We start from the raw sequence: 71,723 nt of genomic DNA, 5'->3' as shown, positions 1-71,723 counted from the left end.
TTATTCAGAGAGCCTTGCCTCAGACGGGGGGGGGGGGGATTTGGTGGCACATTCAAAAAACTTTTATGAACACAAGCAGAGGTTCTGAGCATGGCTCCAATTCTCTGCACGTCTGCACTGTGGTTTCTTCAAACAAGTCGTGCTGAAGGAGAGGAATGCCTCCCTGCTTTCTACGGACGTCTGTTTGGCATTCAGACCTCCTCCTCTCAAGGCTCCTCAGGTTGAAGACAGATTAATGGCTTTGATAGAGAAAAATATGAATCTATCACCTGTAAGACTCTCGATATGCGTGTGCGCCCTTGTTGGTGCAGAAAGGTTTTTAGGATCCTATACGTTCACCTCACCCCGGCACAGGAAGTGGTCGGATGCAGACGAGTGTTTCTCCAGCTGCAGACACGTGGCGGAAGTTTCTCCACGTAACAAAACTCATAAATTTCAAAAGAGATCATGAGTTCAATATTACTTTGAAAGGATCTGTCCTCGAGACGCCACCGATTTAACTTGCAACAGACAGAGTCACACTGATTGCACATTTCTCCGGGTGACGTTTATGCACGGTGACATCACTTCCATGCACCAGTGCCTGGGATGAATGCCAGTTTGTGTGATTTAATTTCTCCATAAATGACAAGGCTCCTTTTATGGCTCCACCAAGCAATGAATGAACTAAATGTGCACTGGGGAGGGGGGGCGGAGAGGAGAAGAGAAGACAAAGGGACTGAGGGGAAACTGAGATTACGTTCAAATGACACAGTAACACAGATGTAGCGCAGGTGGAGAAAGACAAGACGTGGAGGAGGGATGAAATGAGAACTGGCAGAAATAGCAGAAACTTCAGAAGCTAAGGAGGGGGTTGGGGGGGTAATTAAAAGCACCTTCCAGTGGCTAAACGAGCCACAGGGAGGGAGTCGCTCGTCCCGGCACAGCTGCACCGAGCGAGGCCGGGGGAGCTTCCCACAAAGAGAGAGCACGGCCAAGGCAGGTTGAAAGCCCGCCCCATGCCAGCGCCTCGGTCCCGGGGGCGCCGGGGTTAGAGGAACGAGGACGAGTAGAGGGGAGCAGCCTGAGAGCCTCCACAGAGAACTCATATTCAAACACAAACACAAACAACTGTGTGATCTTGAGAGAGTTCAGCCAGAATATACACCTCCCTCTGCCCGGCCCGGACTTTGAAGGCTGCCATCGCTCCCCGGGAGCCGGCTGAGGGAACTGGGTCCTTCCTGCAGGCGCTGATAGAATCCAGACCCTTTGCCTTGAGAAGGCAGACCTGGTCATTTCAGTCAGCTCACACACACACACACACACAGACACACACCGGCAGCCATTCTGCTGGGTCGGCTTGTTTATTAAAAGTTAGCGTAGCAGCATAGTCAGAATTTAATTATGTGTAAATAAGTAAACAAACATTAGCATTCAGACGTTTTTAAATCCACGCTGGGCTGAGGGATGCAGCCCGTCCCCCTCAGCATTCACAAAGTGAAACTACTTTCTGTATTTAGGAAAAACCCGTCTACATTTTGAAAGAGCCCCCCGCTCAGTTTATTGTGCTGGACTTATTGAAATCTGTTTTCTCATGCGGCGGCTTCTGCATCTTAAGAAAAAGTGCATCTATTACTGCCCCATCGCCCGGGCCCGAGAAATACAGAGCCTCTGCCTCGCCGGCGCCTTCCACCGTGCAAAATCAATTGTGGTTAACAAATTGGCCGTGACGTTTTGCACTGCCGGGGTGGGTGGTTCACTTCTTCATGGGTCCACCCAGTTTTTAAAAGGACCTTTCTTACCAGTCTGGGAGGCCTCTCTTTAGAGCTGTGGTGAGCGGAGCACAGACACGGCCACTGTGAAATCAACACTTCTTAATGCTCCACATAGCACTTAACCAGGGCCGACCCACACTAATGCACCACACACCGAGTTGGCCCCCGGTGACCCCACGCAGAGAATTGGAGTTGGGTCTGGGTGAGGTTTCTGATAAGTGGAACTAATGATTATTTTCCTGATTAAACAATCAGCCACCTAATCACGAGGCCTTTAAAATGTACGGAAATGTTTTACAGACCAAGGTGACTTCAACAGATTTAAACTATTATCACATCAGCAGCCGGACGGGATATTTAGGAAGTTAAAATGAGGTCGTGTTCAGTGTTCATGCTCGAAAATCACTTGAACAAGTTCTTGATTGGTTCCATCAGCTCAAGATTGGACAATAATCACTTGGTTGGACTTCTCAAATTTATAGTTTTTGAATTCTAGGTAAAGTAAACTAAACTTTTTCTCTGTTTTCATACATTTCATTTGCAAAAGTCTTATAACCGAAAGTGCAGAGTTCTTTTTATGTACTCTGGGTGTGTGATGGGTTTGAACAGGTGTAGCTGATGATGGACTCGGACTCGGCCCAGTGGCTCAGCCGCTCAGCCGCTCAGCCGTCCTGCAGCCGGTTGTTTTCTCTGTTGGAAGGAAACATCCGTCTCTCTCATGCAGAAGCAGTTTGATAAAGTCTGATCCCGGTTAGACGGAGCAGCAGGTGGACTCCCGGTAACATGATATAACAATATGGAAGATCATTTTGCCGTAGCAGCTGCTCCCCCCCCCCGACAATCACCGTCTCTTCCCCATCACTCAATTTCCCCCTCACGCTCGGTAAACACATTTCCTTTTAGTTTTTTGCTTTTCAGAGACAAACTAAAAAAAAGAACATTTGTTCCTATATCTCATTTTTCAAAAAAACACAGATTTCAAATTGAGTCATTTTCTCTGTGAATCCAAGAATGTCTCAGCCCGGTGGGAAAATACTTCCTCGCCTTAAGTCGGGGCAAAGCTTTTTCATATGATTGCTCGTCCGCCCTCCGCCTCACTCCTCATCCCTTCATCCCCCCAACGCCCCCCCCCCTCCATCTCGCCCGCACCAGCTGCCCTTCCTTTAAACAAGTGAGATGCCTTTAGATAAGCAGGAGGAAGATGTGTGTTTTACCAGCACAATTTACGTGGCATGTCACCTCATTAGGCACGACAAAATGGAACAAAATGCTCGGGTGCAAGCTGTGACCTTTCGAGGGGCGTGGCTGAGACGGGAGGGCGGGGGGGGGGGGGGCTTGTGAGTGAAAGGACAGGGAGCTAATTTCACTTCATAATGGCGAGCAGGCGGCGTGAATAGACTGAAAAGACGGGAGCAGCCGGGGTCAAGTGTCAGCCGTCCTGCCAAGCGGCCCTCGCAGGGTTTGCCTCTGGAGGAACACAACACACACAAGTGCACATACACATACACACACACACACACACACACACACTCGGCCCGGCCTCCTGCTGACAATGCAGCCACGCCCCCCACCTTCCCCGGCCTTTTGTGCCTCTTCAACAATGATTAACTGAGTTTGGTTTTCCAGAGAGTCTGCAGCAGCACAATGTCTCTCTCACAAAACATAATGGAGTCCCACCACGAGTCAAACAGTCGCTCTTTTCTTCCGCTGTTTTCTTTTCCTCTTTCGGGCTCAAACTTTCCATCTCCTGCTGCTGACAGCCTCTGTGCTTCACTCCCCCCCCCCCCCCCCCCCCCCGCCCCCCCGCCCTCCCTGGCGCTCTCGGCTTTACTCGCTGCCTTTTGACCATAAATCTGCCTTGTTAATGCGTCCGTCCTCCGAATACATAAAAACAAGATGCAGATGGGACGAGGCAGCGTCGGTTCCATGAGCTGCATGTGAAGAGGTATCGATTAACCCGAGTCGATGTGTGACCTTAAAAAGCATCTCCTGAAAGAAACTCTGTGAGATGACCTCGCTGATCTTATGGATTCCCGTGATGTCTGTATCAAAACGAGCGATGCAGAGGGAGCTGGTATTTAAAAGGCTTTCGATTCTGCATCCAGGCGATAGCCGGGACCGACGGGGCCTTCAGCACCTGACATGTGGAGGAAAAACTTCACTTGTAATGAGCAGTGTGCAGCGCTGAAGGGAACTTGTAGAACATGGAGTGAGTAAAGCTGCGGCAGGTGTGTGAACAGAAACACAACAATCTCAGAACATCGCACCCCCGGGCCTTTTACAGGAGGTGTGAAGGAGCTCACCTCTCCTCATGACAGGATGAGGAAGACGGAAGGGAAACGATTTTCTTTCTCCTCCGGGATGTCAGAAATACCTGGTTGAGTCGAGTCGGAGCAAAGTGAAGCAGCTGAGGATGAGTTCAGCTCCAGGCTCCTTAGCTCTCCATTAAAAGTTTTTACCAAGTTTCTGGGGTTCGAGCGAAAATAAACGTGGATTGAAGTTTTCATTGATTCTCCTTATATGAATATGTTCAAGAGGTTGTGAGCAGAAGCAATGAACATCTGGAGGAATGAAGAAGCTAGTTTGGTTTTGGTGTTGAAGATGCTTAACTTAGCAAAGTGACTTTGAGCAGGTTAAAAAAACTCTTAAGCTGAATATGTGTAGAAGAAGTTGTTCATTCATCATTGCAGTCATCTGCAAATTTTTGACATCACTTGCCAGAATCTCTTTCTAAACATGCCAACTTTTCAACATGAACCGAGACTAAGAACTTCTTCACAATGTTCAGTTTTCTTTGCATAAATTGAACGTCCTCTCCTCCTCGTCAGCATCATTCAGCTACGAGAGGCCACACACACAGACACACACACAGACACACACACAAACCTCATTACGACTCAACAAAAACTCACTTACGCAGAAGAAAAGACAGCAAATGTGGGTCAACTCTCCAGCTGTGTAAGACACTACGTCTCTGTCTCTGTCCAAAAGGACATAAATCTAAGACTCTTCTTTTTCTTCTCTTATTCCAGGACAGCGACCAGAAATAAGGGAACCAGGAAACAAGTGCCCTCTGGAAGAAAGAGGAGAAAGTCTTTTCAGGTCTGACTCTGTGCTTCACAATGGGAGACCGATTGCCTCTTCCGGCACTTGCCAGGACTTTGCTCCCTGTGGCCCTCTGCGTCTTGACCCTTCTGCCCCACGGCCTTCTGGGAAAGGACCACGGAGGCAGCTCCGCCCAGCACCAGAGGGTCAAACGAGGCTGGGTGTGGAACCAGTTCTTCGTCCTGGAGGAGTACACCGGACTGGAACCCCTCTACATCGGAAAGGTCAGTGCCGACCCCTCTATGAATAAACACACATGCACACACATGAATAAATGCAGAGCGCACAGTTTCCTGCACGACCTTTCCACGAGCTACACCTGACGTCTGAGACTTCCTCTGGATGCAGGAGGAGAAGATCCCGGGCAGGCAGAGGCAAAGAGAGGAGAAAGAGAAACCCAATTCAATCCCGGGACACACGTCTGTACCTCTGTCCCTTCGAGCCGCAGCCAGACAGCCGTGATTGAGTTAATTGAGTCGAACCGAGCTCAGTCGGCTTCGCTCCACAGAAGCTTCTCCACACGTCTGCAACACGCCGGACATGCTCTGAAAAGAAGGGAGCACGTTGATCGATCGCTTGCTAAAGTGAATTGAACATTTGATCAATAGCTGTAAGGCCAGTCATCAGCGGTTGAGAGACAACAATCTTGCAAAACCCAAATGAAAATTGCCATTTAGAGCTTTTTTTCCTTGGACAAGCTTTTCATGATCCTCTCAGAATGTGAAATGCTCCCGTCAGCAGATAAACAGATAAACAAGCATCGCCTGCTTTTAATTGTCCTAACAATAGATTCAGACGTTTAGTTTCATAATCAGCGTGGGGACGCTCGAAATAAAGAAAAAGCATTAAGTAGGAGGAGCTGTGGTTGTGAAGCTAACTGCTCATTAACAACTAACGTGAGCAGATATAATTAACTGATTCTATGTAGAACAAATAAACAGCTACTGAATCAAGTGATATTCAATTTAACATTTTGATCAACTTTACTGAGATGAACTGAGCAGCAGCATTTACCATCCTTCTGATTGTTATAATTATGTTTGTGAATAAAAAGATAAATAGCTGTTTAGTCGATCCATGTTTTGAATTCAGATTTCTTCGGTGTATTTGAATTTAACATTTGAGGTCTGATATAATATTAACACTGAGCTCTGCAGTTTTAATTTTAATGCTCATTTTGTCCCTTTGGATTTAGACTAAAATACCAATGAACCAACTTGGAACCCGTTTAGATGAATCCTCGTTCAAACACACAAATCCATGTTTTGACATTTCCTGTTTCCTGTTACCTGGCTCCGAGTGGAACTTCATAAATCAGATGAATAAGACGATGAACTCAGACCCCATGTGTAGAGCTATTACATTCTTCATCTTTCCAAATTCCTGAGATAAAAAACGCTCCCCTGATCTCAAAACCGTTAAATCTAGATTGCAGAGCTTAGATTGAATTTGCCAGCACTGCTCATCAGCTTTTCTTTTTTTAAAACACCGCAGTCCTAACCACTCATCCTCTGAAACTTCCCTCTGGGAATGATGCAAACCTGCCTAATTAGTGTTCTGGAATAATTTACCACCCCCGCTCGGGAATACCAGGGCAAATGTTGGGTTTTGAAGGAGTCACGTGCTCCGACCGGGTGGAGGAGTAACAAGTCCTGAGAGAGAACCCGCCAAGAAGTTCTGCATCTGCCTGTGTGCAGTGAAAGCCCCCCCCCCCCCCCCCACCGACCAGTTCTCCTTCTGCCGTTCAGCATTTCTTCACTGATTCTTTTCATGTCGCGCACCCTAATCTTTCCTAAGCTGAATGAAATAAGTGGAGGTGACAGGCCGGGCTACTACCCAGAGAGCCACTCACGGCAGGAAGGCATTGTGGAGTATGACAGAGCAGGAGAGAGATGTAACGCACCCCCCCCCCCCCCCCCCCCCCCCAGGGCTTCTATCATCAACCCGCCTCGCCTCTCCTCTGTTCAGTTACTTAGTATTCAGAGGCGTTAGGATGTCGGAGTGCTTGGGCTTTAGGCCGAAGCTGAGATGGAGCAGGTAATTGATAGCCTGGGTTTCAAACTCCCTCCTTTCACTGGCCATGGTGGAAAGGAGGGATCAGAGCAGGAGGCGGTGGATGAGGCGGAGGAAAGGCACCGGCCTGAGATATATCACCACGAGTCGCCGGGCTGAGCCCCTCAATGGGGTGTTGATTAAAAACATCTATTCTGGGCCGAGCCGGGCTGCGCGGGGCTTTGCCAGGAGAAAGTGCAGGTGGGCACGATGTCCGGGGGGGGGGGGGGTGGATAGGGAGAGCTGCATTGTCTGCCGCCACCGGGGGGGAATCACAGGTATTGTGAAGATTGCTGCCGAACTATCAGCAGAATAACAACGAGCGCCGTGGCTGCAAACGTTTGGCAGTTTGACAACCTCGGGCGTGGTGATTTCATGAAGTGACCCCAGAAGAGTCAACAGGAAGTAGTGCTGAGTGCGTGTGGTGGAGGTGGTGGTGGGGGGGGGGGGGCTGTTGATTATCCGAGGCAGACATCAATGGGGGCATTTAATTCTGCTTTGCCAGTGCGACGGCAGTGTGAGCACTCGTGGGTCGAGACCCTCTGACTGCAGAGTGAGGCGTGATTGCACAACAACAGTCTGGCATTTGCCACAAAAGACTTCTGATTGCACCGCTGGGCCGACGGCAACAAACCGGCCGGGCTGTGATTAGACTCCTACTTATAGAGCAGAATTAAAGGTGTGTTCACATCCCCCAGCCCCCTGAGCTCGACAGGTCATCTACAATTAGGTCGGGTCATTGGGAACAGTGTGTCATCGATATGCATTTGATGTGAATATGATTTAACCATGAGGTTTTGAATAGAAATGCTTTTCTAAATAGAGAGTGTGGAGGAGATCTGCAGAACCCTGGATGTAAAAGGAACTCACGTCTATGGAGCTTTAATCTGAGGTTGTTCAAATGACCAGTTTTTGACTTGGAGACAGTTTTAGACGCAGAAGGTAATTTGATAAATAAACGCTTGTTGTCAAAATTAGTAAGTAGTTTCAAAGCCTTTGATGTCAATGACCTACGTGGGGCTGCAACTAAATGAAATTCTGTTTCTGTTCATTACTTTACTGATTTAGCGATATTGAATATATAAAGATGTGAAAAAGAATAAAGCAAATCTTCAGACAGAAGTTAAAACTTTTACATTTTAATGAATGATTTGAAATCCCTTGATATTGCTCTCTAGTGAAGCTGATTTGATCTGTGAGACCAAGTGGCTGAGATGGACGAAGGAGAACTAGATCCAAAAAGTCTTTAGGATCACTGTGCTGCTGCTGCCTCGTTCTGAAATCATCAGCTTTATGAGCAATAGCTTTCCTGTGCAATAATAAATGGGCAACTACTCTTCTATTGTAAAGCAGTTCTCAGTCTTGTATTTGTTGTTTGTGTCTCTTGTCGGATGTTGAACCAGTTTTGTCTCATTTCGTCTCGCTGCCTTCTCTTGCACCGGGACAATAACGTCTTTCTCTTGCGTCTCTATTTTCAAACCGTGGGATCGTGACCCGATTAATCATCCTCAGAACCAGCCACTGTCCCGACCGCACCACATGACAGCCGGAGTCCTTTCAGCTTCAACTTGCTCATTTGATCGAAGCGGTTTTGGAAACGCTGTCATGGTTTCTTGGACTGATCCTCGTCCAGGTTTTTGACATTTAGCCACAATCTGGACCATATGGGAACGTGCTTCTCGTCCCGTGCTGCTTCCGAAACCCTCCAGTAAATCTGTCCTGTGTTGTCTCCACAGCTTCACTCGGACATGGACAAAGGCGACGGCTCCATTAAGTACATCCTGACGGGCGAGGGCGCCGGCTCCACCTTCACCATCGACGACGGCACAGGAGACATCCACGCCATCCAGAGGCTGGACCGCGAGGTGAAGGCCCAGTACGCCCTGCGCGCCCAGGCCCGGAGCCGCCTCACCGACCGGCCCCTGGAGCCCGAGTCCGAGTTCATCGTGAAGATCCAGGACATCAACGACAACGAGCCCAAGTTCCTGGACGGACCCTACGTGGCCACCGTGCCGGAGATGTCCCAAATAGGTAGACAGATGGAGGAACTAACCGTTGTGCTTGTTGTGTTGTTTGTGTTGTTTGTGGCTGCTGCTTCGACCAGGACAAACAATAGCAAAGTGCATAATAGCCCTGCAGGGTAATCACAGCCTCCCGCTCTCACAGGCTCCATCTGCCTCCTCCACCAGCTTCATAAACACTTCTGTGTTCACTTTGAAGTCAATGAGCAGAGTTAATTCCTGGAACTGCTCCAGCCACAGATGGAAAAACTCAAAGTTATTTCTTTCATTAGTATGTTAATATTGGCGAAGCTTCCTTTCTCCTCTGAACCCAGTTCGTCCTTCCCTTCCCCCCCGACCTAACCTGTCCCTCTGTCTGTGCCCAGGAACGTCTGTGATCCAGCTGACGGCCACAGACGCAGACGACCCCACGTATGGGAACAGCGCCCGGGTGGTGTACAGCATCGTGGAGGGGCAGCCCTACTTCTCCGTGGACGCCAAGACGGGTAACCAGCATCTTTATCCTCTGAGTCCGGTGGAATTCAATCTTCAGACACTTCAACTATTTCATGAGCTTCGTGATAGAGTCGACAAATCACCTCTAACTGCTCCGGGGTCTGTTTTCAGCCTTTGTGTCTCCGCTGAATGTGGGAGTCTCAGCCCGGCTGCTGTCGTTGCCATGAGACGAATGATTCACTGAGCTCGTTCTGGTTCAACTTCCAGAGTCTCAAACTCCTGCAGCTCAGAGGGGAATCAAACCAGCAACCCCTCAGACTGAAGTGATCGAGCTTTGAGAGACTTTCATCTTGTTCCCTATAAATCACTTAGCAAACGATGCTGATGGGATTTGAATATACTTTCCTTATTCTCAAGCAGCATTGACTTTAACGTTTATGAAAATCTGTCCCAGTGAGAACATCTCATTTTATTTGTGTGATATTCTCATTAAATTGGATTTGATGTTTAATATTGTGGCTTTAGATTTACATTAGCTTAGCATAAAGATTCCCCAAAAGGTCAAACAACATTTATTGTCCATGTTGTGTGGCATCAGTTTGTGTGTCTGTCCCCGTCTCGTGACAGTGTCCCCGTGCACATCCTCCCCGGGATGAGCTGCTGGGACACGGACTGTGAGCTCAGCTGTTTCCGCCCGTGTCACCTCGTTATTAAATGTTTTCGTGGCTGAATGGAAACAAACCCGCAGCCTGGTCCAACAACCGCTTCACAATAATGACCACGCCATAAAGTCCTGTGAATACTCAGCTAAAAGTCCTCAGGCTTTAATATCCAGCTGCCACACTGCAGGTCATGGTAACAGCTTTGTCAACTTGAGCCTCCACATCACAAAAACCCATTAGTTTGCTAAACGCAGACGGTCACCGGCCGGTGTTTACCACAGCCGCCTCAGCTCCCTGTTTGTCAGCAGAGGAATCTGTTGCCGGCTCCGGCCCGTCAGCTGCCAGTCAGGCTGCTGCCGCTGGAGCTTCATCCATCACCGACACACCAGCGGCTCTACAGCTGTCAATCACACACCAGGACTCAGACACACAACATCCAGCTGGTGTTGGTGTGAAACCCTCGAGCTCCAGGTCTGCAGGCTGCTGAAGTGAATCCTAACTGGACCTCGGTCGGGTTCTGCAGCTTGTACTTGGTTGATGATGCTCTGCTGGTGCAGTACCAGTAAACCGAATCAAACCAGTATGTCCGGACGTCCAAACCTGGAAACTCACACATTTACTCCTTTCACTTACTTTCAGTGGAAGTTTGGATTTAGTTGTTTTGGATGCAAGGATGCACGGCCCCCAGTATTGATCCCTCCTTTTATCCTGCCTGCTGCTGTCACAGCGATTCCCCCCCGATCTTAAATCTTCATCATGCACACGAGAGGGGGGGGGGGACTTGCTTAGGAGTCACTGCCGAAATCCCTTGAAGGGAAATTGGCCTTTTTGGGGCTGAGCAGTCGTCGGAGCGTAAGTGGTTTGATTCCCTTTCTTGTCTTTGACCAACAGGAATGAGCATACATCAGTGTGTGTGTGTGTGTGTGTGTGTGTGTGTGTGTGTGTGTGTGTGTGTGTGTGTGTGTGTGTGTGTGTGTGGAGAAAGACCCAAAATACACCAAACATTGAATATAATCGATATCCTACAGACAGGAAATGCTTTATTCACTTGAGCAGCTTCCGAGCTCTTAATAAGAAACTAAATCATAACCCGAGTAGAAAGGGAGGTTGAATAAAAACCCTGAGCAGCTTCTCGGCTCCTGGAGAGCGTCCACATTCCAGGGAAACATCGCCCGGACACATGACCCTCATCTGTGTCACCAGTTCTCTGCCGCCGACCTTCACTTCACCTCCGAGTGTCTCCTTGCCTCTGACTCTCGGTGTGTTTTCTCCCCAGGTGTGGTCCGAGTGTCCCTGGCAGACATGGACCGGGAGACCAGAGAGCAGTACCACGTGGTCATCCAGGCCAAGGACATGGGCGGCCAGCTGGGGGGGCTCGCCGGCACCACCACGGTCAACATCACGCTGAGCGACGTCAACGACAACCCGCCCATGTTCAACCAGAGTAAGCACCAGTGGAAGCTCACTTTGTTTTTCTCCTTCATAAAATGTACATTTCTTGCCTCTACTTGAAACCACTCCAGCTTCTTCTCATCCCTTCTGATAAATATAATGTTCTGGAAAGTTCCCTCAAAAAGAAGGAGCAGAAACAGAGCAGGGATACATAATAACACCAATTACGTCATTTCTGAAATGGATCATATCACTTAAATCTCCCTCTGCTCTTGAGTCGAGACGGAAAAAATCCATCACTCACATTAAAAACGTCCTTGTCTGAGAATAATAATAATAATTAATGGTGACGCATGATGAGGAATATTGAATTGCCTTCTCGTTTCATGGGCTATTGGGATTTTCGTGGAAACGCATAAAGATTTGAATACCATAGCAACTGTTTTTTATCATATATTATTCAGATTTTATATTTTACAGATGAAGTTCTGGATGTAATGCAGCTGCTTTATAAATCACAATTCTGTAAAGTTTTATAAGTATACTGCTAAAGTCATGAGTTTACATCTAATCCCACATTGTGCATGAAACCAGAGCTTTTATTCTACTTTGTTTTATATTGTGAGAATTAAAAGATCCATAAATCTTCACTTTAAGGAGATAATTGTTTCTGAAATCCTCCAACAACCCAAAGTTCACTTTGATGTCAAACTGATTTGTGTTTGTGTTGATGCTTGTTGCTCTATGTGTTGGTTTGTGGTGCATTTTAACACGTGTGTGATCACATGTTGCTGCAGCAGCTGTTTGACACGTGTGGACCCTGATACCAGAGTTTAACTGAGAGGGAATCAGACCCTGAACACATCTCCACATCCACTCACCTCATTCCTCTGGAGCATCGTTAGCCCCTCTGCCCACCAGTCCTCCGCCATTACCCCCTGGCCTCCTCCTCTCCTCCTCCTCCTCCTCCTCCTCTTCGTCTTTCTCTCGACCACCAGGCGCCTCACGCTGTCACTTTCATCACACACCAAGCCCCCCCCCCTCTCCTGCCTGTCTCATTACCGTCCTGCCGGGGTCAGGGGTTGTCGATCTGTCCGTGGTCACCTCGGACGGGTCGGCGGGTGGCGTCACTGGGAGACAAAGACAAAGCCACTGGCCCCCTTCCGGTCCCCTCACCAGTCCCCTCACCAGTCCCCCCCCAATTAAGCCATCACTTTGTAGGAACTTTGATGGGTTGCGAGGAGCTTCAGGGATCCCCCCCCCCCTCTCTGTCAGGTTCCCACTGTGGACTGCAGGGAGCTTCTCAAACTGGGCAGCTGTCACCTCTTCTTCGAGGTTAAACAGTAGATGAAATCCAAGCCAGCCCAGGAGAGAGTATATAACCTACGGCTTTATAGAGCCATTCCTCTCAGGCAGCCTCACCAGTGATGGCGATGGAAGATCTTTGGCTCCCTCTGGAGGACACATGAGGGAAACCAGTAGTGCAGCAGGCTGGTCACGTGGTGGTTTGTCTCCTCAGGGTTGTACCAGATGAGCGTCCCCGAGGCGGCTCCTGTGGGCTCAGTGGTGGGACGCATCTGGGCCAAGGACAGGGACACCGGGGTCAACGCTGAGATGAGGTACAGCATCATCGATGGAGACGGAAGAGACACGTTCGACATCAGCACCGACCCCACCAACCTGTTCGGCATCATCACCGTGAAGAAGGTAAATGGATCAAACCTCTAGTCACAGCACAGGTAGTGGATCTGCTTTATGTTTTATAATATCTCAGTTCTACAGTCAACTTGTGTGTGAAGTTCATGACCCATCCGAGCAGTGTGGTGTGTTTCATGTCCTCGTGTGTCTTCTCCCTCCAGCCCCTGGACTTTGAGAGCAAACCCAGCTACACCCTGAAGGTGGAGGGAGCCAACTCCAACCTGGACCCGGCCTTCATGCACCGCGCGTCCTTCAAGGACGTGACCATCGTGCACGTGAGCGTGGAGGACGTGGACGAGCCGCCGCAGTTCGACCTGCCCTCGTACTTCGTGGAGCTTCCGGAGGACGCTGACATCGGGACGCTGGTGAGGACGGTGTCTGCCAGAGATCCTGATGCTGCCAACAACACAGTGAGGTGAGGAGCAGGATGAGAGAACCAGGCCTTCACATGAAACATCTGGATTTTACAACTCCTTCAAAATAAAGCATTGCCATTAAGCTGCTGATTATAATTTAGCTGATCAATGTAGAAATAACAGCTGCTCGACAACATCCTTATAAAATGTGTTTTATATAATCTGATTCATTCAGTAATATCTAATAGAACATCACAGAATGAGATTGAGTCTCTCTCCAAACCACAGGCTGCAGTGGAAGTAGTTTCATAAAGTTTATTTCAGCAGAAACTATTAATACAACAATGAAAAATACTGCGTTACAAGCAAAACTTGTCTACTTGAAGTGAAAAGTTCAGAAGTACTAAGAGCAAGTGTGCTAAGGAATAAAGATGTGTTTAATAATTCAGTCCTTTAAGGCTCACTGCACATTGCATCTGAATCAGTTTGTTGAATTCATACAAATGTGTTAAAAAGTCATTTTAAAACCAAATCAAAGTTTCAGGAGAAGTCAGTGAGGATCTTGGAAAATAAATATATAATAAATATATTATTATGTATTTATCAAAGTAAATTCTTCCACATGTACAGGACAGACGTTTCTCTCTGATCACCAGTGTAAAAATATAAGTACACAACATATAAAGTACTTAAAACATTTAAGTACAGTACACAGCCACCAATTTTATGCAGTCATGTGACAGACAGTGGATATGAGAGTACAATACTCCCAAAAATACTTTAAGGGAAGTAAAGTATGTTAAAATCACATGGATGTAGTAAATAGCAGAAAATGTAGTATGATATAAATATGTACAGGAAAAAAAGTGCAATTACTACAGAAAGTCACAGGTGCATGTTTGCATTTAAATGTGTAATATACTTTATATTTATTTATATTATATGATGCAGAACCGTCAGTTTGCTGACTGCGTTTTACTCTCTGGCTTTGCTGGTGTGATGATACGCTGCCACCAGCAGGGGGCAGCCTCACATCATGACTGCGGTACAGCAGCATCACAGAGCTCATGGACTGATGCTGATGAAGAAGAGAACAAACATCACTCAGGTTCAACATCCAGCGATTAGTCAACACAGGGAATCTGGAGACGTCCTGGTTCATGAGGATCTCTTGTGTCTGAACCGAGCAGCTGTCGTGTGCTGTCGGGTCGACGTCCACACGGCGCCGCTCACAGACTAATTAGACATAAAGACTTTAATTAGGCCGTTAATCATCAGGAGGAATCAGGAGAGGAGGGTTCCTCGTGGCTCGAGCCGCGGCCCCGTCCCAGCTGTCGTTGTTTCACAGACGACATTAAGGGTTCGAACAGGAAACGGACGTAGAGGACATGGAGATCGAGTTTGAGTTTGGCTGCACGACAAACTGTCGATAGGGAGCAGGAAGTTTAGATTTCAGGGACATGGAAACTTTATTTTCCCAATTGGTGTGCAAAGTTTTCAGGGAAATACAATTAAAGAGTCAATTAAACAAAACAGTGGAAAGTGAACAAAGGAGATTCACAAAGATAAAACGTCTGTGAATCAAACAGAAAGAGAAAGAGCTCCGGATTTGATCAACATCAGCGGCTCAGAGGCCAAATGACAGGAAGCGTTGATTCAGGGAGGAGATATAGAGCCTCACGGAGGAGGAGGAGGAAGAGGAGGAGGAGGAGGAGGTGCACATCAGCTGCAGGTGGTGTCTCCCACTGAGAACCAGCTCCTTCCCAGAGAGGCTTCTCCTCAGCCACCTCCTCCATCTAGAGACAGTCAATCCTTCCAGTTTGTTCTGGATCTCAGTTTCCTTTTTGACCTTCTAGGAAACTTGAGCTGATCATTGAAATAATTTGCGGCTGATGATTGAACAGACGAAGTTTAGTCTGATCCAGTAGATGTTGACAGTCAGGAGATGAAATCAAAACCGTGAGACTTTAAACGATTATTTATGACCCTCAGTGACCTTGTGACCCCTCGTGACGTCTGAGAAACAGAAGAATATTCGAAGGTTTTAGAATTTAAAGGAGGTTGGAGGTGAAACTCTCTTTTTCCGACCTGTCTTTGACCTGTTTTTGATTCGTACCTAGTGTTGAAAACATGGAAAGCCTTCCTTCACAGATGGATAGAGACACTACTGCACCATCATGTCTGTTTGTGTTAAGTTACCTAACATTGAGTCTTTGATGTTCGATCCATCTATAGCTGCTTCTGACCTCCAGCTGTGAAACCACGGCTCTGAACGCTTCGATGCTTTTTACCTCCTCTCGTGACAATTAACAGAAAACTCTCTGATCCCAGAGGAGCGAGCAGGAATCAGAGCGGAGCCGCTGATGCAGCTCCGTCTGAACATCACGTTTCACTGAGATCCTTCTGGAGGCTTCTTCACAACAACAGAAACAAAAAAGAAAAAGAAAAGAGGGTTTGGAGAGTTTGCCCAGGCTGACGAGTCGAGGTCAGAAAGCACGACAACATCAGATGACAGATAACGACAAACAGCAGGAGGCGACCTTCAGTCTGTCTCATTTCCATTTCACATCCTTCTCCCTTTAACCGGCTGCAGCATGACTGACAGATGTATCTGAGGCCACACACACACACAATAACACACATACACACACACGCACACACACGGCTGTGCAGGAGTGATATTAATAGAGATCCTTCAGGGAGATGCTTGCCAGCTGTGGATGTGCCAGTCACGACTGTTCCCTGTCGGCACACAGTCCAAAACACACACAGACACACACAATGCAAACAACCCTAAGGACATGATCACACACACACACACACGCACACACACGCACACTGAAGTGAGTGTAAACAGCACCAGTCTTTTATTTAACACTTGATCCTCCGACGTGAAGATAAACAGTTTAATAGTTTCATTGTCATCAGTCATTTGAAGGCAGTGAGTCACGGAGCTGCCTGGAAACACACAAACACACACAGGGAGGTGACCACTGAAGGTTTCAGACAGAGGCTGAGGAGAGGAGCTGCAGCATGGGCCAGTCCGAGGAACCGGACGTCTTTTCTGAACCTGTTTAGAACACTCATGAATCCGTCTCTGAATTAAACGACTCATCGAGCTTCTCTCCTTCTGGACCTGATTCAGTCGGATTCATTCAAACCTTCTCCTCCTCCAGGTGAGTGAAGCAGCTACAGGTGTGAACACAGGAAACCTCCTGGTTACACAAACAGGTTTCTGCTTCACAGCCTGGAAGAGGATGTGCTCTCCTGTGTGTGTGTCTGTCTGTGTGTGTGTGTGGTTGCATGTCGCTCTCAGTAGAGTGTTTTGGAAGTTGGCCCGCGGTGGCAGGAGCTGAGCCAAGGCGGCTCGCTGCAGGTCTGTGTATCCTTGGCGTCAGACTGATACTCTGATGAAGCCTTATCTGGAGCCTCCTCCTCCTCCTCCTCCTCCTCTTCTTCTTCTTCTACTCATTGTGCCCTGAGAAGCTGCCAGCCTGTCGCCTTATCTCACAGACACACACATGCTGCACACGCTGTTCCGTGTTTGTGCGCGTGTGTCGCCCTCAGATAGGATTACCAGCTCCAGAAAACACACAACGAAGCTTCTTCTTCACGGGTGATGTTCACGTGTCGCTCTCTGTGCCACCAGGTATTCCATCGAGAGGTCCACCGACCCCGACAAGTTCTTCTACATGGACGTCACGTCCGGGGCGCTGATGACCGGGCGCCCGCTGGACCGAGAGGAGGTCGGCTACCACAACATCACAGTCCTCGCCATGGAGATGAGTAAGTCACGTGCACACAGACAAACACACACACCTCTGTCTTATAAAGTCACTGCTGATTGGTTTAATATCTCCGTTGTGGCGACACCTAGTGGCTGGAGGTGTTACGTTTTCACATTGTTCCGACCGTCTCTTCCTTGTGAACACGATATTTCCAGAACGTATTTAGTGAATTGCTTCAAATGTGGAAGAGAAGGTTCAGCTCGACTCCAGGATGAACTGATTACATTTGGTACATTTGTGTGTCTCTAAGACTCTGGAGTGTGATGGACGTCAGGTGTAAACAAAGTGTTGTGGATTTACCCTCCATGACGTCCTCTGGTGCCTTTTTCTGTTCTATAAACAGAGAGCAGCAGAAAATCCTTCATTACTTATGTTACGTACATGAAGTCAAGTGTTAGTTTGACTTTTAGGACTCGCACACAGAACTCAAGCTGTGGTTCTGCACAGACAAATAGAGCACATGGGTGAATTGACTCTCACATGAAGCAGAAGCAGTGATTTTGTGGAGCGACTCCTGCAGAGACGTGTGATGATGAGGAGCAGGCTGAGCCCTGGAGACCTGCACCCAGCTGGTGGGCCCTGAAGGTCACCTTCACCTTCAACCCCCCCGCTCGGTCGGGCCCCTCGTCTGTTGTCTGGTCAACGCACCGAAAAGGAGACGCTAATTGAATGAGTGACTAATTAAATACTTCCCCGCATGGCGGCTAATGAAAGGTGTGATGGAGAGATGAAGAGAGAGAGAGAGCGAGAGAGCGAGAGAGCGAGAGAGAGAGAGAGGGGAAGAGAACAAAGTGGAGTAATATAATTAACTGGAGCAAAGAGAAGCTGATTGATTCTCTCTTGTGAAAAATGTTAAATAATAAAGCACACAATCAAAAGTAATGATATTCTGAATAAAGCTGTAATTTTAAGAGAACAAATATTAATAATAATCTAAAGAAACAATAGCTCGAATGCTTTTACGAGGAAGCATCAGTTGTTAATTCATATTTTGACAGAAAAGTAAATATAAGGTTCATTAAATCATAACTGACAAATGTTAAATGTGAGTTTCACAGACTGTTCATTGTCTTTTATCCAATTCAGAGATATTGATTTAAACATCAATGAAAACAGATGTGAAGCAGCTAAATAAGATTCACTCTTCATTAGCTTTATTATTCCAGTGTGAGCTTTTCCTCCTGGGACACGTCAAAACGACGTCTTTGTAAAAACTCCATTAAAATAAAAACCTTTCTCTCTCGTTCTGAACCAAACTCACATCAGTGGTTTCACTCCACTTTGGTAAAACCTCGACTCGGGGACGGCACCTTCGCTCAAGGTGGATATTAAATCACCTCAGTGTGGCTCTAACACACACACACTCACACACACACAGACACACACTCACACAGACACACACTCGAGCTTCGCCCTCCAGACCCAGAGTCAGTCCACTGATTGATCGATCATGAGATGAAACCAGAGGAAGTAGTTACTGGACGCTAATTGCTTTTCCATTGGTCATTACACAGCTGGTTAAAGTATGCTAATGACCCACTGCTGATGGAGAATAATAGAAGTGTAATGTGAGCGTGAGAGGTCGTGAGAGGTCGTGAGGCGCTGCAGGCCCCCAGTCAATGAGGGGAACATTAACACACACACACATGGAGTCCATCATGTATCTTACTGTAAGAGTGTGTGTTGTGTACCTGCAGACAACCCGACGCAGATCTCCAGTGTGTCGGTGACGGTGAAGGTCCTGGACGTGAACGACAACCCTCCGCTGCTGACTCACTACCTGGAGGCGTACGTGTGTGAGAACGCCAAGGCCGGGCAGGTAGGACCACAGGAACCTCCTGAGATCTGCTTCCACGCGGCTTTGTGTTACCTCGTCCTCTAACTGTGTGTTGTTGTGTTGTTGTGTGTTGGTGTGATGCAGCTGATCCAGACGGTGACGGCCCTGGACCCCGACCAGCCGCTCAGTGGACATCACTTCTACTACAGTTTGGCTCCAGAGGCGGCGAACAACCCGAACTTCACCCTGAGGGACAACCAAGGTACACAGTTCGATTCCTGCAGGTCACAGACTCAAGTCCCTCAGGTTCCCTTCAGGTCAGATCCAGGTTCCAACTCTGGGCTTTAGCTAAATAGCCCTCAAAGGTTTAGTCGATTTTCTATAGTAAATCAATAAATCTTTCCGTGTCCCATATGGTCTAGCGGTTAGGATTCCTGGTTTTCACCCAGGCTGCCCGGGTTCGACTCCCGGTATGGGAACTTAAACTCAGATCCTATTTATTTGTGATTCCAGTAACTCACTTCCAGTCGGTGTCTTACTCAGAGTCTGTTCATCTTATCAGCTTCAGAACTTGTATCTGTTGGCATTTAGATATGTGATACGTTCAATATTCGATATCTTATTAATCCGATCAGATAAGAGAACATTGAAGCTATGATCCCAGCAGCCTGTTTGCATTCCACATGGTGAAAACAGCAAAAATAAATAATCCGAAAACAAATACGTCTACTAGCTACATTTAAATCCTGTATATTAGTGTATGTCCCATATGGTCTAGCGCTTAGGATTCCTGGTTTTCACCCAGGCTGTCCGGGTTCGACTCCCGGTATGGGAACAAAATCGCAGATATTATTAAATCTATATGTTTCCCTCAGTTTAAGAACTGCATGAATTACATCTTTATCTTCCTGATGTAAAACTGAGCCGCTCCTGCTTTTGAGGTTAAATCTGAGGTTTGAAGTGAAGGTCGTTGAAGGTGACCTCTGATCACCTCTGAACCCGTCTCTCTCCAGACAACACGGCCTGGATCCTGACCCGACGTGGCGGCTGGTCCCAGCAGGACCAGACCCTGTTCTATTTGCCCATCTTCATCTCGGACGGCGAGCAGCCGGTCCAGACCAGCACCAGCACGCTGACCATCCGGGTGTGCAGCTGCGACCAGGACGGCAACGTCATGTCGTGTAACGCCGAGGCCTACAGCCTGCCGGCCAGCCTCAGCAGAGGAGCCCTCATCGCCATCCTGGCCTGCATCTTCGTCCTGCTGGGTGAGTCCTGATTGGCTGCTGGGATGGCGTGCAGGGAGGAGCCAGTGGTCAGAGGAGGATCTGATGAAATGTCGGATGAGACTTCTCACAGTGTGAAGGGAACCTGCAGGTCTTAGAAAGTGTTAACGGACAAAGCCCCAGAACTTATGCTGCAGAAAATATTTATTTTATTTTACTTGTTTAGTTCTTTTGAAGGAGATGTGGAGTTTTTTTGAGTTTCTTTCCTCTTGTCTGTTGTTTTGTAAATGTAAAAGTTTTGTAGAATCAAAAACTCAGTTCTTCTTCTTCCTCCTGTGTCATCATAACCCTGACAGTGTTTTTACTCTGTCTTCCCCACAGTGATGATCCTCCTCATGCTCTCCCTGCGGACCCATCGTAAGAAGCCCTTCCTGTGCGACCAGGAGGAGAACGTCCACGAGAACATCGTGCGCTACGACGACGAGGGTGGCGGCGAGGAGGACACGGAGGCGTTCGACATCGGCGCCATGTGGAACCCACGTGAGGCGCACAACCACCTGGGCAAGATGAGGCAGGACATGCTGCCGGAGATCGAGAGCTTGTCTCGCTACGTCCCTCAGGTCTGCGTGATGGGCGGCGGCAGCGGGGACAGCAACGTTCAGGGCTACGTGCTCGCCAAGCTCCTGGACGCCGACGTGGACCCCTGCGCCCCCCCCTACGACTCCCTGCAGACCTACGCCTACGAGGGCGAGGGCTCGGTGGCGGAGTCGCTCAGCTCCCTCCAATCAGGGGCCTCGACCACCGACCACGAGTACGACTATCTCAACGACTGGGGGCCCCGATTCAAAAAGCTGGCCGAGATGTACGGCGTGCTGGAGACAAACCCCCCCCCGCTGTGGTAGAGCTCCGGACACCTTTGCCTTTTTTAAGAATCTGAGACAAACTGCAAACGACAAAAAGAGACAGAGACAGAAACACGTCAGAGAAGCTTCACGAACATGTGAGGACGACAAAGCGCTGAAACGTCCACGAGCACGACTGTTGGCACTTGAAATTCCTCTTCACGGCCCTGGAGGCCTGAGATGCTCACAGCAGCAGCAGAGTGAGCTGGTTTTAAATCCCCCCCCCCCAGAGACAGGGCTTCAGAGACGGGCTGGATCGGCAGCCTCGCGGGGCCCCCACATAGGAACGGCTTCAAAGCACATGTTACCCCCCCCCCGCCCCGGGCACAGGCAGAGAGATGAAATCCAAGAGAACGAGGCTACCTGGACTGGAAGCAGCTCGGGACTCAAACTGTGTTCAAACCCACGGCGTCGGTTTCACTCCGTTCGTGGCAGGTTTTAATTTATGTGTTTTCCGTGACGTATTTATATCGTTTAACTTATTTTGGTACTTTGAACCGACACTGTGCCGAAGCCGCCGCTACGTGAGGAGGTCTGGAGGAAAGACCCCGTGTTTTGTTGTAACATACGAGATGTGAACTGCCCCTTGTTTTCTGTCTGTGTTGAGAAAAAACATTTTCCAAGCATCTCCAGACGATGCAGGTTGTCATGTTGTTTATTGTGTTACTGGTTTTGTATCGTTTCTAAAGCTCTTTGTGTTGTACTTGTTTATTTCTGTTTTCCGTTAACATGAAGCAGCTCATTCACGAGAAGAGGGAAGCCATTTAAAAAAAAAAAAAACACTCTTCGATGGAACTGGATATTTTTTATTGCAGCAGACAGTCGGAGTTTACCCAGAATGCATCAGCCCACCTGGATGAGCACATGACCACGTCGCCTTTGAACCCGGATCCACCGGCGTGCCAATGAGAGGCTGGATCCGTCCCCTCAGAGACACTGTGTCCTTTTTCTAAATCCTCCGACCCCGGGGACGACAGAGACGATGATCATCTGCATTAAGTGCCAAATTAAAAAAAAAGGACAAGTTACAAAAAAGACATTTTGGGGATGAAAAGAAAAACACAAAACGACCAAAAGACGAAGGAGGACTTTGAAAACTGAAGGATCATTTTGATAATTCGATTGACTTTACTTGAAGTCCATGTGGTGAGTCATGCCACAGTGCGTGGTGTGTGAATGTAGATACTTTTTTGTATTCTTGCTAATAAAAAGGTTTAAAACTACGTGGCCTCTGTGTCTGTGAAGCTCCTGCAGCCGAGGAGACGAGGGTTTTATTCACAGCAGAACGATCCTCCCTCCACATCTCGCTGGGAACATCTTCAGACTCCATTTGAATAATAAACCGTTTCTTTTGGCAGTAAAGAACATTACACAACCCCCTGAAGCATGACAGAAACGCTGGTCCTTCAAAAGATAAAGCAGCTATTTAAATTTGCAATCATTTGCCAAATTGTCCTCCAAAGTGCCGCCGCAGACGATTCAGTTTTCATCACACTTTCCCTTAAACTACTTAATTTGTGAGATTTATTTTGTTCGGCGGAGATGAAGCTCAGGGTTGATCAGACGCTGCTGCACCTGATCCCAGAGCTGCAGGATCCCTCCACCTGGTCACTCAGCTGAACATGAGGGAATCAATCATTTATAATCAGGCTCTGGTTAACTGCTTGTGCCAACACAGTGAGCAGCCATTACACTCGGGGGGGAATTCTCTCTCATTTGTCTCGACAGGTTTTACAAATCTTTACGGTTCTGAGTTTCATAATCAGTGATTTAAAAGAGCGTTGAACACGGAAGAGTTAAATGAACAAAACCAAACACAGAAATCTCTTTGGACCAAAACTGATGTTTAGCAAAGTAACCAAGAAAGAAATATTTATAATAAATACACAACGGTAGGATATCATTTTTAATCACTCCACAGTTCACGGATAAATACATTTCCTGCTGTTTCTGCTCATGTGGCTTCAAGTTGTGATTCTTCTTATTTATTGTATTTCTTGTATTGTTTCGGTTTATGTTGTGTTAGGCTTTCACAGGGCAAGGACCCAAGCGCAGACCAGGATGCAAAAAATACTTCTTTATTTCTAAAAAAGGAAAACCAAGGATCCAAAAAGGCAAAAAATTACAAGAGCAAAAAACAGAAAATCCAATTCAATAATTTGGCAAAACAGAGTTCCAAAAAGGGAAAAACAAAGAGGTTCCAAAACCAGAGAGTCAAAAACATACAAATAATAAAGCTTAAATAGAAGGGCTAACAAAGACAAGACACAGGTGAACAAAACAAACACTCAGGGTGACGATAGGGAACAGGTGAGGGAGAAAAAGAGCGGGAAGCAGTAGAGGGCGGAGTCTCAGGACAATAACAAAACACACATGGCCTGACAACATAACACTACAAGCACATGACAACATAAATAAACAGGGGGAAAGACATGACATAAAAAAACACAAGCAGGAAGCACAAGGGAAAAAGTCTTAAATCACGGGACCTTAACATGTTGAGCAGCTCAGGTCGACGCCTCCCTGCAGGTGAGAGGAGTCGTCACAGTCTGGTGCCATCAAACCAACACACAACAGGTTCAGTATAGAAAACAAAGCTGAAACATGATTATTATTTTGTTTATTATGTTTATCTCATGTATTAAATTGAGGAAAGTTACAGTTTCTTTATCCTCACAGTCACATGCTTCATGTAATGTGATTTATTTGTCTGCACTTTGTGTTTATTGATGTTTTCAACTCTAACTAAGCACAGATAATTGGATATTTGAACTTCCCGTGTTTCCTGGTGCAGTCTTTTATTTTTACTCACAATGAAAGTGCACATAAAAACATATAAATACACTTTTGTGCTCATTTCAGACCCAAAAGGAGGAAGCTTCCTCTACAAGTCACAATAATAACAGAATGCAAATGTATGCATTCTGCAGCTTTAACTCCAAATTCTGATAATTTTAAGATTCCTAATTCTTCTCTAGGTGTGTAACTGATTATTCCCAGTGGAGTTCATGGTGTGAACCCTGTGGACTGGTGCTCTGCATACTGGGAGGAGTTGTCTCATCACAGAGATTCTCTGCAGCTGGACTCAGTGAATTTAAACCTCTCACACTCACTCAGGCTCTTTTGTCTCCTTGTGACGTCGCCTGTGTTGGTCTGTTGTGTTGATAATGTGTAGAAACTTTGATAAACTCAATGTTTTGTTCTCAACGAATGAAAACATCACTGTTTGAGTGGAGTAATGTGTATATAAGATATATAGAATCACTGTTTTCACTGTGTGGCCTTCATTTGATTTGTTGGAAACTCAAACCTTCTCTGTCCCAGTCCAATATGAGTGTGTATGTATTCATCTTTAGTTTTTCATTGCACTCTTGGTTTCCCTCTCCCCCAGTCGGCTGAGGAGCAGCTGACCTCTCGTTGACCTTCCTCCCGTCATTTCTCTCCATTAATCTCTGGTCAGGAGCATTTGTCAGGATAAAGAGCTGCTGTCCTGAAGTCTCTCTGCTCCTCGGTGCCCTTCTCTGCTCATAAATTAAATTCTAACAGCCCCTCTTCGTCCAGACGCCCCTTCGCAGCCTCCTCCTCCTCCTCCACAGTTGCCCCCCCGCTGCCAGCCTCTCCCTGCAGGGCCGTATCCAGGCCGGAGCGGTGCCATCCCAGAGCCACCGGGGGGGTAATTTGTCTTAAGCTCCACTGCTCCTCGGAACAGACGACGGAGCTCAAACAGGAAGAAGATAATAAGAAGCCTTCCAGAGCTAATCCTGCCGAGTGTGAACCACAGCAGAACCAGTGAATCATCTCCTGATGCCAAGTGGAAAAACACACTGCTGGAGACTGAAGGAGGAGAGAGGAGGCAGGAGAGAGGAGGGAGGAGGTGGAGGAGAGAGGAGGCGAGGAGAGAGGAGGGAAGAGAGAGGAGAGAGGAGAGGAGAGAGGAGGCCGAGTGTGAACTGCAGCAGAGCCAGGGAATCATCTCCTAATGCCAAGTGGAGAAACACACTCTGCTGGAGACTGAGGGAGGAGGCTGAGGAGAGAGGAGAGAGGAGGCTGAGGAGAGAGGAGAGAGGAGGAGACAGAGAGAGAGGAGAGAGGAGACTGAGGGAGGAGGCTGAGGAGAGAGGAGAGAGGAGGCTGAGGAGAGAGGAGAGAGGAGGAGACAGAGAGAGAGGAGAGAGGAGGCTGAGGAGAGAGGAGGCTGAGGAGAGAGGAGAGAGGAGAGAGGAGGCTGAGGAGAGAGGAGGCTGAGGAGAGAGGAGAGAGGAGGAGACAGAGAGAGAGGAGAGAGGAGGCTGAGGAGAGAGGAGGCAGAGGAGAGAGGAGGCTGAGGAGAGAGGAGACAGGAGGCTGAGGAGAGAGGAGAGAGGAGCAGGTCTGTCTGACACCAGGAGTCAGAGTGAAACATGCTGCAGGGCTTTCTCTCCATCTGATCCTCCTCTTATCCATGTCTCCGTTTCTTCCTCTTTCTCCACACTTTCTTTCATATAGGGTTAGTATATGGTATATCACATTCAGAGCTAATTTATTTTGATTTAAAGTCATTATTTAATGAATTTGGACATCATTTATGTCAAAGTATGAACATTACATACATCAGGACTTTGTCTTTCTGTGACAGTGTCAGCTACAGCTTCTCTATTCCCAAGTTTTGGATCAGTTTCCTTTATCGTTACTGTTTATGGAATAAAACCAACATCCAGATCCAGATGTTGATGCTTGAAGCTGTGCACCAACTGGAAAAATCAACATTTATGGAGTTTAAAAATACTGTTGATTAATAACTTGAAATATCTTTTATTTGGCACATTTTCTATTTGATTGTCACTTTATCCTGGAGCCACAAACGCATCAAAGGAAACGTCAAAGCCTCGTTGTGCCTCTCGCTGACGCTCAGGAGACGCCTCCACCGACACGTCCTGCTTCCTCTTGTACCGACTCAATATTTTTCAAGACGCCGACTTTTCCATCATGTTTGTTGACGCTGTAGAATTCACCTGAGTGCAGTTTCAGTCCTGCCTGCTCTGCACATTTCATTATTAATGGCGGCGACGCTGGTGATTTGAAACGCGGCAGCGAGGCAGACGGAGGTGAGCTGAGATCCACGAGGTGTTAACCACAGATGTCAAATAAGGCAGCGGATAGAAACGAGATGGCTGAATGAAAAAGATCTGCTTCCCGTCCCTGATTCCTCCCGTCTCCTTCACGGGGGCCAATTTGTCTCCTTCATCCCAGGAGAAGAACCTTTTCTGCTCTGACTGGAAACATGGAGTGTGGGGCGATGGCACAAACTGGTTCTGACAAATTGGACGTGGCACGCAGAGTATTAAGAATCCAGGACCCCTCACAGCCAACGCCACTTTTCTCCAAATAGAAAAAGCAGCAGAGGGACTGGAGGGGAAATGATAGAGGAGCTGAGAATCAAGACAGTTTGAAGTGTTTGTCAAATCCGAGCCGGCCCCTGTTGTTCTTCTGTAGCTCCAGATCCTCTGAACCCCGGCAGCAGCGTCTTGATCACCGGCCCACTTTAGTTTGAAGGAGATGGAGAACGAGGCGACTTCCTGCAGATGTCTCATTTTGAGTTTTGCAGGTTTGAAGGACAGAGACGTGTCCTGACAGCTGAACTAGAGAGACGGCACTTTGAGTCGGGACGATCTGCTGGTTCCTCAGTTTTATATTTTCTTTTTATTCTTCCTCTAAACAGTTTCTCTGCCGCTGCAGCGACTGTGTCTGACCTGCTTCAGGCTCTGAGGCCATCGATCTGTTTCTGCCTCTCGGCCCTGATAGATGCACCGGGGGGGGGGGCTGCGTGGGCGTGACGGATTAAAGGAGGTCATTCTCCAAACAGATGTGTCTCATCCTGGGAATATGCATCAGGCTGCTGTGTTTACGCCGCGGCCGTGACAAGATGCTTTCTCTTGATTCCACCCTCGTCCCGGCGTCGGCCCGACACACGGGAGAGAGAGAGACGAGCCTCAAGGTCGTTCAGGCGAGTGAACCGCTGCACTGCCCTCCAGCTAGACCCGGGGGGGGCGGGGGAAGACAAGTTCGGTCGATTTCCAGGCGAGACGTGAAGCTCAAACTTCCTCGAATGGAAATATCAGCACAGAACCACAGAGGAGTGAGGGGGTGGCTCCCGTGTCCTCACATCTGTCCTCACATCTGACCTCACATCTGTCCACACATCTGTCCTCACATCTGTCCTCACATCTGACCTCACATCTGTCCTCACATCTGACCTCACATCTGTCCACACATCTGTCCACACATCTGTCCGAGAGGTCGTGACTCACCTGGACCGCTCTGTCCCTGCTCGTGTCGGTGGAGTCAGAGGAGACAAGAGATGCGTCGCTTCTCTCCCCGGGAGGAACTAGGTCTCAGAAAGTAGTTGTGAGGCCGTGAGTGTGTCGTTGTGTGTCGTTGTGTGTCGTTACGACACCAGCGAGGCTGCGGGTCAGCGTGAGGACAAACTGCAGAGAAGTTAAAGACTCATGAATAAATAAGGAGCAGAAACTTGACGGGAGGCTGAAAACAGAATTTCGTTGTGTAGCTTGTCAGACAAATGTGTCTGGATCGCAACGCAAACATCAAGTTCGAGACTCCAGACGAACACACACAGGGGCGATGGGGGGGGGGGGTGATGCAGGTCATAGCCTGGGCCCTTGACAGTGGCTTGTTATGTTTGAATGCAACACAATACAAGATGCTCTCTCGGGTAAACTCTGGCTCCCCCTACAGGCGGGGTGTGTAACTCACTGTTGTATACGAGTCTGTGGTCTGAGCCTCGCTGTGCACGCAGCCGATATTAAACATGGAATATTAAAATGTTCTTGTTTTTCAGGTGAGTAGATTTGACTGTGACTTTTCCGCGCTGCCCCCGAGGCCTCTTGTGTCGGCTCAGGTTGTTTGTGAGACCTTCAGTCGTTAGCCTGAGAACTAAATGAAGAGCCTCTCACATCAAATGAGATGATACATGAAATAAATGAGCTTTTATTAATGCAGCAGATGTTTGAAACAGATGTTCCACACAAACACGACCTCAGAGATTTAAAATTCACTTCGCTTTATTCTTTCTCTTTTTTTTTTAAACATACAAATTCTCAAGGATTTTCTATATCTCATTGAAGCACAAAATGTGCTTTAATAACTTATAGTGAAGAAACTTCTCTTGACCGTTGAGTTGCTTATTCACAAGATCTACAGATACGACCATGGATCAAATCTCTTTACACCATCAGGTTGCTCAAACAGAGGGGGATCCAGGGACGAGCCCTGAACCCGATCACAGGAGGAAACATCAGAGCGCTGCAGCCATTATTATGGATCATAAGGATCTAATGTTTTTTGAATTATCTTTAGCCTCAGTGTCTGGGAACAGAAGCCGAACTCACGCTCGTGCTTCTCGGCCTCTTTTATCTCTGCTGCCGTGCACGCAGGCTATTTGCTGTATCTGCCCCCCCCCCCCCCCCTGTTGAGCCGTCTGATCAAAGGATAATTACCAGTCTTCAAATACGTGTGTGAAAAGAAGGAAACTCGTCAAACCCACATTTCCTGCATTCCAGTGGAAAGAGCCTCTGCTGCTGGGGAGCAGACAGGAAACAAAGAAGAGACACTACATGTTTTGTTTTTATTAAATGATGAAATCTATGAATTTAGCATCAGGACATTTCGGATGTTGCTGATTGTCACTGCTGTTTATTGTGCTGGCAGATTTAAGCCTTTCATTCATTTAAAATATTATTTTACAGAATGAACCAGGCAGAAAATATGATCATACTTTGTGTAAAACCTCTTTTCTTTAAGTTCTGTATATTTAGAAGAATTTGTATTTGTGGCCCCGCCTCTCAACCAAGCGTTATAGATAATATGTGGATGACGGGGGGGGGGGAGTGGGGGGGTAGTGAAAATGGCTGCCCTGGCTCTTTCTCCACAACTGATGGATTAGACGAGCCGGAGCGACCGGCCTCACGCTGAGCGAGCCTCAGTGCACGGTTCATTTCAACTGGGAATGGAAGAAACAAGTGTGTGTGTGTGTTTGTGTTTGTGTGTGTGTGTGTGTGTGTGTGGAGGGATGCAGGTGGTTGCTTGTGTTTGTGTGTACATCATTTTTCTTGTCTGCCTTTTATGATTGTGAGCTTAAGAAATGCACCGCTTGCAGAAAGCCGCTCGCAGGCCTGCGTGATGATGGCACAATGAAAGGTTCCTCAGTCAATACTCCAGAACACAGGAGCTCACTGGCCAATCAGCTGCACCGGCCGTGCATCGCCGGGAAGAATCTGAATCAATGAGTGAGTAAATAAATTAAAGAGCCGATTGGACAGACGAGGAAACGGAGAGCGATAGAGCTTTGCTACGGCACAGGAATTAATATCAGTGAATAAACATCACAACACAGGAGGCGGCTTTAACCGTTTGTGTGCAAACTGAATCCAGATCAGCTTTACTGAGGAAAAAGCACATTGATGTACATTTAATTCTCGTTCACACAGCCCTGTCACCAAAGAAATTTGACATTGCACCAGGAACAGAAGCAGCAGGTGTCAGGACAGAAGTTATCCAGCTCGTGTCTTCTTATGAACAGACGATCAACACGAGCTGAAGGAGAACATGTCTGATATTTGACTCCCAGCAGGACGTCGGGGGGGAAGAGAGGGAAGCGTCTGAGGGTCGTTCAGGACGGAGGAGCAGGGAGTTGAGTAATTACAGGTGCATTGTGGGAAAAAGAGCCATTTTCAGTGGAGATGTGGAGGAGGAGGAGAGAGGAGTCGGGAGGAAATAGAGATTCAAACAATTTGAGCCTCAGCAGATGAAATCAGGACGAGTCAGAGGAGGTGAAGGTGGAAACGTTTGATTGGTTCTTTTTTATCTGGAGTGAAAAACAGCAGCTGACGGTTGAGTGAGCGTGAATATGGAATCAGCTCCGAGCTGAACTGAAGATAAGTTAAAAAGACTTAGAAGTTATTAAAAACACAAGTTTATCTCCAATATTCAGCAGGAAACTGTCGATATTTTTTATCTATTCAAAGTGAGCCGAGGATGTTAGAAGTTCCATTAGAAGACAGAGGAAAAGCTTCACTGATAAACCCACTCGACTTCTCACCTCCACCCATCCCAGTAAAGAGGCTCCATCTTCAACAAGCTACCCTCTCTGCCGACTCTTAAATCCTCTTGGCAGGATTCCCTTTGACCCCCCCGACACCACCTCCTCCAAGATGAGGAGACACTGACGAGCACGGAGAGACGGGCGAGTGAGGGAAACCAAAAACCGGTGTGTCGGTTAAATCAGTAATTAAGTCGGAGCTGGAGAGTCAACCGGTGTGGTAACGTCCTTGAAGTGTGATGGAACGAGGGAACGAGGGAATCAGGGGATTGTCCACGTCAGAGGGGGGGTTCCAGAAGCGAGGGGGGGGCACTTCAGGTTCCTGCCTCTCGAGGAGGAAGGAAGCGACACTCAAAGAGAACAATACTCACGCGCTCGGCGTTGATGAACCGTAGCATCTGTTGTTTGTGTTCCCTCAGGAGGGGGGGGGGAGACAAACACAATTAAAAGCCCCGTTCCTCTTCCTGCACCGGCCCCGGGTGAGCTCTCATACTTCATGAAGCACTCGTCCTTCAAAGCAGATGTCAGAGCTCGTTCAGGATCTGTTTCCCGGGCCGCTCAGGGGGGGCAAAGGTCGCGGCATCAGAGCGAGGAGTGTCGTGACCGGGATCGGGCTGCGTGTCTCCGTGGTGGACGTGGTGGACGTGGTGGACCTGGTGGACGTGGTGGACGTGGTGGACGTGGTGGACGGAGGCGTTAACAATCAGGGAAGTGATGATCGTCATTTCCTGAGCCGGAGGCCGAACGAGTCCAGATGAATATCAGAATGTTTTAACTTCAAGCTGCTCATGAAAACACAGATCTGCTGTGAAGAGGATTCTGGTGTTTGAACCTTTAAACCACGTGATTGAAAAAAAACATCATTAATACTTAATGTGAATCTGGTTTGAGGTTTAGGAAAATGATCTGAGAAGAAGTTTATAGTTTTACTGTGGTTTGTATCTCACACACGAAGAAGCTCGGACGTGGTGAACATCAGTTCACACAGGATCCTGTTTCCCTTCGAGGCTCAGACGCTGATAACTCTCATTTCTGATGTGTGAGGAAGATTTTATTATGCTAATCAGTCAAATGTATTTATTTTGTGGAGCACATTTTATTCTAAGGAGTAATTTCTTCTTAAATGTGATTATGAAGATTTAAGAAGAACTTATTATTAAGATTGTCCAGTGGAAAGTGAGTTATTTCAATTAAGTTTTAACTTGAATAAATACTAATCAATTCAGAATCTATTTAGGTGATTTCACACTGTTACAGGCAGGAGTTCAAAATCAACATCTCTTTTTATAAATCATCAAATTCAAAGATCCTGAGTGTGCGTTTCTGGGGTTTATTAATCGTGATTCGTTTTTTAAAGCACAAGGTTTAAAATAATGTCATAAAAACCTCAATCAGCTGAGTCTGGTCCCCAGAACAAGATCAACTCCTGAGTTTCACGAGGGTGGATTGATTGGTTCTGCTGAGTGTCGGACGCTGTCAAAATGCAAATTAGGAATTTTCCTACGCTGAAAACCAGGCAGCCACACACACACACACACACACACACACTAATTAACCTGTCACCACCTGCACTCCAGAGGAATGATCATGAGTAACCGAACTGATTAGTCTGCTCGAGCTGAGTGCGACTCGTTTTTCTGTCATATTTCAATTTGTCTGATCGTCGGGGGTCAAACCGAGCGTCAGCGGGAGCGAGAGCTCGACCTGCAGGGACCTGGTGTGATTAACACCATCGAGGAAATAAATGAAAATGTATGAGTGTGGAAATGAGACGAACAAACCAGGACATCCCAGAAATCAGTTCTTTATCGTGTTCTGGGTACGTCATGTAGAACCAGAATAACTGGGTTGATCTCTAAGTTACGTTATTTGTGTAAATAAATGTAATTGTGTAACAAACACAACTTTTTAACGCATTTTGCTTTTATCAACACACAAATGTTTCCACCTCAGTCAAGCGTGAAAATAAAACATAATCGTGGATTTCTATAATTTATCATAAGGACAAAGATGGTCAATATATCGACATATACTGGACTGTTGTTGTGTTGCTATCGATGAATTTGACATTGTGTTGATTGTTTATAGTTTGTCGCTCAGCTCTGATTGTGAAAACCTTCTCAGCTCCACGTCTTCAGTGCCCCCCCGCTCAGATTCACATGGCAGCCTGAACGTTCAGCTGACGTCTGCAGGAATCAGTCGACGCCGTCACTTCACCACGGAGCCGAGTCTCAACCCAGCGTCTCAGGTCGGAGTCGAGCTCAGGACGTTGTGTTACCGGAGGCGTCTCGTGCACACAACTGTGAATTTCACACATGAGCAACGACCCGTTTCCAGCAGGGCTCAGAACCTCCTGTGATCCGTCTCCCTGGAAGCTGAGATGACAGTTCCTCCCCGGGTTTCTCTGCTCTTTGTGTGAAACAGTCAGAAACGTGTTCACAGTGTAAGGCTCTGTCTGCCTGAGCCGCGCCCTTTCCCTGTGCATGCTGGGTAACAGACCTTCCTCTAATCCCGGCGCATTTCCAGTTTCCCCAACATACTCCGGGACTGTTCTCTGAAAAATTGATATTGCTTTTATTCACGCCGCTGCACACTGTCACCCAACACTGCCTCCGACAAATAGGAACCATAACTTCCTCTGCTCTCTCTCAGCAGGAGGAAAGAGTCTCTTGTGCTGCCGGGCTGAAACGGATGAAAGTCTCCAGAGCTGATGCAGAGGATCCACGAGCTGTCCCAGAGAGGAGCAGCTTAACACAGTGACACCAGGAAGCATGAGGAGGTGAACATCCAGGTGTTTGAGCTTCACACGACTGGGAAGCTCTAGATTTAGTTTGAATGTTGGGAAGATGATTAAAAACTAGAATAACGGCCATGTGGTCGTGTTCCTCCGTGAACAAGAACGGCTTCTGTGACCTTTGACCCATCAGATGTCCTCCAGGTGAAGGATGGAGCCGCCAGCAGGATGCAAAGGATTCATTCTGCAGGAGAACAGGTTTTTGTTTCTTCGACAATTAAATATATATAATTAAAAACACATCCAGATAAAGTGCAGGAAACATTCTCCCTCTTCTCAGTCACAGGAGAGTGTTTCCTGCTCCCTCCCTCCTCTGCTCCTGCTCCTGTTTTGTGTAGTTTGTCATCATAATAAAGGTTTTATTTACTCGTACACTTGCAGCAAAGCGTTGTGCGATCATAAAAGCAGAGCAGTGATCATTAGAGTGAGCCGAGCTGGTTGTGTTGCAGCCGGTGACGAGTGTGGTCGTCATTATCTGCTGCTGTGAGGAGTCGAGGTGCTTCTCTGCAGTCGCTCCCTGCAGAGCGTTAATTGCCTCCTTGACTCTAGATCCATAAATACTGGAGGAGAGAAGAGGATCTGAGGGGAAATAAAGAACGTGAAATATGAGACTTCATCAAACAGGAACGTTTAAGAGGTTTGTTTACATCTTAAGCAGGAAATGTCCACAAAAAGCTAATTTCGGTTCCAGGTGTAAATGATCAGTGAAAACAAATGAGATGTAAAAATAAAGACGGAGTCGTTGAGTTTCAGATCCAGAGCAGTTTGCTTTAATAGTTCATCAGAAACATCAGAGCAGGAAACTACAACAGGAAGTGGACTTCACAAACACACAGGCACAGAAACGACAAACCTCCGCTCTACCTCCTCTTTCTCTTCTTCTTCTTCTTCTAGTCATCATTAAGTTTCGGTATAAAACATTCCAACAGGACAGTTTCTGAATTTATAAAACAGCTACGACAGAGGACAGAGGTTTTACAGATGTTGAGACTCAGAGGATATCGAACATTAACCTTCACTGATCTCTGAAGAGTTCAATGTTCCACAGAAAATCCAACTTCATCCCTTAATTCCTTTGGTGCATAACAGAATTTTACAGCATTTGCCTTCATTCAATGGTTAAATCACACAAATACAAACAATATAAGATAATAGCCCCGTATATTAGCCCCATAATCTATTGCATCACATTACGTTCTTAGTCATGAAGGTAAACAACTAAAATCTGGTTTATTGAACACTGAGACTGGTCTAAATGGCTGTGGTGGGTTTGGATCCAGTTCTGTTCCACTTTCTTACTTTTAATTAAATGCTCATTATTTCAGAAGACTTCATTTATTGAGACGTGAAGAGGATCTCAGCTAATAAGTGTTTTCAGAAGGTGTTCATGTCTTTACTGCTTCAGAACCTTCTCGTACAGCGCTGGATTTATCGGTTCTGGTTTTATTTGTCCTGGTCGTTGAGTTTCATATCAAATTATAAGTATTACACTGCAAGTATAGAAAATTGAGAGTGGTTTTATGGTGGAATAACGGCTCAGATGTCTAACTTCTTTCACATATTTCAGTGTTGTAAAGCATTGATTGAATGTGTGTATCGCTCATAAGGGGTTCATCGTAATTAATGGCTTATCAATAAACATTAATTAAAACTTTACAGATCAATAATGTCACATTAATGATGTGTCGGGTTGCCAGTGCATCATTATTATGAACTGACGTTATAGAGGATGATGAACACCAGGGGAAACTCTCCTCAACCTGAGAACCTCAAATCACTTAAATGGCTTATTATAGAACTATCAAACATTATCAAAGCATTAATAAAGAAGTCGTTTAAAACGAAGAATGTTTTATTGAAGTCGTACGAATAATAAAAACTGACATGTCACACCACGAGAGGTCCAAAAAGAATATTCATAAATCTTTGATTATACTGGGTGAAACCGAGCCAGAAGAAAAAAACACTTACATTTCTGAGAATTCATGTTTTTGGAGCTCGAAGCCACGAGCTAAAAATATTTCAACTTTCAGCAGCGACTTCAAACGTCTCATAGCAACAGAAGCTGCTGAGCGCGGCTGAGGCTCAACAGCTTCTTAAAATTCATCTGCAGGAAATCTTCCAGCTGCAAAATGGATAAATACATTTTTAATTTAATAAGATCCTGTGTCCCAGACTCTCAGGACTCGTTCACACCTGGTTCGGTTCAGAGCTTCAGACTCTTCAGTTCAGTCTGAACCTGAACCTCAGGTGTGAACGGTTCCTCAGCCCAGAAGAGATCTGGATCCAACAGAACCACCGATCTGTTGATCCAGACCCAGAAGAGATCTGGATCCAACTGAACCACGGATCTGTTGATTCAGACCCAGAAGAGATCTGGATCTGGATCCAACTGAACCAAGGATCTGTTGGATCAAGACCCGGAAGAGATCTGGATCTGGATCCAACTGAACCAAGGATCTGTTGGATCAAGACCCGGAAGAGATCTGGATCTGGATCCAACTGAACCCTGGGTCTGTTGGTTTGCAGAGTGAAAACACAGGAAGTTGATCAAAATAAAACTATGGGACAAACACAGGAAGCTGGATTCAGACTCTCTGGTGTGAAAACATCAGAATCTACTTTGGCGGCAGATACTTTTATTTTGAAAGATGTCACGGGACGTCGAACCAAATCATATATAACTAAACTTTAAGAGAAGAAACTGTTTCAGTCTATGAAAAGAAACGAGCAGAACAATATCAAAAAGAGAAGAAAAGTTATTTATATTTATTTATAACATTTTGGTGCAGTTTATTTAAACACTTTTTAAAACGGTCTTTCCTCGTGTGGTGTCAGTCACTCGTCTCCCATCGTACGAGACACGTCCACGAAAAAAAGGACAAAATCATCAGAGAAAGTTACAATCGCTCTGCACACGACGAGGCGGCTGTACAAAAGAGTTCACCCTGTTTGTTAACGCTGTACAACCACGCTGTCAACAAACACACAACGCACACGTCCAGCTCTGTGCACGAGGGGTTCAAAACCAGATCAATCAATACGTCCCTCGTTAGCTGCAGCGCCGCCCACTCCCGACCCGCCGCTGACCCGCTACTCGCATATCGAGTCGATGGTGTGGGGGGGGGGGGGCTCCAGAGGATGACCGGTGTGAAAGAGGTCGAATACGAAATCGTGGGAAATCGAGAAAAACTAAACGAAAATTACAACAAATGTGAAACCAAATTTGTTTGTGTCAAATTTAGCTGTTTTATTTTTAAAGGTTCAGTGTGTAGAATATAGTGACATCTAGTGGTGAAGTGTCATATTGCATCTGAACACCCCTCACCTCCTGATGTAAATATAAAGTTTTAAAACTTAAAGGGCCCATTATCAACAAGTTATACAATTGAGATGAAAGACACACAAGTGAAAACATCACTCTTATAATTTAATATTCAGTTTGTGCCTTTTCACCGAAACTTTACACACTGAACCTTTCAGGAATATTCTTGTCATTTTGGTTTAGTGGCTTTTCTCGAAACAATTAGCTTAGCTTAGCTTTAAGAAAGAAAAAAGAGGAAACTGATTAAATATCTAATGTGCTAAAATGTGCACGCCTTTCATTTTGTAAACTTTTAAACATGTAAAATTTTAAAGTTGTAGTTTGTGCCGAACGTTTAAATTGTTGCAGTTTCACCAATTCTAAGTATTTTGAGACATGTCTTTGTGAGACAGCCTGTGGACTTTGGCAGTTAGCATCCTGCACGTCCGACCATCATTATTATAATTAACGATGGTTAAGTCGAGTGAATAGCAGAAGATGCTGAACACTGTGAGTTCTGAGGACAAAATGCATGTTTTTGTTCAAGCAGACAAATATATTAATGTAAATGCGCCGCTGGAATTGTCAGTTTTCCTTTTATCAATCGTTTACCAACACACACTTAATCTGATCATCATGTATCTCAAACTCAAACCCTGTGTCTTTATGATCCTCGGGCACGTGCCAACATCACAATCCACAATCCACTGTATTTTTTGACAAAAAAGAGATGAAGTAAAAAGTTGTGTTGATTTGTTTTTCTCTCTTTTCAGTGATTCACAGTTTTCAGGAACTGAACGTGGATCCTGCATCGGAGAACAGAGAACAGAGCCGAGTCCGGACACCAGCTCAGAACCTACGACTCATCTACACAACACGACGACAACTGATGGACTTCTACAGACCACAAACTAAACAGGCAATCCCACTGGGTCAGACCCAACCAATCAGCCGGGAGGGAAACCAATCAGCTGACCAGAACCAGGATGAATTAATTACTCGAGCGTTCTTTCAAAATGTTTCAAATGTTTTTTCCATTTAGAGAAACAAGGACCGTTGAGATTCTCTCTGTAGTTTCCTCGGACGCCCGGGATGTGAGTTCACTCCGGTGTCCGGCCTCGAGGAGACGCACCGGGCCGGTGGGGGAATCCAGGGTGGTTGGGTGGGTGGGTGGGTAGGGGGGGTGTTTGGGGGGTCCTGCGTCAGCCCGAGCAGCCTCCCCCCCGCCCTCAGCCGCAGGAGATGACCGTGAAGCGCTTGGAGATGCAGGACATGTTGTGCAGCACGATGCCCAGCAGGAAGAGCAGCACGCAGGCCACCAGGATCACCGTGCACACGCCGGACCACGTGGAGCCCTTCCCGGCTCCTCCCACCGGGCCCGTGACCCTCCTCTCCATGTCGCCGCCGTCCATCCCCATGGCCTCGAGACCCATCGCCAGGCCCAGAGGCTGCTGCTCGGGCATGGTCACCACCGTGACCCCCTTCTGCTGGCCGCCGGGCAGGAAGCGGCAGCCCAGCTCCCCCGGCAGGCCGAGCCCCCGCTCCTTGGCGAGGGGCAGGGGCAGCATGTAGCAGCCGTTGCTGGGCAGGCGGATGAAGACGGGCGTGTGCTCCGAGGCGTGAGGGATGGCGATGACCGTGATGACGTCCGGGTCGTCCGGGAGCTGGGAGACGGACAGCCCCGGCGGCAGCTTGGTGACGCCGCGACACCAAGGGCACCGGATCTCCTTCTGGGTGCTGCGCATCTGGGTCAAACACACCGAGCAGCACGTGTGACGGCAATCCAGGAGCTTGGGCCGCCGCCGGGGGCTGTAGTAGTTGAAGCAGATCTGGCACTCCAGAATGGAATCCTGGGAAAGTGTCTCCATTTTGGAAAACTTTGGTTCCTCGTGATCTTCACCAGCAGAGAATCGAAGTGGACGTTGAGTCCCAGACAAACAGGTCGAGTAGAAAAGTCTCACGGCTCCACGTGAAGTCAGGAGAGAACAGCTGATCCACCGTCCACGAGTTCACAGCCCTGTGGCCTCAGCCGGGCCGTCCATCTGCAACACAGGAGAGGACACTGATCAGAAAGTTATGAAAGAAAAGACATTTCATTTGTTATATTAACTGTATATTGTTTTATTTTATGTGCTGACTTGAGATGAAGTCCCAAAATGAATCTGTGAGAGTTTCACACTTATCCTCCAGGAGCAGTTTCCGTTTAATACCATTAATCCCAGAAGAAGAGTTTTCATCACTGAGGGATTCTTCTCCCACTCAATGAATCATTTTCTCCGACAGCGTTTTTCAGATTCGAGTCTTTTCGAGCTGCTCGTCTGTGACGGAAGTAATTCTGCTGTTTGACTGACACTCAGTTTGAGTCATTAAAAAGTCAAACAAGAAGAAATAAGCTTCCTTTGTTGGTAGTTGTATGAAGTATAAGGAACCATATTCAAGAGAACATCTATTATGAGAATAAAGGTTTAATTTCATTATTCTGATGTATTCAATGTATTTAAAAAGCCTTGATGAGCCGATTGTAGCTCAAAATGAGACAGAATATGGAAAGGTGCTGTACTATTATCGTATGTACTAAGTATTATGAAAAAAAATTATATATTTGAAACTGGATTACCTTCCAGCCCAATTTTCGAGAAGTATGAAGAAGCAGGAAATGGAAAAACCTTAAAATTGTTTGGCAGTTGAGTAAATGTACTTAGTTACTTTGCACCGGTGTTCAAAGAGATGAATCTAGTTGTGATGGATCTTTACTTTCAGGAAGAGGAAACAAATGGATCTTCACAGACGATCGATCTCACTTTCAGACCTGAGTGAGACGGAGGTCAAACCAACACAATGCATCACGGACGATGTGGAGTCATCAACATGCACGGCACACAACGTGCACATCAGCCGGCAGCTCGCTGCAGCGGGGGGGGGTCACGGGAACCTGTGCCTCAGTGTCTGTTAAGTACGGATAATTCTTTAAACCGTCTCCTTCAGGCCACAGACTCCATATACAAGTTATTCCTCCTCCTCCTCCTCCTCCTCCTCCTCTTCTTCTTGCATAATCACGTCTACCGTGTGAATCCATGTGGAAGCTGTGATAGTTTTTCTTTACAGATGATTAAACCCTGTCAAAATAGCACCGAGGAAACAATGAATACCAAACAGGGGCCCTGCCGACTTTGTATTTTATGTTTTAAGTGTGAAAACTGCTGAGGAGGGAAGACGACTGGGTGTCTCTGTCCCCTCGGCTGCCGTCTCGATGGAGCCGCTCTCCCTCCGGGCTCGACTGTGGGCAGACAGCTCGACTGAGAGCTGAGACGAGTGCAGGCTGTGATGGGAATGGAAAAAGGTGACCACTGGTTTCCCTGCAGCTTCGTTCATCTCAGTCTCTAATCAAAAACAAGATCGCAGGCAATTAAACCACTCGCGGCGCCCCCCCCCCTGGGGAAACCGATTTGCCAATGACAGATAAGAGCGTGTTCACACCGAGCTCGGAGCAGTTGATTCATTCTGGATGAGTTCATCTGGACGTGAGAGGACGATCCCATGTGACCTTGGGAGGTGAATAACTGCACAGAGCCAAGGAGCAGGATGAGGTATTTCATCTCCACAAAGCTTTGCAGCAAATACAAGGTGGTCTACACGACCTTCTCTGTGTCCTTCAGCCTGTCCTGGGGGGGTCCTGAGGTAATACCAGACCAGATAGGAGACATGATACATCATCCTACCAGCTCCTACCAGGTCTCCTCCAGGTTCCCCTGAGTACAACATCTCCTGAAAATACTGCTTTCAGAGTGAAGAAGCAAATCATCAGCTCCAAACTCGTTCAAAATCCGACTTTCAAAACCCAGTCCTGACTATGTCTACTTTCAGAGATGCACCAATACAACTGGGAGATCTCGGGGGTCTGTTGGGTCAGGACAGGAAACTGGGGCCCGAGCTACAGGGGCCGATGTTTGACTGCATAAGAATCAGGATGCAGTTAAAATGCTTGAGCAGAATTAGAACATCAGTGAATCCTCGTTTACCTGCATCATCCACTTCTTCCCCCCCCCGATCCTCTGCAGAGAATCACTGAGACAAAGTCGAGGGAAAGTGCGTAAAATAATCCTGGAGTTTAAGCAGGAGAAGTGAGGAAGAGGAGCAGAGGGAGGGAGAGGGAGGCGGAGGAGGAGACCTGCCCTTGAGGGGGCGAGACAGCCCCGGGTTTTACTGACTCCTTTTCCCAAAGATAAGGATTAGCTTTGATCTGACATAAACGCTTTGTGGCTCAATATTCACATAAACCCTGTCGCTCCCCCCTCCTCCTCTCTTCCTCTCTGAATGAAAAGCTTTTCCTCCTCCACTTCACACCAATTCTTCACACGTTCCTCCAGGTAACTTCTCCTCCCTTCTCACCGCTCTGCCGTTTCCTCAGCTTCCTGTCAGCTCGCGTCAAGGACGAACATGCAAGTGACAATGAAACTAACAAAGTCTGATGATGCAGTTGGTGATGTTGTTGTTCAGCAGCTGTTTCCTGTGCATACCAAGGGAATTCTGACATTCTGACATTTATACCCACATTCATATGAGCACAATGTGACCTTTGACCTTTAATAAATTCCCTAAAGGCAGAGTTGAGATATATCCGATTCCAAAGGTCAAGAACACGTGAAGACCGTAACCTTGAGCTTCGAACTTCCCAGCACAACCAATCAGTTAGTCCCTGAACATTTGAGCCAAATTTCAAACGTATCTGTCTCTCCTCTGTTATTTCTCAGCTTCCGTACGACAGCTGTGACTCAGACGACATCAGGTCCACAGAGTAACAATGGAAACAATCATCCAGTGTCATCGTTTCTGTCTCTTCTCCCAAGTCACTAAGGCGAGGGGGGGGGGGGGGGGGGGCTCCGAGGTCATGGAACAACAACAGAAGCGACTCCCGCTCCAAACTTAACAATATGATTTATTGGTTCAACTCAGCTGTAACCAGGGCAAACTGGTTTACAGGCGAAAGCTCAGTTTGACCCATTTTCTATCAAACCTACAGAGAAACATGGGAAGGAAGCTGGTTAGAATATGAGTCCATTCCAGAGGAGACACACAAATAAGAAGAAAGATTTCTGCAAAGTTTTAGGGGATTTTAAAAATTCATTAATACACAAATTAGCCATAAAAAGTTTATTTATAAATCTAGAAGTTTCTTAATAATACCACCAGATTGTGAAGTGATGTCATCAGCAGAGGGGGGAAGGACGTATGATTCTGTGATGATGCAGCGGCCTCCAGCTCCCCCCCCCCCACAGCTTGTGGTCCAGTGGGAGGAGCCAACAGAAAACACACACACACTCACCCACACACTGAGTGACTGAGTAAAAACACACACTTCTATATACACACACACACACACACATTTTCCCTCAGGGCCTCCACACACAATCAGCCGAGGAGAAAGTGCTGTCGTCCTCGCAGACACAAGTTAAAAATATCCTACTCACACAGACACACACACACACACACACAAAGACACACACACACTGGTCCACCCCGCTCGATGTAATAAACTACCTGGGAGAAGAAGCAGGGGGAGGGTGGGGGGTTGGGATGTAAACAGCGAGGAGAAGGAGAAGAAGATATTTAATCTGTGAATCCAGAAGTGAAGCGGTGAAATGTCCCCGAGACGATGAAGATGATGATGAAGATGATGTTGTACAGTGTGATTAATCGGTTTAATAAAGTGAAAACACGATTCCTTGTAACGTAAACTATGTTTCATATCATATATTCACACACACACACACACACACACAAACACACACACACAATGCAGTTTGTGTTACTCCAGCATCATAACGTAATCTCAGACGTGGGATTTTTACAGCAACATATAAAAACACACGTCAAATGAAACGAGCTGCAGAGTCGGTTTCATCGGCCGCTCGTCAGAACTTTGGATGGAAGTCAACAAATCTCCAGAGCAGCAAGTTTCCACAGGAGCTGCAGGAGCTAAAGGGTAACAGCAGCTTTGTGCTCCACTGTGTGTGTCTGTGTGTGTGTGTCTGGTTTGTGTGTGTTAATATAGAAGTCATCACTTAAATTAAACTGCAGCCCATTTTTCACATATACGTCTAATGTTAACTGCTCAGGTGAGAAGGACAAAGAGCAGTCTGTCCTCTGTCTAGTGTGTGTGTCTGTGTGTGTGTGTGTGTGTGTGTGTGTGTGTGTGTGTGACTTTGTCTAGTTGTGATTCAGACGTGAGGGAGTTGCTGCAGAACAATGGGGACAAGGACAGAAACAAAGATGATGTTTTCAACTTAATCTGAAATCTGCAGATTTTCAGGATTTAAGTGAATTTTTAAGATCCGACTTTCAAATTCAAACCGGTGACCTCATCCAACCCCTTTTAAAATGAACCAGAATGAACCAAACCTCCTCATCCAGCATCAGAGTCGCTCCTGTGTGATGCTCTGTGGTCGACGGAGGTGAATCTCTGCAGCTGCAACATCAGACACAAACCAGACGGGTCTGGAACCAACACATGAGCACCTCTGTTCACTGATGCCTGATGGAACTGCTTTTTTGTTTGAGTGCGTTTGGGCTTTTTCTCTCCAACAAGTGTGGAGCATATTGTCATTGTGTGTGTGTGTTTGTGTGTGTGTCTGTCTGTGTGTGTGTGTGTGTGTCTGCACACGGAGCCGCTGATAGAAACCTGTGTAGTCGACCACTGCACGACACATTATGGCAATTTCCAGCTTGAGGAGCCAGCGAGCGTCAGAGCTGGCAGATCCGGCTGGATGGGCCTGCCCCCCCCCCCCCAGATGTGCCCGGGCGAGACGCAGCGCCGCACCGACTCCTGCACGGCCGGGACGACGCCCGACCAGAGACAGAGGCAGAGTGCGACAGCGTGCAGCCAGGGGGCGCTGCAGATAACTGGCTTCATTCTCTGGAGCAAATATCTGAGATGCAGACGTCTGGCTTGCAAAAAGCAACAAGTTGAAAAAAAGATAAGCGAAGCAGCACTGGTTGAAAACTGGTTGAAAGACCTCTGCCAGTAAGAATGTATTTTAAAAATGTTTCTCATTATTGTGAAAGATACCCCCCCCCCCCCATCACCACCACCAATGCCTATTCCAAGGGAAATAGATGCTGAATCTGAATCTGACACCATAAATGCCTCAGATATGATCCAATTATAATATATATCAGCTGAGATTTTGTATTCCGTGAAAACTCATTTTGTCCCTTCTCCTAAACAGCAGCCGAGTGATTTCCAGTCTGTTAGTCGAACAGGTGAAATGTCCTGTCGAGCTTTTAAATCCACTGGCATCAGAATCTGGAAAAGACAAATGTCATTGAAACGTCTAACGTCCTGAAACTAAAGAAACTAAATGTATAAAACTGAGTTTCAAGCTGATGTTGAGTCCAGTTTCATGTTGAGATGATGCTTTCACAGCGATGATGGAGTCTCAGCAGAAAATGATCCATCGATCTGAAACATCAGCAGTGAGTCTCTCAGACATCGGGGGGGGGGGGGGCTCTCTCTGCAGAGACTCAACCCACATAAAACAAGAAATCCATCAGAGATACAACAGGAGGCAGCTTCTCCATTATCAACAGAATGAAAAGGGTTTTGAGAGAAACACGATTCACTGTGATGGTTCAACATAAATACTCCTGTTTGTTTCTAAAGCAGAAGAACAGACGGTGTATTTATTCATTTTCTCAGCTGACACATCTGTGTGTGAGTGACAGGTCGACTCCCCTGCTCCCATCAGTCCTCAGCGAGGTCACGCAGAGTCCAGAGAACTCCCCCCCGCTCCGCTCGCCGATGAAAGGGAACCGTGTGCAGAGAAGCTGCAGCTTTCAGAGCAGATGAAAGAGGTGAATGCTGTGATTTCAGCCGCCGGAGGCCTGATCTCCATCTGCAGATCCAGAATCAGATCCAGGAGGTCTGAGATGAAGGAGCACGGCAGCTCCGCCCGGACTTCAAACAGCACTGACTCTGTTTATTAGGCTAATCGGAGAGGACGCGGCTCCAGGACACGATGCAAATGAGGATTACTTAACGACTGTTAACCTTGGAACAATGATGCTGTCACTGCTTGTGGAACCGACTTCATTCAGGTGGTCAGAAACAAAGATGGCTCCTTCCTGAGCGAGGGCTCTTCAGAGCTGTAACTGTGGGATGTGATGTGCTTTCTGCCAGAAATCATTTTGCAGGAGCAGGTCTCATTTATATCTCTCTCTGTGGAATGAAACCTTTGATTCACTTGTTAAATAACAGCTCACCACAGAGAGGGTGATGAATTAAACTGCTGAGGACCGGCCTCGGGGCGTCGCTCCTCCAGAGGAGACGGCTCCAGAAAGGAAGAGCACAGTTTGTGTGATCTGCAGAATCTACCTGTTCACCTGCTCTTTGCTTTGTGTGGTAAATAAGTGTTCCCAGAGAGGTGAACGTTGTGCGTCTGTCCAGCAGGAGAACACACAGCGGGGGGGGCCAACGCACCTCAGCTTCTGCTCCTGCAGCTGAGTGTGAGATCATTCACACATCAGCAAGCAGCACAGCAGGAGTGTGTGTGTGTCTGTGTGTGTGTGTGTGTGTGTGTGTGTGTCTCTGTGTGTGTGTGTGTGTGCATGCACGTTGTCAGTTAGCATTTGCGTTGCACAGCCATTAAAAGACTCAGCTTGAGTTTCTAAGAAGCTCAGCAGGTTCAACATTCAGGGAAAAGGAAATAAAAATACAAACTTCGAAGCTGCACGATTACACACTCATGGCACGCAGCAGTTCAACCTGCCCCCCCCCCCGCTCGCAACTCGACGCTTTCAAGAGTCCATCCGTCAGTCGGAGGCACAGCCGGGGGGGTCGTCAACTCGCTGCTGCTCTGTCAGAACCTCGCTCTGAGGCCCGTGGACCACAGGTTCTGAGGCCCGCCCTCAAACTGTTCTGTGTCACCTTGTCACCGCCGACCCCTCAACGTCCCCGGTGCTGTGACACGATCATCATGAGTGAACCCAAACGATGAGGCATACACACACACTCACACACACAGACACACACACAGACGCTCAGATCTGTGTTTCAGGAGGAAAACAAGTTGTCAGGTGGAGAGAATCGGCAGCCAGCCTGAGGACACCATGGATAAGCCTCCTGAGGGAATGATATAATGTCAACTTATTATATCTTCAACTTTAAATTCACGAGCAACTATTCACATCTACACGTGTGTTTAACCACAAAACATCTGTCCTCTGGAAACTAAATCTTCTTTTCCACATTATTTCTCGTTCATTTGAACTAACGAGCACTTTAATAAAGTTCTAATTATATACATGTCAGTTAAATGTTGGGATTTGAGGGAAGCTGCTGAACAAACTATTCAAAATATGTTAAATAAACGTCAGGAGACAAGAAGCAGACATCACAAACTCACCCAGAAGAAGAGAGAGAATCCGACGACTGAATCATAACAAATAACAAACACACAAATGTGCCAACACGAGACAACATGTCAAAGAGCAGCAGCTCCACTCAGACTCGTCCTCCTGAGGCCTGAAGCCGTGAAAGACTCTTTAAACCTGTTTTTCCAGAGCAGCTGTTTGGTCGGTGGGTTTTTGCTGAAGCGCCTCTGGGCCGGGACATGCCCACAGTTTGGGCACATGAACAAAACCGAACCTGAAGAGTAAAAACTTTAAACTAAGTCAAAAGATTATTTAAGAATAATCAGCATTTCAGAGTTAATTAATCCTGGTATCCCAGCATGCATTTCTTGCTATGGCCACTGGGGGTTTCAGTGAGCCTCTTTAATCAACGTGAACCGTGTCTGAACTTTTCTTTAAAAGTCGTCTCTATATTAATGAAAACACATCACTGCACCCCCGACTGTGACATCACACACTGTAGAATATCCCGGACTCTTTAATAAGAGGCTCACGACGGCTTTGATATTATTAAATAAAGTTTAACCTTCATACATTAACTTTCCCTGCTGTATTAAACGCTGGATTATTTCCCTTCAGGAACGACGCTCTGCCCATTAGCTCTGATCGTGTTGAAACCTAAATCCATAACAGCTACTTCCCACTTAATGCAATCAGGACTTCAAATGCCAATTAAACGAGGGGAGATGTAATTCTGACTAACGTGGAGGAGGAAGCTCCGGCTCCGTGACGAGGGGGGGGGGGGTGTTGTGTGCTGTTACCAGGCGATGGAAGGACGGTTTCACTTCCAGACAATAATCACAATTCAAACAAGGTCCTTGAGAATGTAGTGGGTGCTCAGTAATCCATGCTGTGCAAACAGACAGTGAAGGGGACACAGGAATCAGCACAGAGCAAATAATTACACTGCTTAGATTCCATATGAGATCCGCCAGATGATTCATGTGGCCACTGTCTGCTGCTCTATCTCAGCCCGGGGATTTCTTCAGAGTTTAATAATTGGATTAGATGTTGCTCCACTTTTTGACTTTCAGAATTTCTTCAGGGAGATCTACCTGCGTAACATATCGGGTCGGGCATCAGCAACTGAGCAAATCTGTGAGCCCGACCCAGTCCCACGTCTGTAAAGTGATCAGGACGCTTCACACCTGCCTCGCTTGGATTGGACCTCCGGAGAAATGAAACCAGCAAAGTCCATTTTAATTACCGACAGACAAAGTTATGAGGAGATCTGTCGGCAAGTGAGGACGGTAAAAACTTTATGGGTGTTTTGACGGCACAGCGACCGGTTCTTCTTCTCTTACCACAGTGTGATGGAGGTCTTCTCTCCGTGCGACCAGGTGATAGACGGGTCCGGGATGCGGTGAAGAGAAGCTGCTCGTCTGTTCCCTAATGAAGAGGAACATCCATTAGTGTCATGTCTTCCAAATTCAATTCACTTAAATTAAATTATGTGTTTCCCCAAGTGACCAAAATATAAACACAAATGTGTCAGAACAAAGAACAAAGATTAACCTGGTTCGAATAAACAAGATAAAACAACACGTGGTCAAGTATTGATCAGCACATAACCAGGAAACACTGATGGACTCCATCTGTGTATTGATCGTGAATTTTTAAAGATGTAAAGTCACAATCCATCATCATTGATTTTTCTAACCCCTAAATATCAATGAGGAATCAGTCTTTGCTTTTTAGCTGCGAACAACAACCAAAGCCACATTTTGGGGGGGGGGGGGGGGGGGTACACACACTCCCAAGACAAGGCTGACAACAGGAGAGCGTGGAGCCCGAGGACTCGAGGCAGCTCGGCTGGACAGGGAGACATACATCAAGACTTAAAGAGGAGACCAGAGGATGAAGGAGCTTCTGAGGAGAGAAACAACAATATGCAAATCAAGCCTTCACAGACTTGGGGGGGGGGGGGGGGTACACAAACTCCCAGTTTCCCTTTTTACCTTTTTCCTAATAATTCAAATTTTCAAGCACGAGATCTTCATCCTAATCCTGCGTCCTCTAAGTAATAACCAATCAGGAGTTTATTTTGAATCCCTCTATTTAAAGTACAAATTGAAATCTGGGAATCAAAGAGAAACAAGCAAACATCAGAGGAAGTCGGCAGAAATCATTCAGCAGCAGCTGCAGCTGGAAGGAGGACCCGATGGACGCTGTGCAGTAAAAGACACTAAAGGACCCGGGAGACACATCATGAAGACGCAGTTAAGAGACATTATCCTGAAGGACTCGGCTGTGAACCACAGAGCAAAGTTCTGTGTTTGCTTTAACCTGCAGAGACGAGGAGGTGAGGTTTCCAGCTGCTGGCCGACCTGCTGCTACACCTCTGAGTTTGAGAAAACAGCCCTGATGCTCCTGCTCCTCCTCCTCCTCCTCCTCCTCCTCCTCCTCCTCCTCCTCCTCCTCCTCATCATCCTCCTCTTCCTCCTCCTCCTCTTCCTCTTCCTCCTCATCATCCTCCTCCTCCCTCTCTCTCCTCACTCTCAGACGGCTCCGAGGCTGAGGACACATCTGACAATCGGCCAAGGAGAGGAATATTTCACCCTGACTGATGTCAGAGCCGACACCTCCGGCCGGTGAAAACCCAAACGGGTCGATGCCCTGATTGGCAGGTAGCTCCCGAGTCACGGGTCGGGTCGTCCTGACGGATCCATCAGGACGGACCACACGCTGGAGCTGTGGACGCCGGCCGTCAGCCCGGTGCTCATTTACATCTCTGCAGCGGTGACTTCAGCCTGTGTGCCACCAGCGTCCTGGTTCATTTGAATATTAAACAGGGATTTCTTTGTTTCTGATTTAGACCGTTGTCCTCGTCAGGAGAGACGCTCTGAGGACAGATTGTGACCTGATGAGCCGACGCTGATCTTGACCTTAATCAAGAGAAAATGCAAATATGTCTACATGAGGCCACACGTGTCTTCAACCCGGGGAAACATCCACACTCACCCTCATGCTATCACCAGTGTTAAAACTAACACATCCCAAAACACAACCAGCACAGCCCGGAAGCCTCTTCCCTCTCCAGAGAGAGTACAAACACCAGGGGGCGGTGTTAAAATCAGATCCCAGTCCTCAGTGACTTTGAATCAGAGAAAATAAAAACAGCTAATAGTTCCTCTCCCAGTCTTCCCACAGGAAACGTTCCCAGATGCTGAACGATGCCAAGTGAAGCCAACAGGCTTTGATGCTCCTCCGTGCTTCATCCCCGGCTGGCAGAGCGTCTCTAGAGGGACGATGGAGCGTCTGACAGCCGAGGCCCTCACACCACAGGCCTGCACATCTCACACTGCAAACTGGGAACCATCACAGCCCATTACAGAGGCCAGTTCCTCATCAGAGAGCAGCTCTGAAGTGACTCATGTGTAGACGGAGAAGATGAAAGGCTCTCCGACTCCTATCGACACTCACTTAAGATAATGGACCCGTTGGTGTGTGTGTAGGGGGGGGGGGGGGGGGGGGGGGGGTTGTTGTCCTGTGTCAGTTGTTGTTCATTATCCCGTGGATGTCAGTGCTGATCCTCGAGCAGGCGGAGGTCATCTGAGGCTTTCATCCTGACACGACCCTCGGGGGGGGGGGGACACAGACAGGCTGCATTGTTTTCATAATCTGTTCAGATTATATTCTGATACCAACACGAAGGATTAACTGTCCAACATCCAATAATATTCAATTTACAGAGACCGGACCCGACGTGGAGGCTGTTCCTACTGTCTCCTTATCTCCAGGAGCTGAGTGATGCCCTTCCATCTGCACACACACACACACACAGACTCACACACAGACACACACACAGACACACACACCCTGAACATGTGATTAACTCCCTCTCCTTCTCTCTCTTCCCTGCAGCAGAAAAAAAAACATACAAATGTCAAACATACAACACAAACACTGCACATACTGAGCGGACACACACAGACACACACACACACGCACGCGTGACCTTCAGCAGCGTCTCCTGAGGCCGATCATGTGAAAGGCTACCTGTGCTCAGATCCCCGACAGCTCTGCTTTCAGAGGAGCTCTAATGAAATTGGTCGAGGCCTCACAATGATTCCTTTCAGAGACGAAGCCGCTTCACGAGCTTCACAGAAATCCCTCTGAGCCGAGAGCTCAACACACTGAGGTGTCATCAGCGACACACAACGAGACGCACTGTCCTCGTCCCTGCACTGGGTCATGTTGATGGTGCATATGCAAATAGATGTCCCAGCACTTCCTCATTAAACGCACTGTGTCGGGTGAATTCACAGAACAGATCCACTTGGGACACTGAGCATGTGGTGGAAACAGGATGAACAGCAACCGCAACTGACCAAATTAATAACTCAATAATAAATGATTGATTTCACAAATACAGAAATAAAATCTATTTATTTTATATCCATTTATTTGAGTATTTATTTAATTCTGCATTTATATTTCACCTGTGGTCTGTCTTTGGCTCCTCACATGTTCGTGGTTTTGACAGTTTGAAGTGTGACACACACGTCAGCAGCTGGTCACACTCCACATGTGTCTATATGTTGATATGGATTTGCTATCAGAATATCTTTAGATATGAATTTGAAGCGACACAGACGCGTGCGGAGGGAGGGACGAGCGGCAGTACCACCTGGAGGAACGTTTAGCACGCTAACCTAAATGCTAATGACTGAGATAATTGACGGGATAACGAGCTCTGACGAGGCTCGTGGAGTTAATCGATTCCCGGTGACATGCGATGAGACGGTTTGTGAGAGATGAGAGCAAACGCACAAAGACACACAAGTCAATGAGGAGCACAATGCAAAGTCAGCAAGTGAGAACCACACTCAGCCTCCAGCGACGGGGGGGTAGAAACACAAACATCCAGGTTTACAGGCCGACGTTAAGGAGGCAGAGACTCTCCTGTGGTGGGCCTGACACCGGGGGGGGGGGGGGGGGGGGGGGGATCCACAGAGGTCATAAATCAGCCGCTTGGCATCGTGTCCTCAGTCAGGCAGTGGAGTCGGACCCCGGGCACGTTTCAATCACCAGGACAAACAGACAAGGCTGACAACAGGAGAGCGTGGAGCCCGAGGACTCGAGGCAGCTCGGCTGGAGAGGGAGACATACATCAAGACTTAAAGAGGAGACCAGAGGATGAAGGAGCTTCTGAGGAGAGAAACAACAATATGCAAATCAAGCCTTCACAGAGTCGGGACTCGTATATCTGCAGAGCTGATAACCACGGCAGCTTTCACATGAGGAACATGGACACACGCCTGAACGTCCTCTCAGGCACAACCTTCATCTGCGTCTTATCAGTCGCCTCGAGAAGCCTTTACCCCCCCCACCTCTGAACTCAAAGCTGCGAACTGCAAAGTGACTTTATCGTGCGGCCACATCTGATCGCAGCGGGGGGGGAAACTGGGATTTTATTAATGTGGGATTATCAGAAAAAAAAAAAAAGATAAAACCTAAATGATATCAGAGCATCGGTTATAGTTTGTAGATTTTCCACCGAAAGGGACAAGTTTTAGATTCTAAAAATTTCAATTTGAAGTTGTAATTATATTTTTTCAGCTCAACCCAACTTGAAACCAGGAAACACCAAGAAATCAGCTCCGGCTCTTGTGACGGAGCGTTCGCTGGACGGAGCTCTGACTCACCATCACCACTTCCTGTGGGTGGACATGTCCAAACAGGAACCAGATTCTAAACCAACAGGACAAATCTACAAATCTGTCCCAATTAGAGAACAAGCACGGAGCTTCCTTCTTTTGGGATTTGGGATTTAGTCGGATCTAATGGCCGTCATTATACATGAGAAGCCAGATCCTGACCCACGGGAGATTCAGAGACTGTCCGAACATCCGATCTCACGAAACCCCTCTTCAGGGACCTCGGACAGGAAGTGCACATTCAGCCTGATGTTCTCCATTCCTCTTCAGAGATCAAGAAGAGAAAGAGAACCTGTCGATAGCACTCAACAGATTCTGTAATAACGTCACCTCACAAAATGAGACCCCCCGACTGCACATGCACCTGATGTCCCTCGGCAGGTGGTGCTTCCCCTCAGCCCCCCCGAGCAGTGGGCAGATTATCATCGGTGGCCAGGGAGGAAAGCGGAGCTGCAGGATAAGTCCCCGTCCCACCGGGGGTCAGGACACTGGATTCAGATAAAGCTTTCGTCTTTTATCAAACATCTCTCAGGGAAAACCAATCAGAGAGCTGCTGCAGAGCCGTCAGGCTTAATGCTGCAAAGTGGGTGAATTATCAAGAAGTGATGGGTTGGAAATATACTACTTCTCTTAGAAATTGCCCTGCTGAGAAGTAATCATAATTATAATCCAGAACCTTTAAATAAAGTGGAATTCAAAATGTAAAAAGGTGTTATCATCTCGGGAGCTGAGTTTCCACAACTGGCATCGACATGTTCCAGCGAGAGGAAACTTCTGAGATCAACTCCCAGAGAATCCTGCAGGAACACGAGTCGTCCATGTTTGACATCCTGTCTTTAAACCAAAGGAGCCCAGAGGCAACACACACACACAGTCCAGGTTCCTGTGGACACTCGCACATCTCTGATTCCAACTCGTCCTCTTCCTGTGAGCGAGGATGTGATGCTAACACACGCCAGGTTTTCATCTGCAGGGCGTCCATGCTGCCGGACTCCGTGTGGACGAGTGAGACACTGATGCAGCAGCAGCTTGTGATTTACAGTGAAGACTCTGCTGCAGCTTTAAAATAGTTAATAAGTTTTCAAGCCAAATTTTATTTCTTAGCATTAGCATCAAATTCATCAACTATTAACACACAAACCTGTGTGTGGATGGAAAATGGGGATGATATCGTGATCTCAGGCCTCAGTGTTTATACAGTAATAAAGGAAAATTCTCCTTTTCCCAATACAGATGACATGTTTTATGCCCTGTTTTATTTAGATAAAGAGACATTTTACACCTGGTGTTTAAGTGGTTGTTGGTGTAGAGCTCTGCAGCTGCAGGTGAGCGTCTCCTCCACAGCCTGGATTAACACAACCTGGTGCTAAATGTGAATCCGGCCCAGCGAGCGAGCAGGTAGCTCCACTCTGATATCAATATGGACACCTGAGGGGTCTTCTGTGGCCATGACCACCAGCAGCCGAGTCACCGGCTGAGTCCCCGTGCCCCGGCGTCACCGGCCGCCGGCTGGAATCAGCTTCCTAAACAAATTAGCCCGGAGAAAACTGCTGAGGTTCGAACCTTTAATTACATCCACGTGAAACCAAATTAAAGAGCCGCCTCTGCTGCACGTTATAACTAATGCACATCAAACAAACCTCCTCCTCCTCCTCCTCCTCCTCCTCCTCCTCCATCACCAGTTTGGGACATTTATATCTTGGTCTTCATCCCCAGGAGAGACAGAGAGAAATGTCAAGACAAGGGAGACGTGGCTTATCCTCCCTCCCTGGCCTTTTCCTTTCTCACTCTATCACTCCCTCCATTATTTTCGCTCCCTTCCCTCATTTGTTCTCCGCCACTCTGTCTCTTTCTCCTTTTATCCTGTCATCTACATTGTGAGGAGCGGCTCCTCGGCAGTGGGAGCAGAGGAGGCGAGGAGCTGGATTCGGAATGGTGAGGCACAATAACGGAGGAGGTTTCAGCTGCACTGGATTCACGTTTCTGCCACCAGAGCAAACGCAGACACAATGAAATGCAAGATGGAAAAATGTGGGTTTCAATTGAAGTTCAAACAGAAGTCAATGTTCCATGAAGCAGAAGTTTACTGGATTTAAATCAAATATTTTGAACAAAAATCGATAATTCTACATTTCCTCCGGTGCTGAAACATTCGGAAGTCACATTCAGGAAACCAAATGTGTTCAGATATGAATATATGAATATAAAACCCTGAAGCTTTTATCAATCCACTCCACAAACCTCCTGCTGCTCACCTGTTTTCACAGAAAGACGAGCACCTTGTTCATATTGTTTATCTTCAGGTACAAATTCAATTACAGCACCGTGCAGGCACCAAAGCAATTACTTACTGGATTTCACCATGCTGCTGTATAATGAATGCAATAGGCCTTTGGGGCTTTTTTCTCATTACCAGGTGCACACTGTCCTCCCGGCGAGTGTGGGGGGGGCTTTTAATAACATTTAGTATTCAGATTAAACTGTTAGTCTGCCACCAGAACTCAGGCTTCCAGGGTCCGGGCTCGAAAACAGGATCAATTTACAATCCAATTAAGTCCCAGTGTCAGGAAACAGGCCGAAAAAGAGGAAGACAATCCGTCCCATCAAGAGAAAGGAGAACATGGGTGAGGAGCAGAAAGAGGAGAAGCGACTGAGATGTTTGACACGTCTCCACCGATGATTCAGAATCAAAGCAGCCGTGAAGGAGCATCTTCATCTGTTTAAATACAGCAAAGTGCTTCAGTCCCGTCTCATCTCAAATCAAACAACACGTTCCAGACGACACAGATGAAGCTCAGTTTAATGATCTGCTCCGTCCATGTCCAACCTCTAAGGTCACAGTGACCTTGACCTTTCGCCCTTTCAGCCACAAAATACTCATCAGTTCACCCTTGAAGTCAAGACTCATGCCACATTTGAAAGAATTCCCTAAAGATGTTCTCGAGATGTTTGTTGTTCACTCACAGGAACACAGACAGATGTAAAACCTGAAAACCTGAGACCTCAGGCCACCGGTCGTCCTGGACGCTGAGGCATGAAAACCATGAAACCTCTGACAGATTCAAACTGTATCTAAAATGTCCTTTTAGAGATGAAGACACATGTGACCATCAACCCCCCCCCCCCCCCCCCCCCCCCCCCCGCTGGCGAGTGGCAGGGGGAGTCAGTGGAGCATTTCCCGGCGGCGGTGAAGACACATTAGACGACCGCTGGTAGATTTGTGCTGGATGAAGTAAATACGAAGCTGCTGCCGACTCCCTGGTGGCCACAGCGATATGAGAACAGATTATTTTTTTTGTTAGTTATCTTCTGAGGAGCATATGTGACAGTCTCACTCTGTATATTATAGAAAACCATTTTCCAGAATATGAACTGCATCATAAGAAAAACCTGCATTTCCCTGCGAACTGACTGTATCAAACAAAATCACACATGTGACAGCTCATTTTTAAAATCCCCGTCTCAGGACTCGGCTCTGACTGGATGAAAATAAAAGAAATGAAAGTGATTTATTCCTCCGCGCTCGCCGCCCACGACCAACATTGATCTGTGCTGCGGCTGCCGACAACATAAATCTGGCTTCCAGTGAGCGCTGGTGAATCTAAAGACAGAATATGAGACTTTATCATGGAGCTGATTCGATGTGTGAAGCGGTGGAAGAAGGTTAAGGGTCAGAGAGGGAGAGTACCATGTTTTCCATCTGCTGACAAACAAGCACCTGTCGTGTTCGTCTGTCAATCACACGGGCGGCGGCGAGAATAAATCTAAATATACAAAACGTAACATGAGATATTATTTGTTCTAGTTTTTCTAGGATTAAATGAGATTAAAAGATGTTAAGATGGATCATGTTTCCAGACGACACCTCTGGGAGAACGTCCCCAGCAGCTGACATTTGCTCACACAGCTCCTCCACAGCTTGTCAGGAGATTCTCTGGAGTTCGGTGCTTTGGCTGAAAACAGCTTATTAGCATTTACAGTCCAGTTTTTGTCCGTTGGCTTTGATCCCATGCAGATGAAGAAGACGTCCCACTGTGCATGAGAGTCTCAGCAGCTGTATTCACTCCATCTGGAGGCCGTCCACACTTTACCAACTTAAAACACAGACTGCAGCTCATCAGGCCGGGGAGCGAGAGGTGGAACTCACAAAGCGCTCCGATGCAAATTCATCATTTTCTAGCGTGGTTAAGAAATCAAACGCACCCCCCCTGCTGCTCGTCTTCCCTCCGGCCTCGTGCCGTCTTCTGTTTCATCCTCCTCCTCATCAGTGCAGCTCTTTGCCAGAGCTCCATCCAGGAGCTGTGTCCTTGTGTACCCGCACAAAAACACAGGAGGAGGAACAAAGAACAAAACAAGACAATCTCAGCCCCAGCCCGAGCGTGTTGTGTCTCCTCCTCCCTCCAGACACAACCCAGCAGGCGGCCGTCTCCACAGAGCGTCCTCCAACAGGCTCCTCCAGGTTCACACAGGAGGTCACCGTGAGAGAGAATAGATTTCAACACAGACCTTCCCCTCCAGGGATAACAAGCAAATTAACAACTCTCCTCCCGGCCGCCTGTACCCGAGACAGGACAAAATAAAACACAGACGCACTGAAACACAACCGCACGGGTTCTATGAGGTGAATGAGCTTTTAAATTCAGTCTGGGAGTCAAATCTGAAAGTAAAATGAGACGCCTGTGGAAACTACATGTGGACGGAGGTACCTGCTCACCTGGTCGGCACAAACAGGACACAGCAAACCGATCCAGCTGTTTGTATTAACTCCAGCTGTTTGTCCGTGGATCCACTTCACACGTGTGTGTTAATAGGGACGTTCAGGATGGACTTTGTTCAATATCAATAAACCTTATCAGGAAGTCTGTGGACGGACTTGAACCTGTGTTCTCCTTCTTCCTCCCATAAACCAAATGTCCACCACATCAGTAACTCTTCTTTATTTCACCAAATTGAAATAGAGTCTCCAGCTGCAGGTCTCCGTCATAGCATCCCTTCCTCTTTGACAACTTGCCTACAAAGTAAAAGCGCAATGTTTCTTCTGTTTCTGAAATGCTTCATATCAAACTGAATTACAGAGCTTTTATTTTTGAGAAATTGTGATCTTGGGTTTGAAGGTTGTAGCCGACAAAAGCCAGTTCAGAAAATCCTTTCTACGTAATATATAAACATGAATAAAGCTAATTCAGTGTCATTTTGACCACAAACCAGTTAGCATGAGCACAAAGTTTCATAACTTCACTTCCATATCTGCACAAAACATCCAGCACACAAACAAACTCTTAATAATAATAATTCTGAAGTAGCTCAGCAGCATCGACACAGGACAAGATAACACAACATCACAAACACACACGTTAAGAACAAACACTGAACTAGTTAATGTATGTTTCATTTCCTCTGGGACATCTTGTTGGGTCAGCTTCTCTCAAGATGCTCTCCTGAGTGTTTGTGTCACGTAACAGACAGTGGAGGCCTGATCGAGCCGACGGGGCAGACGGGCCCAGATGTTGGACTAAGAGGAAAGTGGGTCAGGTGTCTAGTTGATGGTAACTGCACCGAGCGGGCAGCCGGCGCCGAGCTCACAGCGTTATCGTAAAAAGAAAAGGCTGTTAAAAGAACGGATGGTTTGTCGTGATGTTGTGAGTCTGCAGCCGGCGGACGTGAGTCCTGACCTGAGGAGAGAGTGAGTTCAGAGTCCTTTGTTAAAAGGTCAGGGGGTCAGGTGCAGAGGTGCTACATCACTGTGGTGCGGGGGTGGGGGGGGCTCAAACATCTGAAAGACTCCACATCAGGCGCCCGTCCAATTGACATCCGATCAGAGGCGACACACGAGTGCCCGACCATCGACGTGTTAATCCCTCCCCCCCCCCATTCATCGTAAATCGACCATAAACACTTCAGCTCATAAATCAAATCTGGACCATTTGACGAACCCTGTCAGATTTTAATAACTACAATTATCACCATCAAGTTAACGGCTCCTCTGGTCTCTGCTCGCTCGTAAACATCAAAGTACACGTGAGGCTTCATGGACGTAAACAAGGTTTATGAGACGGACACTGACTCCAGGTCTGTGGCGTCACAAGCGCACATGTCTGCTCTGTCTGATTCCTGTTGTCTGGATGTTTTATGAATATTGCAGTTAATTATTCTTTGGAATGGGCCGTCTGATTGGCCTTCAGTTTCCCATGACTCTCTGATGCACATCCATGCAAAGGGACGGATCCATGCACGTTTTGACTGAACTCATATTTTTACGGGTGTGTTATAAGCTGTAGATCCAAATAAGAATCTGAATCTATCAGATTTAAATGTGGTTTCATAAGAGGTGATGACTTTGACAAACAGGGCGAGAAATCTGCAGCTGCAGCCTTAAAGGCTTGTTTGAAATGAAGGAGCGTGTTAGAGGTATGTGCTCTACCGGCAATGAACATGTCACACGTCCAAATGACACAAAGGTCAACAGTGCACGTTATACATTTGCGTTATAATAAGATATTCACCTGCCTGGGCTAATTCCACTGCACCTGAGCCACCTTCAAAAATAGCTTTGAAAATCATGTGTTGCTGCAAGCAGCCAGGAAACCCAGTTTATATAAGATTATTATGTTTAAAAGGAAAATCAGGTTTAGAACAAAAATATTCCAGATCCCAGTTCAGCAGCAGATCTGATATCAGTCCTTTGTGCTCTGAGGCAGAATGGATCTGAGACACGTCCTCTGTGAACCCAGCGTCCTCACAGAGCAGCAGCTGTTTGCTGTTTTCACTGCGTCGATTATAACTTCATGCATTATTACACAAACTGTTGAGCAAACAAGAGCAAGTTTTCATTAAGAGACAAACACTGAGTTTGTTTGTGCATCGTGAATCATACATCAGGCTGAATTTCTACCAGAACAGAGTCTTTAGATCACATGAGAAAACACAGATCAATTCTCAATGCTTGGGAAATGACGTTTGGACATTATAACACAAGAATAACACAACTGTGTCGTCTCTTAATGTCACAAAGCTGAGTTGAAACTATTTCATGTGACCTAGATTATAATAGAAAGCCTTTAACATCCTGTGCAAAGGAAACAAGGACAATGTAGAGTAGTGAGTAAAGTTTAAAATCTGACAAAAGACACAAACCAATTAATAAAAGAAGAGTAAATACTATTAAATAAATTAATATTAATAAATGACAAATTTCTTACTAAGTTTTTGATAACGAAATCAAATTTTCTGATGCTGGAATCATTCAGGTGTCTGTCAGACTGGCGGGGGGGGGGGGGGGGGGGGGTTATGGTTTTTCTGCATATACCAGACCACACTCGGCCTCCGTCAAAGAAACTTGACCTGAACACAGATGTTCAGTGTTGAAGTGAAACACTCGTCTGCGGCGCTGCTTCCTCTTGCAGCTGTGTGTTCCGAAGCAGCCGTGACACAACCCGCCGCGCTAACACAATCGTGCAATCAGCGACAATGTGCCACACACACAGCTGGCGTGTGTCCGCGGGCCACACAGATCCGAAGGCGCCTGCAGCCGAGAGTCTTTACGTGATTCTGCTCTGACATCATCACGCTGAGCCCTTTGCCCGATGACACTCAAAGAGCAGGCTCATGGATGTTCCTCATGTCGTAACAGGGAAACCACATCTGGTGGAAGTTCTCCACTTACAGCTTGATGAACTGAAACGCTTCACTGTAACTGAGAATGAGAGTTCAGCTCTGAGACAATGAGTCCAACGGATAATTAGAATACAATCGTTTTGATAATCGTCCTATTTCAAACAAAAATTTCAAATATTCTCTAATTTCTGATTCTTTAATTTGAAATTTCTACAGCGGATGGAAATGTGTGGATTTCAACGCACGTGTGGACATTTAAACTCCAGTATCATCAGCATACAGAGAGTGAAATCCCCTCTGCAGACCCTCTTGTCCTCCTCTCCTGGACTTAATGGATAGTGAACACCAGGTAAATGATTTCCCTCTGTCGACGCAGGAAGCATTAGCCTTCACCATCCGTCACGTTTACAATCCGTCCAGCAAACGGAAACAACAGCATCCATCATCCGAGGAGACGCCCACTAAACAAGGGAACGCTGGGGGGGGGGGGGGGAGTGATGGATTCAACTCAGATCCTCTTCAGGAATCTCCAGGCAGGAGAAGGAGAACAGAGCCAGATGCAACAGGTTTTAATGGATCCCAAACCAATATAAAAAATATAAAGTACTGTCGTTACAGATGGATGAAGTCAGCGGGTTTATCAATACGCCTCTATGTATATGCATTCAAGTCATTTCAGATGGAGCAGGGAAACAGATGGATGCTCAGGCTGCAGCAGACAATCGAACACTTGATAACCAGGAACTGGAAACACGCTGATAACTGCATTAAACCAGTCGTCTACTGGTGAGAGCAGTTCTCTGGAAGCGTCTCAATCTGTGGGATCACCTTGAAGGTCCGACTCCGCGAGTTACTTCTGTCATCTCCTCTCCATTCCACTTTAAACCTTAAATCGTCTCATCTCTCCTTCTTCCTTTTTTTCAGCCTCTTTTATGGCAAATTAAATTTAGCCAAGCGCTGTATCTCCTTCCCACCCCCCACTGGCAGACACGGAGACCTTACCTCATTACAGAAGGTCAACGCTGGCACCCCATCAACTGTCGGGAAGCTCTCAGAAGGAGCCTGAAATTGATTCATCTCTCAGCGGGGGATTGCGTGACAAACATTATGAATAAAAAACTCAGCGATGCAGAGAGGTGAGGAGCTGGAGGAGAGGTGAGGAGAGGTGAGGAGCTGGAGGAGAAGGGTGGAGCTGGAGGAGAGGGGAGGAGCTGGAGGAGAGGTGAGGAGCTGGATGAGAAGGGTGGAGCTGGAGGAGAGGGGAGGAGCTGGAGGAGAGGTGAGGAGCTGGAGGAGAAGGGTGGAGCTGGAGGAGAGGGGAGGAGCTGGAGGAGAGGTGAGGAGCTGGATGAGAAGGGTGGAGATGGAGGAGAGGTGAGGAGCTGGATGAGAAGGGTGGAGATGGAGGAGAGGTGAGGCTGCGGAGGAGAGGTGATGAGATGGGGGAGAGGGGAGGAGCTGGAGGAGAGGTGAGGAGCTGGAGGAGAGGCGAGGAGCTGGAGGAGAGGTGAGGTGCTGGAGGAGAGGTGAGGAGCTGGAGGAGAGGTGAGGAGCTGGAGGAGAGGTGAGGAGCTGGAGGAGAGGTGAGGTGCTGGAGGAGAGGTGAGGTGCTGGAGGAGAGGGGAGGAGCAGGAGGAGAGGTGAGGAGCTGGAGGAGAGGGGAGGAGCTGGAGGAGAGGCGAGGAGCTGGAGGAGAGGTGAGGAGCTGGAGGAGAGGTGAGGAGCTGGAGGAGAGGTGAGGAGCTGGAGGAGAGGCGAGGAGCTGGAGGAGAGGTGAGGTGCTGGAGGAGAGGTGAGGAGCAGGAGGAGAGGTGAGGAGCTGGAGGAGAGGGGAGGAGCTGGAGGAGAGGTGAGGTGCTGGAGGAGAGGTGAGGAGCAGGAGGAGAGGTGAGGAGCTGGAGGAGAGGGGAGGAGCTGGAGGAGAGGTGAGGTGCTGGAGGAGAGGTGAGGTGCTGGAGGAGAGGGGAGGAGCAGGAGGAGAGGTGAGGAGGTGGAGGAGAGGTGAGGAGCTGTTGGAGAGGGGAGGAGCAGGAGGAGAGGGGAGGAGCTGGAGGAGAGGTGAGGAGCTGGTGGAGAGGTGAGGAGCAGGAGGAGAGGTGAGGAGCTGGAGGGGAGGAGCTGGAGGAGAGGGGAGGAGCAGGAGGAGAGGTGAGGAGGTGGAGGAGAGGTGAGGAGCTGTTGGAGAGGGGAGGAGCAGGAGGAGAGGGGAGGAGCTGGAGGAGAGGTCAAGGCCGCGGTGAGGAGCTCATCATGAGGTTTCAACGACCACTGGCAGCTGAACATGCACTGACACCATGATGGATCATAACAGGAGAATATAGACGATACAGACGTGATGAATCCTGCACATGATGTGTCTTTGTGTTTATGTTTGCAGATAAGAAAACTTTAGTTTTACAGAATAAACCAGTCAGAGAAGACGTGTACTCACGTTTTATCCTAAAAAGAATGATTATTTCTTCTTCTTGATACTGAAAGTTGAACATGTGCAGTAAAGGCTCTGTGTGGATGAGAGCTGATAGTTTCCAGGCTGGTCCGAGTGAAACTACTTGTTTTCTTAACATCAGGTACCAACGTGTCTCTTTCAAGTCTGCTGCGAACAAGCACTTCAGTGTTGCCTGTCACTTCCTGTTTTGAGGTCAGAGACCTGGCCACTTCCTCCTCTGCTGAGCCGGAGCGTCTCACGCACAGCGGGCAGAGGTGGTGAAATCAGACTGAGACGAGGACGCACTGATGCCTTCACCCAATCAGCCTCATTAGATTCACACAGAGGACACCGCTGCAGCACAACAGGAAATGAAAATGTCACAAATTCACTGTGTTGTTCTCTCTACATCACTTTGAATTCTGTGCACACATCAGCAGCTGGTTCCAACAGTTCTGCAGTGAAACCTGAGTTCAGTCCAGATGTTCCAGAGGTCACACTGTCCCTGATGAATCCAAGTGTTCCTTTTATTCACATCATTAAACAACAACTGATCTACAGAGACTCACAGACGGATTTATCACCTGCTAATAAAGCCACTATCATTTTAAAAAGCATCAATAAATAGTTGTCTATCAATAAGATGAGACTTTGACCCCTAAACTAAATCAATCTGGTGAAACTCCTGACGCTGACGGCTGCTCTCTCCCAACAGATGGGAACCAATTAGCCACCTGACTCCCAGAAAGCACTTGGGCAGCCGAGTGGAGCCGAGATGCAAATGAAGCCGAGGGAAAGGTGCACGGCGTCTCGGGAGGAGGGGAAATTAATGGAGGAGACAGCCGAGGTGCAGTTTTTGGAAAGTGGGGAGAGAATAAAGTGGAAAATGATGTATGGAGGGCGAGCGGGGCCAGATCCAAAGTCTCCACAGAGGTTACAGAAACAACGAAACAAATCTGCTGATGGAGAAGTTCCTCTATCGCCTGCGGGCGGAGAATCCTCCATCAGCCGACCTCAGCAGCCGCTCGACATATTCAATTTGAGGCTCACGTGAAATCATTGATCTAGTTAATGAACAGCTTGTCGTATTTATTTAACCGGAGCACTGACTCCACCGGAGGCGGCAGGAGCTGCACCGCGTCACAACGCTCAGTCACAAGTTTGAGTTGCATGCTCCGCAAAATCCAGACTTCACCGTTTCCCTGTAAACAAATAACTGCATCTTGAAGGTAAATAAAAGATCGAGCCTCGTATCATCTCTGCTTTATCCAGAGCTATCCAGAGGGTTTAATGAGCAGGAGTCGGGTGCAGACTTCGTATGAGTATTAAACATCAGGTGTGAACGTTTCCTCAGACCAGAAGAGGTGTTCTGGGTCTGGATCACACTGGACCATGGAAACAATGGAACAAACACATGACGCTTGGTTCAGGCTCTCGGCTCAGAAAACCTCCTGAAGCTTCTTTCCTCATTGAACTCAAAGCCTGTGTTTCCCTTCATCCCTTCTATCTGCTTGCACAAGGTGTCACGCTGCTGTTTGAGAAAACCGAGCAAATATTGGAAGCTGCAGGTGACACCAGGCGACAGATTCCCCCGGGGACTGAACTCTGGAGGTTCTGTTTAATCTGCTGCTCTCCTCCCGAGACGCCGCTCCTTCAAATTAATGTGCTTTTAATTTGAAGCCTAATTGATTCAGCTCCTGTTCGTTAGCGGAGCACAGGGCCCATCGCCTCCGGAACATCAGTGTGAATTTAAATGAACAGAAGCTTTCATGTACAGAGAACAGACAAAACGAGATGCAATGGAATACATCCTGCCACCTCGGACAAACGTGGGTAATAATGAGGCTCATATGAAGACATAACCTGTGATTCCAGGACAATGGTCATTAATCTGCTGCTCTAACATCCTCCACCCTTCAAGGTTCACTCTCTCCTCCGCAGTCTGGACTCTGTCTGTGGGGATTTGCTCCCATTCAGCCACAGGAGCCTCAGTGAGGTCCGGCACTGATGATGAGTGATGAGGTCTGGCTCACAGACGGCGTTTCACTTCATCCCAGAGGATTCGTGCAGGGTGGAGGTCAGGGAGCCGCGCGCGTGGGGGGAAAAAACTATTATTTATGTCTCACTGTGTTTGTGCACAGAGGCTCTGACATCTTTAAAACCATGAGGACGGGCTGTTGCCACAAAGTGAGAAGCCGGGTGAGATCTGAAATGTCACCTCATTGGTTTTGGAGTCATGGACTGTGAGTCAAGATGGACGCCACAAGTACACTTCCAAAAATATCAGAACGATGAACAAACATCCGTGTGATAAGAACTACCTAAAGAAAACATCTTTAAGTAGAATTTATTCTATTTGGTCCATGTCCTATCTGCAAACATGGAGGAGGCCACTAGGGGGCGATTGAGGTAATTTGGTTTCACTTTTGGGGAGCGGTCATCTCTTCCAACTTCTTGAGGGGAGTTTGATGATATCCCAGCATGCATCTGGGCAAGTGTGGGAAAACAAACAGTTGTTCGTCTTAAAAACCAAGAAAAAAAAAGGTCCAAAATGCAATTTGAGTGGAAAGAACTCAAAGTTTCATGTTCACGTCCCCAAATTCAAATAGTTTTACAAAAGTCAAATATGTTGTTATCTTGTTCCAACAATGTGAGCAAATAATAAATGTACTGATGCATTTAGAACGATTTCTCTGCAGCTCCAGACCTTTGCTCTTCTGTTCGGGACATTTCGCTGAAAACAAAGACTCTAATGTTTTTCTTGAAATTCCAGAGCAGCTTTGAAATCACCCTAAAAACCTGAGAGAGGTTGAACTCCCCGCTCGTGTGTTTACTGTATGTGAGCAGGTGAGTTAGATCCTGTTTGAACTGAACACTCGTGGCTCTGGAGGAATTAGGTGCAACGGTTTTCTGTTGAAGACGCTGATTCCAATCTGGAGTTGTGTAAACACACTAATGCCCGACTCAAATCCATCACGTTTCACTTTAAGTGCTGCGTGCAATCAGATTTGTTTTGACTGCCCCCTCGCCCCCCCCCCCCCCCCCCCCCTTACTGCCAAACTCCGGAACCTGGCAGGATGACAGGTCTCCACAGCGCCGTCCAATAAATAATCAACTTGTGAATTCATGTGACTGTTGTTTGGAGGAATGCTTTATAAATCAGCGGCTGTTTCAACAGAGCAGCACTGAAAACCTTCCTGAAGCCACAGAGCGTAAACCAGAGTTTCATTATCTCCCTGACAGAGTCCGACTGAGACGTGTGAACAGTCCTCCTGCACCGCTCTGACTTCCTGTGGTTCCTGGAGCATGGGGTTCTGTTTGTACTTGTTACTACATCGTCTGCTCGTGAGTCACCAGCACTGATCCCCGCTCAGCTATTGACAGCACTGCACACTTTACTGGATTAGAGACACAGGGACGGGAACTGACCTCCGACACCTCCGAGGCTGCAGCTAGTCGTGATTTTCAATATCCTCATTTAATTATTGTGCAAAAAAAAGGATCAAACCTATAGACGGTGAATAAACATGGATGACACGACTCCACCTGCTCCAGTTGAACAAAATGAAGCTTTTGTTAAAGTCAAAACCTTAAAACAAACAAACATCAGTGTGATAAGAACCTAAAAGGACATAAACTGTATTTCCTGTTTGACGGAAAACAAAGAAACCAAAAGGGACAAAAATACAACAACATGCCGACTTTGACCCAGAGCCTACTTTAAATTACCCATAATGCAACCACAGCTGCAACCGACGATTACTTTCATCATAGATTAATTTGCTGGATTTCCCTTCTAATTAATTGCTTCATTAATTGCTTAATTGAAATGGGGGGGGGGGGGCGGACGTCTTCAGATTTCTTGTTCTCTTTCACCAAAAGTCCCAAAACCACAAGAACATCTATCAAATGATGATTAAAGAGAGAATGGAATCGTTCAACGACTTCCACTTGATGTGATCCCCCCCCCCCCACACACACACACATGCTATTGATTATGTTTCCGTTCATCATCTAATCAACTCAAACCGTCCATTAGACCCTCGTCTGTTCATGTCTCTCAGTTTTTCTACAAAAGTTCAACGCGTTCCCAGGATAATATCTTCAGGAGGATTATTTTGACTCACTTTGCATCACTCCCCCCCCCCCCCCCCCCCCCCCCCCCAGACACGTTATACAACTGGTGTGACAGGCCGGGGAGTTAACTGATCTTAACTTGTACATTTGGTGGAGGGCCCTTTTTTTTGGGGGGTCGTATTTTTACTACCTTTGGTCTCTAGGTTCAGTTTCAAAGATCCTGCACTTCCTCATTTTGCTGCACAGACCTCAGTAAGTTCATGTTGAATCTGGAGTGGGGGGGGGCGGTGTCCCTGCACAGACAAACTGCACCCGCTGCCTCAGAGAGAGGAGCTGAGCCTCAGGGCCTCGACTCTAATCAGGCCACGATCACAAGGTCCCCGAGCCCACGGTGACGTCCTCAAATTCCATGTTCTGTCCAAACAACACAGCCCAGCCCCTCGGAGGCATTTAGCTAACGACCATGTGAAACCAAGAGAAGATGTGAATACCACACATGTCTGAGGCTGGAGCAAGAAAATGTGTTTTTCTGCTTCAGCATGAAACTGAAAACAGCAACATGATGACGTGATGGTAGATAAGAACCGTCTCGGTGTGAACTCACTTTGTTTAGACTGGGATATCTTTTCATTCCAGATTCAGATTACAATACTAACAAGAAATATCCCCTCTGATAAGCTGCTTTCAGACGAACTCCTGACCTTCTCCTGAAAGAGACAAATACTGTTGACGTGTAGTTCTGCTGCTTTTATTGTGAAATATTTGCTTATTTTCAGGTCAGATTTTCGCTAATTTCCGTTGAACAGGTCCCAGGCTCCGCCCCTCGTCTGAATGTTCCCCACATGTTCCTGTTGTTGTGATCGAGTCGGACCCGGAAAATCTCCGGACTTTTAACCCCCCCCCCGAAGTGCATCACAAGGGATGTGCAACCGCCCTGAGGGGGCCGAGGCAAACAAAGGATATTGATCGGCGGTGAATGTTTCCTGCGGTGCAGTAAATTGACCGGCTGCAACTGATATTGGGGCTAATCTGTCATGATCACCTCAAGGATCCCATGAGGAGGAAGAAAATCAGATGGCGCATTAATATCATCTCCTGTAGCAGTTATGGCTAAAATATCAATGCATGACACATAAAGAAACCTGAAGGAAAATGGTTTTACAGACGAGGAGGAAGCAGCGAAACTCGCAGAACCAGAAATCCCACTGACACCAGCTCCAGTTCCAACACAGTAATCCTGCAGCCCATTAAAGTTCACAGAGAATTAAGTCAGACTTGACACATCCTGAGCGTTGGAGTGATTCCAGCTGCAGTAAGTCAGCGAGGGGATTACAGGAAGAAGAGGGAAATACAAAGGCATTTGGAAATGAGGGAAGTGGCATTCACCCAAACTTTAAATTCAGATTCAGAGTTCCATTCACCAACCTCCAGTCTGTCGCTGAGAAATCCTCCCTCATTTGACCCATTTTTTAAAAAGCATGTCACAAAACCCAGGCGGGGGGGAACGTGCACGGCCCGAGGCACAGCTGGAGCTCTGATCAATTTCTAATTCTGCATTTTAAAAACTGTGGGAAAAGGAAACGAGGCCATTTCATCATCAGCTCCCACTCAAGAGGTGGATGAAAGCAAAGATGCTTTTAAAAATAGATAAACACATTAAAACCACAAAGAAACTCTGTTTATAATGATGAAAGTTGACCTAACTGGTTTCAACTGAATCAATCAGAGCAACAATGGGTGACAATGATCAACACAAAGGATGATACACAACAACGAAGATGAAAGAGCAGAGATCAAAGCTTCAAACATGGGGAATAAGCAAACAAAATAAAATGTGTCCAGTTCCTTATTAAAAATGATTTTAGATTATTTCTTTGCACAAAAATAAAAGCCTCAATCCTGCATGAGCTTCGTGCACGAGTGAGCGAGCACAGTGCACGAGCCGAAGTGAGCAGACAAAGCGGAGCAGCACTGATGCTCCTGCACGACCAAACAAAGCCTCCTGCACAAACACTGCTGTTCCCCCGCTGCTCCTCCAGACTCCATGTGATAGATGATCTGAAGGCGGGGGGGGGGGAGACGGCGGTTCTCACCTTGTTGTTAGTTCCAGTCTGCGGGGCTGAGGGTGCGTGTCTGCGGGGTGAGTGCGGGTGTCTGCTCCGCGCCGCTCCTCCGCGCATTTAAACGGGGCAGCGGCGGCGGCGGCGGTTGCGAAATCGTGTCTGCGCGCTGCGCCCCGGAGGAGTGGGCGGAGGAGCGGCTCTGCTTTCTGCCTCCGCTCCACAGTAAACACGGAGGAGCCCTCCCACCGCCGGCCGCTGCCTCAGCCTCCCACAGCCTCCCTCCGAACCACGACGTGCACCGGAGGAGCGAGGGAAGAGACGCGCGCACTGCGGGATCCAGGCTCCCGCGGCCGGGGCACGGTGTGTCGAGCCAGGCGGTCAGGAGTCACCCCTGCTCTCCTCTTGTATCCTCTGCCTGCTCTGGAACCTCTGGCTGCTCTGGATCCGACTGCACTGTGAAAAGAAAACACGTCCACTCGAGCCTCCGGGTCTCAGCTGGTCTCAGCCCAGTTCTGTCTGGACTCTGTGTCACCGCCTCCTCCAGTTTGAGCTCTGATGCCCTGCTCTGTGGTTTTATAGCTCTGTTCCACTCACATGCAATCGGAGTTCCTGTTCATCATCATGTTAATTCAATATCATGTGCTTTATCGCACTTGATCTCCAGCCTCCCAGTCGGTTCCCCTCAGAACAAATACACTTCTGCTCATAACTGGAGTGCAGCTCTACTTTAACCCCAGAACCAAGTTAATACAGTATCACACAAACACTCCTGAGTGCTGCCCCCTGACCTTACAGGGGTCAAAGGGCAGAATCTATTATAAGCATCCCATAGAAACCATAACCATAACCAGCAATGCTTTTAATTTAGCATCCACCTTTAAAAGTGAGGGCCAAGCCAATATAAGGGCCCCATGAATAGAGGCGTGGCAGAGGCCACACAGGGAGATTCAATTAGATTATGGATGAGTCAAGTTAGGGCCTTGGACTGTAAATAGGAATGAACGTAGAGACTCGGGAGCAGAAAGTGATGATTAATGAATTACTATAATTAAATGTGGAGATCAGAGTATAATTAAAAGTAGCTGCAATTAGGTTCTGTGAGACTTTGCCGGGAATGATCATATTTGGGGTTAAATTATTAAAGACAACCCTGCAGGACACATTTTACAAGATGCTATATTTATTCATGTGTGTGTGTATGTGTGTGTGTCTGTGTGTGAATCTGTTAGAAGCCACCTGGGCTGCAGGCCCGAGCCGCGCTCCCTCTGGAGTTGATGCTGACAGTATCTCTGCAGTGTAAGCAGTCTCTGATATATTTGCTTTAATTACGGAGGATAATGAATTTAAATTTGTGATGTTTCAAGGCTCTGAAGTGGCAGCTCTCCCCAGGAGGCCCTAAATGTCTGATACCGCTCCGGGCTCCAGGGGGAGCTGGGGAAGATGTGATATACCAGATTGAGTTAATGAAAATAGATAGGCGCCGTGAAATGCTAATGTTGATGCTTTTGGCGCCTTAATCTGGCGGCGGCCCAATGGGACGCACCGGGCTGTGTGGTTCAAATGTGTGTGTGTTTGTTTGTAAAAGAGACACACACTTCTCCAGGGAGAGTAACGCTAACCTTTAGCTTCACGTCAGATAAACGCCGTACATTTTGTTCCTCGCTCTTCGACAAATTGCTCTGCAGAAACCAACAAATTGTGCTTCTGAGATCAATGGAGGGGAAAAGAGAAACCTTCACTTCATGCTGTCGGAGGGCGGCGAAGCTTCACTCGCCCCTATCTCTCCCCCTTTGTTTCTCACAGAAGTTACAGTTACGTGTTCGCTCCGTCCGCCCACATGCAGCCGGAGCCGCCGGCAATTAATTAATGGAACCACATGCACGGCTCAGCCCGCCTGTCAGGCCTGCCAGTCATCAGCGCAGCACGACAATGATCTGACCATCACCGGCTTGATTGGCATTCGGAGGACATGCTCTCCTCCTCACTGTAGACTGAATAAACACACACACACACACACACACACAGACAGACAGACACACACAGACAGACACACACAGGCGGGCGGGATGCAACCTTCAGTCCTCACCCTCTGGATCAATAACCCGGCAGCGTCTGACGTGCAGTAGCAGCTACAGGAGTAAACACTGAATATTCTCTGGCTCCAACTGGTCCCAGGTGAGTGGTTCCTGCTCGTAAACCAGTTTAACCGTTTGCTCGTTTGCTTTCTGATGTCACACAAGTTAACGGGTGGAGTTGTGTGCAATGCTATTGAGACCGGAAGAAATGAATGAATGAATATCAAATGGATATATGATCCAAGTTGAAGTAAACTTGAATTATCAGTTTTGCCAGAGTTAGCAAAGAGGCTATTATTCATCCACGGTCCCTGCAGGTGTAAAGTTTGCAGCCTTAACTCAAACAGCTTCGAGTTACAGGTTTAAATCAGGATGTGCATGATATCAACTACTTGAAAGAAGAATGTAGAAATATATAAACAGAAGCAATAGAAGCAAAAACAGAAAATTATTAATCATGAAGCAAAACAACAAAACTTGGAGAGACGTGAGATATTTGTATATTTTTCAATCAAGTCCCTCAAAGTCGTATTATTCCCTAAAAGCATATAAATCCAATTGTTTGCTTTAGTTGTCTGGACCTCCACCTGCCTAAATTAATACTGAGATGAAATACTTTCATATTTTCTGCCACATCCAGCTTTTGTCGTCTTCTTTTGTGTGTTTACTCAGACACGTTGTGCATATCCAACCAGGCGGCGGAGACGGACGTGTGTCAGCGCGGAGGCTTTCTCCCGCCGCTGCCACGTGATTGGTTGATGGATGAAGGGGAAAGAACCCCCCCCCACACACACACTCCACTCACCTCACCCTTCACAACCTCCACTTCCTTAGTTGCCTTGTATGAATGAGTCATCAGAACACAGAGCACTAACGTTCCTGGAAAATCAGGTCATCGCTGAACTGAGCCAAAGTCCAAGTGGGACAGGGGGGAGGGGGGACATCATGAACCCTCCACCACCATCTACCACTGCAGTGATTGGGGGGGGGGGGGGGGGGCTGCCTCATGGTGTTTGGATCCAAGGCCTCAGTGTTGTGTGACTTCTGTGTGATTGTGTTCATGAGCAGCGGAGGCACAAACTCCTCAAGTGACTCCGAGGGTGTAAATAAAGGTGATTTTCAGACAACCTGCAACCTCGTCCCCCCCCCCCCCTTCCATCACCACACTGCCCCACCCCCCACCCTCCCCCCCTGTTTCCCCCATTATACAGACTGTGTTTCCTGTGCTTCCATGGGGAGCTTCTAATTGCCTATTGTGCTCGCTGCTCGGCTGTCTGGGTGATGTGCAGTGACAGGCCGCATCCTCGCCAAAATAAAATAAGAACTCTGGAGGTTCTCTGGGAGTCTCACATGATTTCCCACCCACACACATCTCTCTCCCACCCCCCTCCCCCCTCCTCTCGCCTGATGTAATGTACAACACGTATGTCGAGTCGAGATGTGATGGACGTGGAGGGGGGAAAGCGAGTGGGGGGGTCTTGTTCACGGGGCGATGAAAACACATTCAGACGACTGCGATCTATGAGTTTGTGACATTTGACGCAGCTGGATTGAATTTAAAGGATCCACTGGGCCATGGTTGTTTTATATGTTATATAATGTAAATGAACATAAATTCTATTCTATGATTTACAAACGGGAACAAGTTGTTTATCACGTGTGTTACAACATTTGTCACATATTGAGTAAGAAAATAGTGCTTGAAACAAACACGGTCTAACATCCACTTTATGTGTTTACATAGTGCTTCCACATCCTTGACCCTTCTTCACTTTATCATTGATGTGTTTGCTCATTCAAAAATGAGCCGGTTTGCAAATTGGGAGAAAGAGAAACCCTGAAATGATCTTAAAGCTTAACAGCTCAGATATAAAGTGACGTGAGGCCTGCACTGACTGAACACAGACCTTTACAAGGGACGCCCTCCTGTAGAGGGGCAGGATCCTGCAGAGCGATAGGATCCTGCAGAGCGATAGGATCCTGTAGAGGGGCAGGATCCTGTAGAGCAATAGGATCCTGCTGAGCGATAGGACCCCACCAATCA

The 71,723-nt window shown here is 47.3% G+C and overlaps 2 protein-coding genes and 1 non-coding gene across 5 annotated transcripts; 2 read left to right on the top strand and 1 right to left on the bottom strand.

Annotated features, from left to right (window-relative positions):
- Positions 1-4,796: 4,796 nt before the first annotated feature.
- Positions 4,797-22,371, top strand: LOC133933108 (cadherin-20-like). Its single transcript, XM_062380073.1, has 11 exons — positions 4,797-5,083; positions 8,648-8,942; positions 9,298-9,417; positions 11,306-11,473; positions 12,941-13,128; positions 13,281-13,534; positions 17,125-17,261; positions 18,961-19,082; positions 19,185-19,302; positions 20,054-20,305; positions 20,645-22,371. The coding sequence occupies exons 1-11, from the start codon at positions 4,877-4,879 to the stop codon at positions 21,163-21,165; spliced, it is 2,382 nt and encodes a 793-aa protein (XP_062236057.1). The 5' UTR covers positions 4,797-4,876; the 3' UTR covers positions 21,166-22,371.
- Positions 19,448-19,519, top strand: trnae-uuc (transfer RNA glutamic acid (anticodon UUC)). The gene has a single exon. It is a non-coding gene; the product is annotated as a tRNA-Glu (tRNA).
- An 11,429-nt stretch (positions 22,372-33,800) lies between the features above and the next one.
- rnf152 (ring finger protein 152) lies at positions 33,801-68,104 on the bottom strand. Of its 3 annotated transcripts, none has more exons than XM_062379792.1 (3): positions 67,635-68,104; positions 47,070-47,154; positions 33,801-38,399 (listed from the first exon to the last, which is right to left on the bottom strand). In XM_062379792.1, exon 3 carries the CDS (start codon positions 38,223-38,225, stop codon positions 37,587-37,589), a length of 639 nt encoding a protein of 212 aa, XP_062235776.1. In that variant the 5' UTR covers positions 38,226-38,399; positions 47,070-47,154; positions 67,635-68,104; the 3' UTR covers positions 33,801-37,586. The 3 variants fall into 3 exon arrangements, with proteins under 3 accessions (XP_062235776.1, XP_062235777.1, XP_062235778.1); XM_062379793.1 differs by lacking the exon at positions 67,635-68,104 and adding an exon at positions 56,140-56,208; XM_062379794.1 differs by lacking the exon at positions 47,070-47,154.
- Positions 68,105-71,723: the final 3,619 nt, after the last annotated feature.

This window comes from Platichthys flesus, chromosome 21 (genome assembly GCF_949316205.1).
Source record: "Platichthys flesus chromosome 21, fPlaFle2.1, whole genome shotgun sequence".
NCBI lineage: Eukaryota > Metazoa > Chordata > Actinopteri > Pleuronectiformes > Pleuronectidae > Platichthys > Platichthys flesus.
The sequence above is the reverse complement of the archived record's forward strand: the minus strand, read 5'-3'. Positions and strand labels throughout refer to the sequence as shown.

Excerpts from the sequence above, each read along its gene's own strand:
- LOC133933108 (XM_062380073.1), top strand. The coding sequence starts at position 4,877 with ATGGGAGACCGATTGCCTCTTCCGGCACTTGCCAGGACTTTGCTCCCT. Across the intron at positions 11,474-12,940 it reads CCCGCCCATGTTCAACCAGA|GGTTGTACCAGATGAGCGTC; the intron begins GTAAGCACCAGT and ends TTGTCTCCTCAG. Across the intron at positions 13,535-17,124 it reads GCTGCCAACAACACAGTGAG|GTATTCCATCGAGAGGTCCA; the intron begins GTGAGGAGCAGG and ends CTGTGCCACCAG.
- rnf152 (XM_062379792.1), bottom strand. The coding sequence starts at position 38,225 with ATGGAGACACTTTCCCAGGATTCCATTCTGGAGTGCCAGATCTGCTTC.